The sequence below is a fragment of the Lygodium microphyllum genome, chromosome 18 (assembly GCF_053477565.2).
Source record: "Lygodium microphyllum isolate KBCC chromosome 18, Lygodium_microphyllum_v1.1.10, whole genome shotgun sequence".
NCBI lineage: Eukaryota > Viridiplantae > Streptophyta > Polypodiopsida > Schizaeales > Lygodiaceae > Lygodium > Lygodium microphyllum.
Window position 1 is genome coordinate 13,651,305 of NC_141152.1, and position 72,089 is coordinate 13,723,393.

General features: G+C 38.3%; 1 protein-coding gene and 1 pseudogene across 1 annotated transcript; one reads left to right on the plus strand and one right to left on the minus strand.

The window, feature by feature from the left end:
- Window positions 1–16,879: 16,879 nt before the first annotated feature.
- On the plus strand, window positions 16,880–45,478 carry LOC148020600 (uncharacterized). Its single transcript, XM_087699416.1, has 7 exons — window positions 16,880–17,217; window positions 43,090–43,195; window positions 43,277–43,603; window positions 43,686–43,759; window positions 43,847–43,971; window positions 44,673–44,879; window positions 44,977–45,478. The coding sequence occupies exons 1-7, from the start codon at window positions 17,021–17,023 to the stop codon at window positions 44,994–44,996; spliced, it is 1,056 nt and encodes a 351-aa protein (XP_087555542.1). The 5' UTR covers window positions 16,880–17,020; the 3' UTR covers window positions 44,997–45,478.
- On the minus strand, window positions 33,803–41,677 carry LOC148020601 (uncharacterized; annotated as a pseudogene).
- Window positions 45,479–72,089: the final 26,611 nt, after the last annotated feature.

Genomic DNA, 72,089 nt, shown 5'->3' on the forward strand with positions numbered 1-72,089 from the left:
ATGATACCACAATGTCCCATATAAGGTGGATCATAAACTTCTTGGAGACCAAAATGACGAAAGGGTTGAGTAACGCACAATCTTTTCTCATAAAAGAGGAATCCATTAGAGACAAAAAAATTATTAACATGAATCCATTGGTTTTGAGACAAATTCAACCAACCATCATGAAAATTAGAGTCATTTAAATAAATATTTTTCATAGCATCTAATGAAGTATCTTTCTTAATCATAAATTTTGAACCCATTAAATAATGTTTCCATATTCGTAATTCATGTACTATAGCTAAAAGTTCCTTGTCGTAGATACTATACTTAAGTTTAGAAGGTTTCAATTTAGAACTAAAGTATGCAATTGGATGATCATCTTGCATCAATACAACACCAATACCAGAACCATTAGCATTAGTATAACTAGAAAGAATTGTCTATGGAAATCAGAAAGTTGTAAAACATGTGCATGAGTTAATGCATGCTTTATCAAATTAAAATATCATTGTTGGTCGTCACCCGAACGAAATAAAAGACCTTTCTTTAATAATACACTTAATGGCAAAGCAAGTAATGAAAAGTTTCTAACAAATTTACGATAAAAACTGGCTAAACCTAAAAACAAGCGGTTTTCGAGTACATTTTTGGGTGTAGGCCATATATTAAGGCCTCAATTTTGCATGGATCAACTTGTATTCCTTTAGCAAATACAATATGACCTAAGCATTCAATTAATGTTTGAAAAAAAGTACTCTTTTTTGGGTTAGCAAAAAGATTATTTTGTTTTAGTAAACCAAAGACTAAGGATAAATGATGTTCATGTTCTCTTTTAATTTTACCAAACACAAGGATATCATCGAAAAAGACAATAACACAATGTTAAAAATAGAGAAATATTCAATTCATCATTCTCCTGAAAATGGTAGGCGCATTAGTAAGTTCGAAGGGCATTACTAGAAATTCGTAATGGCCAAATTAGGTTCTAAAGGCAGTTTTATAAATGTAAAGGGTAGCCATGCATACTTGATGATAGCCATACTTAAGGTCAATCTTGCTAAACATAGTAGCACCTTGCAACTTGTCTAATAGATCACACACGAGGAACTGGATATCGATTTTTAATAGTAATTTTATTTAGAGCACTATAGTCTATGCACATTCAGTAGGTTTGATTCTTTTTCTTTACTAAAAGAATGCGAACTTCAAAAGGTGAACTACTAGGCCAAATTAGCTTTCTATTAATAATTCATCGACTTGTTTTTGGATTTTTTTTTGCTCTAGTTGATTATGGCGATAAGGAGCTTTACAAGGATGTTGAATTCCAGGTAGAAGATCAATTTGATGATCATCAGGTTGTGATGGAGAAAGTTGAAGAGGCAAATCAAAAGAAAAACAATCAGAAAATTTATTGAAAAATTTTGTTGCCTTATGGTCAACTCAGGGTAGCATCTTCGACTTCAGTAAGTAATACAAGAAAAGATTTAGATTATTTTCAAATGAGACGCTTTGCATGACATCCATGTACTTCTTTAGTTCCATTTTATCGTTGTCCTAAAAATACAACCTTAATTTTATAAGTAGATGGAATAGTTTTAAGTTACAACTTTCTGACTACCTTTTTTGATACAAAGTCATATGTACTTTTATCATCATGCAAAATAGTCATTTTATAATTATGGATTTTACATCTCATTTTCAATAAAGTATGGATATAAATTTTACCAAAAGGTTCATCAATGTCGTTAGAGTTTTCTCCCATAAGTGTGGCTTCATCAAAATATGGTATTGCTTCAAGGTCTTCAATTGTTTCATCAACTCCAACATAATTTAAATGTATGGTAGGCTTTTTTCAATTACGAGTGTTTCCCATAGGACAACGACTCACAATATGGCTAAAACAATTATATTTGTAACAAATTACATTCTTGAAATTGATATTTGAGACATTTGGATTGATATTTTTAGGTTCAGATGGCTTGGGCAAAGTAGTAGGCAGATGAGAAATCTTGGGATTAGACTAGCTTGCATTATTATAAAAATTTCTCATCCAAGGTCAACAATTAGGATGATTCTTTCCAAGTTGAAAGTTGGAAGCACGAAAAGAATTAAAACAAGAATTGTTGTTATCCATATTATTTCCCATGGAAGGTGGAAGTTGTTGCCGATCTTTAGTTTGTTTCTTTTTGGCATCATGTGCCAAAGAGATAGCCTCATCCAATATGTTGGGTTTAAACATGTTGACTTTAGCTTGGAAAGTTGGAAGAAGGCCAAACATACACTTCCTTTTAAAAGTCGATTCAACTACAAATTCAACCATCTAAAGTTGCAGTAATGTATTTTAGAATCTTTCAATGTATTGAGGAATGATCTCTTGCTCTCACTACATAAAGACATCCCATTGTTTTTGCATGCGAAGCTTGAATTGGACATGAAGAAAATTAGTGAGAACCTTCTTATGGAATGTTTTCCATGTAAGAGGACGATCGATGCTCTTACGTGTGACATCCCATCATAAAGAAGATTTGTCAACAAAATAATGTGAAGCACACTTGATTTTATCATTTTCAGCATAACTTTCATGATCAAAATATGAGTTGAATTGGCTTAGCCAAGAGAGAACTTTATGACCATCTTTAATACCATCATAAGTATTAAATTTAAAGGTACATTTGCTATTCTTCACCTCTTTGCAATTGGATTGTGCTTCAAGGGTGGCATTGATGGTGCGAACCATAACATCATTGTCAGAGGAAATTTGACAAGATGGGCACTTGAGAGATCGTAGCTCATGCTCCAATTGAGCTCAATGTTGACACTCTTCTTCCAATTACATAGCCAATAAATCCATGCATTGCTCCATTGTTGGTTCGAGAAATGCTGATGCATAATCAAAATTTGCACTGCTGGATAGGTCTTCATGAGGCATAATGATTGTGAATGACTTGATGAAGATATTCGAATAATAAAGATGCCTTGAAGAGATGCTTCACCCATAATAATAAAACTTTAACATATAAGCACCAAAATAAAGAGTGGCTTCTTAGAAAAATAATAAGATAGAAGAGGCAAAATAATAAGATGGAATAGGCAAGAAAAACATGAATTTTTTATGACATTTTGATGAGGTTTCGCAGCCTTGGAGTGATCGTGTAGGAATCACCTCTTAGAGATTGGAAGTCAATGGTGACTTAAATTGATTTGCGTAGTCTACGAGTGACTTGGAGTAAGGAAGCTTGAAGTTGGGTAAGTTAGAAAAAATTTAAGCAAGCTTTAATGTCTTACTTAAGAAAACTTGATTTTTTTGGACTTGAGGATGGCGTCGAAATAGCAGTTGACAAAGGCAAAAAATGCCCCCTCCCTCCCCCACAAATTGAGAATTTAAGCTTTAATAAGCTTAAAGCTTAATTAAAGATTTAGTAGAAAGCTTAATTAAGCTTCAACTAACTTCCTTTTTGCCTAAAACTTACAGATTGATGGTGCCACGGAAGAGGGGGTTGAATTTTTCAATCTTGGCTTGAACTGCAAAAATTTTGAGCAAAAATGGAGGGGTTTGGGGATTTGAAGCCCTAGGAATCTAGTCGTGATGTTGATTTGAGTTGAGATGGATTGTAGAGCAATCTAATTGCTTTAAAGAGCTCATCTTCACATAAGATACTAGGTGATTGGAAACTCCAGATCTAAGTTAAGCTCTGATACCATTGTTGCACAAATCGGATTCAAGACTTATACATATCGAGCCAAAGAAGCTCTCCCTTACTCTCTTTTCCTATAAAAATTGATAGCATGACTCATAAAACTCAAAATAGATTAAAAGAAGAGTAAAGTAACTTTGAGCAACACACACTTGGGTGCAAATTTCCCCCATACATGGAGTGGGCACCTCCTCCATGCTGCATTTATAATATTAAAGTGAATCTTGCTTTGCCCAAAGATAGGCCCTTTACAATCACTCTTTTTGCACAAGAGTTTGAGTTGACTGAATCGATGGTTACTATTAGTTGCACAATCCACAACTGTTGAGAGCCATAAAATATTTCTAAAATATATTCTAGAATATTAAATATCAATAAATATTTACAAAGAGGATGTATGCACGCCTTAGAATAAATGATGGTGCATCTTATTTAAATAATTTAATGAAGAAGTCTTCGAAATAAATTACACTTGCCGCATATATCCAATTCATCTTTGCTCTACACATCAGCTCTATCAAAAATTCAAAAAATCGTGTTAGAAAAATAATTAACTGAATAAATGTGGCTAGCCTTAATAAATCAACTAATCATTAGAATTTCATTAAATAATCAATTTGTATAGATATTAATACTTGAGATATGAATATTGTGGCATCACCCACGTATGACTTCACCCACGTTCACACCTGCAAGTCTCACATGCCCAGAAAGGATAGGTGTTTCCATTAACCTTGCACCCAAGATAAAAAGTAGTTCTCTCTTAGGAACATGCCCTGTGCTAATAAGAGAGAACCATTCAAGGCACTCATCTCATTAACGTGCGCACAAGGGAGAACCATTGAAGGCACTCATCCCCTCATGTCTGTGGCACGTGGCAACATAAAATCCTTGAGCTTTTATTAACGTAATGGTGTAAAATTGGTTGCTCACATTCATTTTGCACCTTCCGAGATGCATGCTATATTTGTTGCAAGTCTAGATATGTTGCTCATGTATGCCCCTACATGTCAAAATAGGAAGCAAATGTTAAAGGGACAAATGAAGATGGCATGGTTGAACAAGAAATCGAGCAACTCTCTTGAAAAACATGGCTTTGAGATGGTTAAGCGATGGATAATCCCCCTTTTTTCTCCAAATCAATTGGTAAGCATAAGTAGACATGAGTGAAACAAGTAAAGCGGAAAAAGAGGGCATGGCAAACGATAATGAAAATGCCAAACCTATTAAGGGTAGCAAGAGTTAGGGCATATGGCAAGCTAAGTTGAAGTTCTCACTCAAATAGGTTGTAAAGAAGCCAATGATTGATTACAATTTTTGTAATGTGCTTAGTGAGGGAAAGATGGGTGATTTGAACCTTATTAGCAATGGCAAACTATCTCAATGAATCATTGTTATTTCTTGGAAATTGAATGGCCTTTAGTGAAAAGAAAAAAGTAGATTCGTTTCTCTTTGTTGTGAAGATTTACACCCATACCTATTTACATTGTAGAAAGTCGCATTGGAGGAGGATATTCAATTCTATCTATTTCCTTGCCATTCCTAGTACATTGACACTAGCATTAGAGGAAGAGGAGACACATTGATACTAGTCTAAAATTGCTTTAGCTCTTTGTTTCTTTGGGATGATGAGAACGACCATATGATACAACCAAAGTTTAATTTGGGAAAGAGATAGTTGATGTCATCTCTATATATGCCTCAAGTATGTCTACAAAGAGGGTCCTTGTTTGGGTAGTACTAAAGAGAAAGATTACATACGGAAGTACCTAACTACTACAGGACTACTATATGACTCTTCATCGTTTAAACATTCACATGCATTGGGAAGGAGATACTTGATGTCATGTCTATGTATGCTTCAAATATGTCCATGAAGAGGGTTCTCATTGGGTAGTACTAAAGAAAAAGATTATTGGACAGAAGTACCATACTACTACATGATTGATATATGACTCGACATTCTTTAAGCCATACACATGGGATGTGACCTAACTCAAATCTCGAGAGACTGTGTTGGAAAGATTTGGTATAAGACCATTTCTTAATGAATCTCTCTATTGTGCATGGTGGTATCCACACTTGGTAGATTTGTCAATCTTTGCATGCATAGAGAGGAGCACAATCAAACAGGTTTTATGTCAATATAGGTGAATCGTAGTTACACAAAAAAGAAATAAATTTTGTGATTATATGTTAGCTCCTCAATGCACTAAGCATCACCTACTATATGATTTTGTCATAGTCTTTGACCCTTTGAATCATGCATAATTTGCCATATATGGCCAAAATTATTACGTGAGGCATAGTACATTTTTGTTAATGGCATACAAGTCTCAATATTCTATTATGAATATGAATCTTATCATTCATTATGTTATAATTGGTAAAAAGATCCATGTATTGATTGACATGCATGTTGATAAAGGTTATGTATCAATTGACATGCATATTGATAAAGCGTGTGACTAGGTAAGTTGGTAGTTCATCCTTGAAGTGAGGAAAGCCTTGGGCTTTGCATTTGCATTCTACACAAATGTTTCCTCTTTGTTATCTATTTCTTATTGCTCATGTTTCAATCAATGGCAATATCATGTGATGTACTTATCCTATTGTATTCTCAATTCCAAAGCTTAAATAGCTATCTACCTCTTACTTTCTAGGCATATTTCTACGTTTCATGGTCCAAGTACCTTTGAATGAGAGTGAGAGGTTATTCATGATCATATAGGAAATCTAAGCATCTTTTCATCCATTTCGATTTATTGAAATGTTTTGCCATTTGTGTATCGGGATCTTTTGCTAAGAGGGAATGTGTGCTCAATACACTACAAGGGAATGGGTGATAGTGACATTGATTTGTGACGCAAAATAGCGGTTTCACTATTTGTGTCGCTAATTACAAGATAGCAATGCTAAGGATGCTAATTGCGACACAAATAGCAATGCTGATTTGATTAAAAAAAAGCACCAAAAACTCGAGCACACGACATTTGTTGCAAACACTTTTTAGAGAGAGCAAAAGAGAGCAAGAGAGATCACCGCCTTGAGAGAGAGAAAGGGGGGAGAGAGAGAAGGAGAGCTCCTCATCACCGTCATTGTTGTATGGGAAGAAGAGGGAGAAATGTGCAAGGGAGAAAGAAGGGATGTCGCAAAGAGGAGACAGAAAATAATATCTTTGGGCCTTTAATGTAGGTACATTGCCTCTTCTTACTTTGTTTTTGTGTTTTCTTCTTTTTTTTTGTTTTGAAATGCATTGAAAGAGAGGGAGAAAGAGAGAAAAGAAGGTAGGGACAAGAAGGAAGGGAGAGGAAGAGAGAACAGGACAACAGAGAGAGAAAGAGGGAAAAGGTAACAAAGAAAGAGAGAAAGAGAGAAACGAGATGTGAAGGAAGTGAAAGAGGAGAATGAGTAAGAGAAACAGTGAGGGGGAGAGAGAAACAAAGAGAGAGGCAACAAAAAGAGAGAAAGAGAGAAAGAAAGAGAGGGGGAGAGAAAGAGAGACAGAGAGAGAAGGAAGAGGTAGAAAAGAAGGGTGAGGTAAAGAGAGGAAGAAGAGAAAAGAAAAGAGAGAGGGGGGAGAAAAGAAAAGAGAGAGAGGGGGGAACAAAAGGGACAAAAAGAGAGAGAACAAGAGAGATAGAGAGAAGAACAAATAGAGAGTGAGAAAGAGGGAGATATGAAAACAATGAGATTATTAAAGAGAATGGAATGATAGAAAGATAAACGAGGGGAAAGAGAGACACAAAGAGAGGTGGAGAGAGAGGGTATTTCAATGTCCTTGTTTTATAAGTTTTTTATTTTTTGTCTTTGATTTTGATTGTAAAAACGAGATGCATTGAATGAGAGTGGGGAGAGAAAGAGAGAAAGAAATAGAGAGAAGAAGGGAGAGAAGGGAAAGGAAGAAGGAGAATAAGTGAGAGTGGGGAGGAAAGATGGAGCAAGAGAGAGAAATAATGAGAGAGCGGGGAGAGAGAAACAAAGAAAGATGAAGGGAGACATAAAAAAAGGGAAAGAGAGGTAGGGAGAGAAATAGAGAGGAGGATAGACAAAGATAGAGAGATAGGGATAGATCAAGATAGATAGAATGGAGATCGAGAAAGATAAGTAGATATTAAAATGGAGGAAGATCATCAATGAGGGAAACAAAAACATATTGTTTATCAACCAAATGGAGAATGATGATGGTTTTTTTGTCCAAGATTTCGAAGTGTATCTTAATTAGTGTGTCTCGTGTCCTTGCAGTCAATGCAAGCTGGCAATCAGATGAAAGTATCGCTTGTCCATAGAACACATACAACGCTTCGATGAGTTTCAATCAAAGATCATTGACTAGGCAATCTCAAACTTTGAGCAAATGCTAAGAAAAGTGTGTATCAATCATGCTTTACATTCGTAAAATAATTGAATATCATATACAAAAATATTAGACACACCCTAGAAATTTATACAGAGAGATGATGCTTCATCCCAAGAAATGCATCTATTGCGGCTCATTAGAAGAGTTTGTGGGTATGCAATGGATGGAGTGCATGAGCTGATACACCAATTGGAGGGCACGCTGTAGATTATATCCTTGATCCTAGAGGAGACAGTGGGCCTTTTGGACCTTCCTTCAATCTTGAAGCCTGAGATGGAGACAATGATTGATGCATTATTGCCCATGGATGCCAAGTCATCTAATCCACTGACAAAGGAAGCATCCATACCATTGTATGATGGGTGCTGAGTATATTGCTTAAAGACACTGCTTGCGCTTCTAAGTGTGTGCATGCAAAGTATGAGTGGAGTGATGGAAGTATGACCGAGTTATTCAAGTACATTCTATGTTCCATTGATCTTTTTAACTCCATTATACAAAACACTTCTTGTGCTCTTCAAGGGTGCTTCGTTTTTTCTTCAACGTGCTAAAATATCACATATTACCACTTGAAAATACGATGCTTGAGTTTGGTGATGATGCACAATTGGTGCTACGAAAGCTTGGTATGGATTACAATGGCATCTATGCATGTGTCAATGATTGCGTGCTGTTTTGAGGAGACTACGGGACTATGGAGACATGTCCGAAGTGTGATGCTCACAGGTATCGACAGGACTTGCAAGGACAAACTATCCTGCAGAATGTTCTCAAACACTTTTCACTTATACCACATATATGTCACATGTTTTGTATGTCAGGCATGGCGAGCTTGGCAACATGGCATGTATAGAATAGATCCATAAATGGAGTCCAACAAATATCAGTAGATTCACTCGCATGGAGCCACATTGACTCCACCTTTCCTGGCTTTGCACATGAGCCAATGAATCTTTAGCTTGGTCTTACTATGGATGGTGTGAATCCATTTGGTCCCCACTCAACTTCTTACAGCGTGTGACCTGTAGTCCTTATTAACTACAACATCTCGCCATGGCTTTCTACAAAGAAAAGACACATGATCCTTAGCTTGCTTGTTCCTGGGTGTTAGAAAGTCAAGAACATGGATATCTACCTCTGTCCCTATTAGTTGATGAGCTCAAGATTTTGTGGGAGGAGAGGGTCACTATGAAAGACATGAGCAAGCACAATGTGATCGATAGTCCGCTAATATATGAGCCATTTTCATGTGGACCATGCATGAGTTTCTGAGATTCAAGAAGTGCTTAAGTAAGTGGGACTGTCGTTCTCGTTGTTGATATCAAACATGACTCGTTCAAGTTTGTGTCGACTAGATAGGAATATTGTGGCAGGTTTGGTTACCTCAAGTTATCATATATGTCCATTGTGTGGGCCACAATTAGACTCTCAGAGGTCATGGACCATGAAGAAGATGGTATATCACCGACACGTTACTTTCTTATCAGAGTATCATGATCTAAGAGAAGGTTTTCTTGGATGAACTCCAGCATGAATGAATGCCCAAAGCTAGTATGAGTTGAAAATGGTCCATAAGGAGTCACATCCAAGTAGAATGTGATGGTTCTTAGTTTTCTACGAGTTGTCATATTGGAACCACTTATAAATCAACCATTTGTAGGATCCCATGCACATTTTCAAGAATGTAGGCAACTTATTATGGGACCATATCATAGGAAAAAGAGACACCGTAGGAGCACGAATGGATTTGAAGGAAGTGGGATAGATGGAGGCGCTTTGGCCACAGTTGATCCCTAAGAGTCATTTGCAACTACCTCACGCTCCTTGGGTCCTATCCATTAAAGAAGAGTGCATTGCGAAGCAAATTATCAAGTCTATCCACATCCCGACAAGTATGATGCATTCTCTCAAATCTGCTTTTTCTAAAGACAACCAAGTATCAAGATTGAAATCCCATGATTGGCATAAGACATGCCAAGTTTTTCCTGACCTTGATAGTAAGTAACCTTAGTATTTTATTATTTAGTGTCTGCTTGATGTTCGTAATGCTTTTCCATTTTTGAAAATTTTTGCACTACTGATCACGATTGCGGGGCGCCTCACTCCAAAAATATGCTTGACAATTTATAGGTTGTCAAATTTAGTGCAATGGATCTCATATAAGAATATCAAGACATCCTCAATTGAATTTGTAAGGTAGGGAGAGGTGGGGAGACGATCTTTCACTTTGAGAAATACCTACCCACCACGAGCATGCTCACGATATAAACTCACCTCTTGGTACATCTCATAGATGAAGTGGAGATTCATGGAACTTGTCCATATACGATGGATGTTCTTCTTAGAGCACTTCATAAAAACCTTGAAGGGCTTTGTGCAACAATGAGCTCGGCCAGAAGGTAGTATGGCCAAAGGTTGGCTAGTATCGAAGGCATTAGTGCATATTTCAGAGTGGCTATTGACGGTGGATTCAAACAATAGTATGCTATGGTCACTGAAGAACGATGATAGACTAACCATAGATGTGGTGGTTGGAAATGGGGTAGAAAAAAGGATGGATGCTGCCATGGAGAAGAAAGTGAATCATTTTTGTATATTGCATCATGCATGTATGGAAAAGTGGCTCGCTAGGTATGAGCAAGCTAAAAAAGAGCGAAAGGGAGTGCGATGATCATAATTTTGATGCAATACATGCCATCTACTGGTTCGATAGGGCATGGAGGAGATGCCACGAATTATGTCTATCTAGTGGTTGTATGAAGCTTTGATCATAGCTTCTCACGAAGGGGTAGAGGTCTCTACCAAGGAGTGGGAATTCTTGAGGGGATGTAGTTTGAAGGTGACCGCATGCTTTATTTACTATCGTATCTAGATTTTATATGCAACAACTAATCTAATCATTTCAGTGTACAATACGAAATCTATAGTGTAGTGTGGTTACGTGGGCAACATTTCTACATTGAGAGCATCGATAAAATGAGCTCCACAATAGATTGTGGTGTCATGGCAAAGTTTGAGTAAGAGAGCCCACAATGAGCCATGGATCCGAATACCACAAAGTAGATAACATAGAGTAACTTGGCAACTTGCAAAGTGTTATCTCAGTGAATTACCGTAGCTTCTCCATGATCATATTTGATGTACAGTTCATATTTAATGTACAGTGTTTTAGAGTGGTATTGGAAGGAGGTGGAACAACTGTTCAACGAGAGGTCCATTTGGATTTCTAGAAATAGATTCCAAGAAAAGATGAATGGATTTGCACGATACGTTTGTCATGTCATGTTGGGTCATTGTGAATAGGTGTATGACCTATTTTTCTAATTTCTCCACTACACAAAATAGTCACAAATGTTGATTCACTCTTATATGTAATATTGAACATGTAATCTTCTATCCAAATCCCTAACAACCTCGATGGTGGTATGTTGTGCCATCAACACATTGGCGTGTGTGAGTGTATGATGATAGTAATGTCCCCAGCGTAGACAAGGAGAGTATGCAGGTGGAGGAGTCGATGTTGTGGAGAGTGGAGGGGGTGAAGAGGACTTGGAGTGTGTAAAAGAGACTAGCATGGGTGGCATAAACGAAGAGACATGAGGCTATGCATTTTTCGAGAATAAAGTGGACTTCTCTTTTTATGGTGACATATCTATAGACCTTCTAGTGTACACCAAGCTATACCAGGCCCTTGCCACAATTTGGCATCAATTGCCTTTGCTGTGCTGGCCTTGTCATTATTGGCAAGGATTCTCCTTTGCTAGGTGTAGGCACAATTTCTTGCATTTTTCTCACTAAATACTACACCCAAGCCATGATGTTGCTTTCATTGACCCCTTCAGGGGTTCTTGCAGTGGTGTGATTGTCGGGGAGACCATAGCAGGTAGGATTGTGTGTAGAGGGGCCTTTCCATTGGCTTCCCCCACTAGCTTTTGCCTTGCCTCTTTTGTCATAGCACTCATGCTTGGCACATCTTCTTGAGTGGGGCTCATCATTTCTAATTCTTGAGATCAGGAGGGTTTCTCCACTGATCTCTTGATAGCCAATGCTATTTGTTCCTCCTTTTATTGCCTTGGTCGTTCCTCCTCCTCTTCTTGTTTCTTCATATGCTTCCATTTCAAGCCTCTTCGATTCCTCTTCCACCCTCTGTAGTTCTTTGTTTTCTTCAGAGGTGGATAGGGTTCTTTGATGGGGATTTTAGTGTGATCTTTCTTCTCCCATGTTGGCTTGATAGCTCTAACCCTTGCTACTTGCTAAGTGTCCTTTCACTCAAGGTTCCTTGCTATACTGAGTGGGTTGGTCAGTCTCCTTCTCATTAGTAGCTTGTTTGTTTTTTTCTTGTTGCTAATCCCTATTGAATTCATCCTCCCCTTGCTCTTCTACTGAGAATGAAATAGGTGGGCTAAAAGGTTGGGGGAGCAATGCTCATCTAGGAATTGGTGATGGTTCTAGGGTTTTCTCTACTGAGAATGAAATAGAGCTTGGTATGGGGCTATAGGCTGGGTCGTAAGCATTAGCTTGCTCAATTCACTGATGATTCAAGGACACTTTATTATATGGATTTTAATTAGCATCCTTTTTTTTAGAGTTGTGTTGTTGTGCTTTACCTAAATTCTTATATTGATTATGCTAATATTATTTTCTGACTGTGCGAGTTACCTTTGACAATACCCAGAGAGTAGGATGGGTCGAGGGATAATCAATGAGGAGTTGCAAGAGATATTTACATGTATGTCTCCGGATCAAATGGCCCGCTTTAGAGATATGGCGGACTAGGAGTTGTCAGGGATATCGTCAGGCCGTTCTGTGAGGTCTACTTCAACATGCTCTGATCCTTCGATCTCCAAAATAGGCAAGGTTGATGCTCTAGATTGGCTCTAGATGGAGGAAGTGCTACTGGGAGATGTTGTAGAGATGTAGATGTTGTGAGCTTGCGGTCAATTCTAGAGAGAGTTGCTACTCCTCACTTTACTGGTTCCAGAGAGGATGGCTCAGGTGGGTGTTGTGGGGACATCGATGTAGTGTCTCCGTCTCGTCGGTTTAATGGATACTTGTCACCTCTAAGATTTGTCACACCTGTAGGGACATCTACTCCTATGACTCTGGGTTTTAGTCTTCCATAGTAGTTGGCATCCCTATGGGTGATACTTCAAGAGTTACTACCCCTGTAGGTACACCAGATGTACAAGGGTCTCCTAGTTATGCCCATGAGTGTCGTCACAAGTGGGAAAGGCCACACGTTAGATATACCCCAATAATAGGGTATGAATACCTCATAGATGACAAGATAGATGCTTGATCATGAATGATGCGGGGAGAAGGGTGATGTCTCGTATGAGAGAGTTGTACCAACAACTATTTAGGCACAACGTTCTAGACCATTGGAAGAATATACCGGAAGGGAGCAAGGACTATGTAGTGGCATATTTGCATGAGGAGTTTTCGGTACCTATGGCGGCAAAGAGATTTGCCATGGGGTGGATGATGGAGTGTATGTGTACATACATGCCATATAGATGATCAGATGCACATAAGGCAATCAAGAGTGGCACCTCAAAGCTCGAGTGGCTAGATGTAAAGGATTGGCAGAGACTCTGGGAGAAGGCCACATATTCTCTCCTAGACGATGGTAGCAGCACAACAGGAGAGGCAGTGAGGGCATGATTGGAGGTAGAGGTCATGCATCATCTGGGGAGTGGCCAGCCACATGACTTATTTGGAGAACTTTGTAAGTTTTCTTTTGGTTCTTCTCGCTTTCTTATTTGACATATCACTTATACTAACAACCTTGTTTCTAACAATGCTACTCTATTTTCTTTGCAACACTCCATCACAAAATGCTATCCCATGGGTTTGTAGACTCGATATGCAGAGAGACACGGTCTCATTGCACTTATCGATAGATTATATATGCATGGCGGCCTAGTAAGTCAATCCTTTTTCTTGTCTGTAGTCATTAGTTTTTTTTGTGATGTATTATGTATGGTGGACTAATGTCTTGTTGTTCATTTTATAGAGTCCATTCGACGCTCCTTTATGCCGGGATGAGCTTTGAGATGGTGAGGATTTGTAGCATGTGCTTGGATTTGTGGAGTGCACATCTTTTTTTTTTTGGGTCCTATGATCCATGTAAGCCTCTTTCATGTAGCATTCCTTAGATATACTTATCATCCGTTCTATAAAATTACACTTTGCGATATTTACAGATAGATTTTCATGTTTGTTTTGGCTCTTCTCTCCATGGTTTCATGTAACTTCATGTGTTGTCATCACCTGTATTGTACTTATTTTATGGGTTATTAGTCTTATGGTTTTAAGTAGTTTTTGCACCCTTCTTGATGACGATTGCATATCCAATATCTCATTGCTTCACAAAATATGAACCAATTTTTTTTCTCTATAACCGTCGCTAATTTACTATATGCATCGCTATCTCATTCGTTATTTTCGTCACAATAGTGTTTTTGTGACACTAATAGCGACACTATTTGTGATGAATTTGTAGAGATGCCTATACTGATGCTTTTAATGATGATGGGGATATTTTTTTGATGAATATTTATGTCGCTTTGAATGTCGATATGTGGCCTACATCTTGTAGTGATATTGTGGTGGGGTTTGGAGGACATCTAGTGTATAGCCTTCCTCTTCAACCCTAAGGATTCACTCTTATTTAAATGTACAATCTAGGTCTTTTCTTGATACTTTCAAACTTGGTTACACATGAGATTGTTTCCATTGCTAAATCCCTAGATGAGTTTTGTATGTCCTGAATTATTCTAGATGTCTCATGGGAGGAGAAAAGAAACCTTGTATTCCATAGGATAGGAGGCATGAGCCACTCAAAATCCTTGAGCCTTTTTATGCTAATGGTCTAAAATTGGTTATCAAGGGATTTGTTGCAAGTCTGGATACTTTGCTCATGTATGCACTAGATGTCACAGTAGGAAGAAAACATTTAAGTGGAAGATGAAGATGGCATGATTGAACAAGAAAAGGAGCAGCTTTGTTAAAAAACTCAACTTGCCTTCAAGATGGTTAAAGAAGTAATGGATAATTCCCCTTCTTCCTCCAAATCAAGTGGTAAGCATGAGCAAACATGAATAAACTAAGCAAAGTAGTTATAAAAAAGAGGGAGGGGCAAAAGATGATGAACATGCCAAGCCTATTAAGGGCAATAAGAGCTAGGGCATATAACAAGCTAAGTTGAAGATTTCACTTAAATTAGGTTGCAGGGAAGCCAATGATCGATTGCAATTTTTGTAATGTAATTAACGAGGGAGAGATGGATGATTTGAACCTTATTAGCATGGCAAACTATCTCAATGAATCATTGCTATTTCTTGAAATGTGAATTGTCTTTACTCAAAAGAAAAAAGTAGATTTATTTCTATTGGTTCCGAAGATTTACACTTGACCTATTTACCTTGTAGGAAGTCAAATTGCAAAGAGGTTGATCTATTTCCTCACCATACTTCCTACATCGACATTAGCATTAGAGGAAGAGGAGACACATTGATTCTAGTTTAAAATGGCTTTAGCTCCTTATTTCTTTGGGTTCATTTAAGTGAAATCCTTGCAACCTATTTAAGTGAAATCTTCCACTTAGCTTGCTATATTCCCTAACTCTTGTTACCCTTAACAAGCTTGACATTTTCATTATATGCGTACTCTTGCTTGCCAATTGATTTGGAGGAAGAAGTAGAATTATCCATTACTTCCTTAACCATCTTGAAGGCTAGCCGAGGTTGAGTTTTTTGAGAGAGTTGCTCCTTTTCTTATTCAACCATGCCATCATCATCTTTCCCTTTAGCATTTGCTTCCTATTATGACATTTAGGGGCATACATGAGCAAAGTATCTAGACTTGCAACAAATATAACATGCATCCAGGAAGGTGCAAAATGAATGTGAGCAACCAATTTCGCACCATTACATTAATAAAAGCTCAAGGATTTTAGGTGGCTCATGCCTCCTATCTTGTAGAATATGAGGTTTCTTTTCTCCTTCCATGAGACATCTAGGATAACTCAGAACATATAAATTTAGGGATTTAGCAAATGGAAACAATCTCATGTGTAGCCAAGTTTGGGAGTTTCTGGAAAAGACCTAGATTGGACATTCAAACAAGGGTGAATCATTTGGGTTGAAAATGGAAGATCAAGGAAGGCTATAAACTAGATGTCCTCCAAACCCCACCACACTATTTAGCACACATTTCCTCTTAGCAAAAGACCCTAAGACAAAAAATGAAAAATATTTGAATAAATCAAAATGGATGCAAAGATGCTTAGATTTGCTATGTGCTCGTGAATAACCTCTCACACTCATTCAAAAGGAACTCTGACCATGAAACATAGGCTTCAATAAAAGTAGTTTTTTTTTTTGTGCCAAAACCTTAAGGTCTTTTAGTAAAGAATGCTCTAACATGTGCATGTCAAGCTGCGTATTATGCACCATGTTCATATAATCACCACCCATAGTGTCACCTCCAAATTTTTGCATATTGAGAACATTGTTAATGTACTATCATCAGAGAGGAAATCCCCATCAGATGGGCACTTTGACAATGTTCCTTCTTGCATGCAGGGAGGAGCACTTACGATGAGACAAACCTAGCTACTATTTAGAGGAGGTTGGCACTTCTTTTCTAGCCAAATTGCCAATAGCCAACCCAACTTTCTTCGAGAACGTATTGTGGATAATATTATTGGTTCCCTTACTCTAATGGTCATGACCCTAACTCTAACGGTTGTGACCACCTCGCCACCCGCCGGACCAAGCTGGCCTACTGAACTTTGATAGCACCCTTAGTGTGTTGTACGTTTTTAAAAACAGTTGGACAACTTAATCGAAGGCTGGTGTTTGAATTTCCCACTAGACTCTCTCTCGAGAGCTTTTCAGGTGACCCTGCAAGAAAACCCAGGAAATACGCAGAGGTTTTAAGGTCGTGGTCTCGCTTTGGACTGTGAGAATGTATGCCAGAGGGGCTCGTTGAGCTTGCTGCTTCGAAGTTAGGGTTTTCCCCCTTTTTCCTCTGTTGCAGAGCCGCAATTCAGAGTTGCACGGACGGCCCGATCATGGCCGCAGAGCTGCCTTCCTCGCCTGCGGAAGTGGAAGCTTTGCTGACGTCTGCTGTTTCCTCCCGAGCATCTTACATAAAGAAGGAGTCAGAGTATGTCAGAACTCCATGAATGCGTTCATAATTCTGCACTTCAACAGAGCTTGCTTCTTTTTTCTTAATGTTTGTAGCACTACATGGACTTCCAAAACACCTTATTGAGTCAAGTATTTCAAATTTTGGTCGAAGAATACAATGAAAGACAAATTTCTGTCTAAGCATACTGTGGTGAGTCAAGTATTTGAATTTCGTATCTAACTGTTCTATGAAAGATAATTCATTTTCCAACCAAATCTGGTGGAGGCACGTTGAACTTGCAAGGTGAGGGATTGCTACAGAGCTTTTTGGAGTCTGAATCACAGTACAGTTTTGGAATGCTCATACATTATGTCTCTCCTCATCATTTTAGTTATCATGCTAGCATTGCAACCAGCCTTACAGATCTTGTTGAATTTCAGAAATGTGTAAGCCTCATGTATGGCATTGTACCTTTGTTCCAGTTTATGCACCAATTTGAGTGTGTTACGACCTAGATCAGTCTTGCATTTTTGCTTTCATCCTCATCCTGTTGCTTTTGAGCTTGATCATTCACAAGCGGTTGCAACCTCTTTTAATCCATCCTTGCAGAATCTCGCTTCACTCAATCCCAGTCTCACATGGGAAAGTTTGTACCCGGTCAAGCTAATATTAGCCTTTTTTAATCACCATCGTCCAATCAGACCATAATTCGGTCAGGCAGTTTTGGCCTCACTCTCTAGTTTTATTCAGCCTGGTGTTTGAGATTCACGCACCATCATCGTGATTTGCTTTTTTACAAAAGCAAATTTAATTTGATTTTCTGAATTTTGGTTATGAATTCTGTTTTGTCATTTTCAGCTTACCATAAGTGCCTTAGTGTTACCTATAAACTCTACAGCATTCTCCAAAAATTAGAGATCATCATGATCAGTATCTACTAGATGTTGAAGATTGATGTCTACCATCTTAGTGATACCCACTTGAATTGCTTGGTTTACATGGATTTTGCCAACTTGAACCCAAAGTGGCCCTTCCCCAAGACCAAATAGAGTTGCAAACTCATGGTGCTCTATTGCATATTTGTAAAAGACCAACCCCACGTGATGGGTTCTCTGGTGGATTTGATTTGAGAGCAAATCTCATTGTTCTCCCAACCATAGTTGCTGAAATTGAAAATGTCAAAGTGGGAACATTTGAGAACATTCATGCAAAGGTTGAGAAACTGGAGGAAATTCTAGTTCCATAATAGATTTTGGTGTACACAAGGAAAGGAAAGTGAAAGGTAAAGTGTCCATTGTCATGTTGTTACATGGTGAATCTTAAAGTTGTCTTGTTATGAGGATGTGAAATTTTTGAGATGATTTAATCTTGCTAGTAACAATTGATTAAGTTAATAATTAAATATGCAAGGCTGTGAAGTACGTATTACACATGGTAGTTATTTCATGGTAATAGGCCAAGGACATGGAGGATGCAATGGATGTCAAAGACAAATGTTGTGAGAAGTTATGCCAATTGGGTTTTTGTGAGTTGGTGTATTGTTTGGCTTGTAAGTGTCAGTGGTGACACTAGGGACTAGCATTGATTAATTAATGAATGGTAATCTAAGGGTCAATAGAGGCCGGGGATCACTTTAGGTTGCAAATGGCTTGCCAATTTAATTATGGAGGGGTACATTTAATTTTGGGCAAGGTTAGAAGGATTGAAATTAAATTTTAGAATTAAATAATTATATAAAGTAATTTAATGGCTTGATAATACTAAAGAAATGGATTTAGAAGGCTGTCACTTGGCACAAATACCCATGCAATTGAGAAAAAACGTTTTTGGCTTGGTGGAGAGGCATTTAGTGATTTTCACACACACACACACACACACACACACACACACACACACAGAGAGAGAGAGAGAGAGAGAGAGAGAGAGAGAGAGAGAGAGAAGCTGTTGGTCAATATTTTGAGTAGAGAATAATAATTTGTTGTAGGGAACAGCCAACAAAGGGCTGAATCATCCTTCAAGGACTGGTGACAACATTTTGGGGTTGCTTGGGAGTAGGCGATTACATTAAATGCAAGTTGGAGCAGACAACATGCAGATTTTAGGGTTTTTCTATGAAGAAAATGAGATTTCTCTCTCATTTTGACATTCTTTTACTTTCTTCAGTCCATTCTCAGGTTATCTTAGTAATTCTCAGCCATTTGGAAAAGATCATAGCCAAATTTGGTGGACAACAAAGAAATTATATTGTAAATCCTAATTTATAGCAATAATTGGGATTTAGCAATTATCTTGTGACCTGTGCCATCGGTCAAAGGTATTGTACACTAGAATCAATACTTGAAATTCAAGGAATTGTCAGGGATTTCAGATGCTAGCTCATCCATTGTAAATTTGGGGAAGCATTTGGCTAATTGGGGTTCCATTAGAGCAAGTCTTGGGTGAAAATCAAGGGGTTATTTACCTAAATTATTTGCTAATTGTTTCTATAGCAAGGGGCTTATGGATCAGCAAAGGAGATTGTGAAATTTCAGCTTATAGGTAATCCGTTGGTAATAAAGTTAAAGAAATACTGAAAGGGTTGCCAATTTGGGGCCAACAAGGTGTTCTTTGTTCAAGATTATAAAGGTAAAGTGTGCATTTCAGTTTATGCGTATTTATTGATTGATGTAATTAAATGCTAGTTTGGGGGCAACAAGGTGTTCATTGTCCAAGATTATTAAGATAAAGTGTGCATTTCAATTTATACTTATTTATTGATTGATGTAATTAAATGCTTAATCATATATTACCACCCTGTCCGAGAAAGAAGGTATTGCTCAATCCTTTGATTTGGTGGACTCAAGGCACTTGATTGCAAGCCAAAGCTTTGTGCTAATGCTGATTTTTGTGCTCAACTGAGTAATTACAGCAAGATATCTTCATATGGTGAGATGGAATCAAGTAGTGATAATGCCTTTTAGTATGGACATTCACATGGGGAAGAAGGAAATGCAATGCTTGATTTTGGATAAGACTCACATGATGGACAACAAGTTAAAAATGTTGCTATTGGACAAGATGTAGGGCCTTCAAGGCATAATGAGGTTGATGACCAGTAAAGTGAAGAGGAATTTGATGATTAGTTCATGAATTGGATAAGGATAGTAGTAAATCTGTTTGCCGAATTGGTAGAGGATGCTCAATTCAGCTGATTTTTGAATACTTTGAAGAAGGATAGCAAGGGCAAGAAGAAGAAGTTATCTTCTGTACCTTTGGGACAGCAAGGGGCATCAAAGAAAATGCCAAAGCCTTCACTTGAAACTCCCAAAGTTGTTAATGGAGCAAAATAGTTGGTACTTATGAGGTAAGAAATGCAAATGCAAGGCCGTCATGGAAGTGTCAATCCAATGGATTTTGGACAATTAGGCATATGCCGCATTCTATGATAGGGCAGCCATGATACTTTGCCATGATACTTTGGTAGAAGTACGATTTTTATGCTCTGGTTGGACAGGGACCACATACGGAAATGCATGGCATAAATCCCTATGGTATGGAGTAGCCAATGCATGGTGTGCAAGGCCCAATGTATTCAGGTATGGTTGGAAATGTGCAAAACCCTATGTATGGCAGTATTGACTTGATGCTTGGGGCACAAAGTAGCATATTTGGTAATGCATTTGCAACCTTGAATGCTTATGGGGCTCAAGGAATGAATGTTGGTCATGTAAATGTTTCGTTTGGTGTTGGTTTTGATGTAAAAAGTTTGAGTCCTTCAGTAGTGCACAAGATAGGTTGAAAGCTTTGACTTTCATTTAGCAGTTTGATGCAGTCTATTTAGGAAAAAACTTCAACGAGTCCTCAAAGATTTGAAAGACGACCACTTTCTTGAAGGGGAATGCATTGTAGTGGTGGTTTACTCTTTTGATGCAAGGTAGAGCAACATCAACATGGGTACAATTCAAGCAAATGTTTGCATTGAATTGGTTGATAAGTACCTTTGAGGTGGACATCATGATAGCTTGAAATAAGCTGGATACTAAGGAACATACGAATTTGGAGCAATACAATAAGAAGTTTTGGGATGTATTATTGCGCATCACTTCTTATCGCCTCGTATCCCTTTATGTTCAAGTGGAAAAATATGTTTGTGAGATGCCTAAAGGAATTAGGGATTTTTGCATCAAATTGAGTGTCTAGTACGTCTCAACTCATAGAGACTACTACTACAACACATGCTTTGTTGCGTGGAAATGATTTGGGCTTCTTAGAGAGTGGGGAGAAGTCGAATAAAAAGTTGTTTAAGGCTGAGAAAAAGGAAAGATCTGAAAATCAGCTTGAAAGAGGCCAAAATGGCAAAGAAAGGGCTTAAAAACATTGGCACAATGTAGGGAATTGATTGTTGCAAATAAATGTTTTATTTGTGAACATGAGGGCCATATTGCAAGAGACTATCCAAATAGGTAGCAAGCTGAAAGATCAAAAAATTAGGGAGATTCTAAAGGAAAGAAGCGCAAAACATTAGTAGGATTGATACTCGATGTTGTTAGTGATTAGTCCAATGATGATGCTAGCGAGTTGTGCAAAGCATGGGGCAAAATTAGAGATCAAGACGCATTGATTTTCTTTGATAATGGTGCACTAGCCAACTTCATCTCGTTCGTCTAGGCATCAAGGAGAATGAGATGGGACACATGGAAAGTTGGAATGGCATGTAAAGACCATGCAGAGCTTGTCACACTACTCATTGGAAAGCTTCGGTCACATATACAAGGATATGTGGATAGCGAAGAGTTCTTCATTGCTCCACTTGAGAGTCGTGATGTATTGCTTGGTATGCCATGGTGTCACCATATACATGTAGTGATTGATTCACATGTAAAAGAGATCACTATTCAACATAAGAAAAAGACACTTACACTTGATATAAAGTTGAAACTTGAATCTGTTTCTATTGTATTTGCAATTGTCATTTGTAAAATAATGAACATTCATCTTTTAGTGTACTTTTTTTTTCCCTAAGAATAAAGATGATAGTGACAATGTTGGGAATATGTCTAAGTTAGAGAAGGATCGCATGTCATTTTTGAAAATGTATGTTGATTGTCTCTCTTAGTTACTTCCAGGGCAGCTACCGCTTGAAAGGTGGGAAGATCATGACATAGATCTTATCCCTAGAAATAGTCCACCTAGTAAGCTACCTTACAGTTCGTGCAACCCAGCAAGGGGAGATTATAAGTCAGGTGGATGAGTTGTTAGAAAAAGGGCTGATTCAGTCGAGCTTATCTCCTTTTTGTTCTTCAGTGCTTTTGATGCAGAAAAAGGATGGTTTATGGCGTATATGCATTGATTATTGTGCTTTGAACAAGATCATGATAAAGAATCGCTTTCCGGTTCCTTGGATTGATGATGGTATGGATAGTGTCATGAGGACATGTATTTTTGAAACCTCACTTAAGTAAACTTTGCATATGTGGTATAACTGGGGTTAGAGTAAATTTACGAGCTCGAGACCCAAGGAAATCACGAGATGTCAAAGGCAAAAGTTGCTATAAGTTATGTTACACAGGTACTTGGTGGTATTTGGTGCTAGTTGTTGGCCTAGGTTATTCGTTTGGCCATAAGTGTCAATTGGTAACATTAGAGAAGTGGCGTTTAATGGTACCTAATGCTAATCTGATGGTCAAAGATAGCACAAAGATACACGAGAATGGAAGTTGTTTAGCCAATTTAATTATTGGCCAGTCAAGTTATTTTTCAAGAAACCTAAATAATTATTAGATTAATTTTCAGTATTTAAAGATTAAAGATTAATATTTAATTATGGATAATGTTGGAAAAACCATTTGAGAAGGCTGTCACTTGTTAAAAATGTCCATGCAAGACTGAAAAACGTCTTTAGAGGTTGGAGAGAGGCATTTTAGTATATTCAGCTTGTAAGAGAGAGGGAGGAGATACTGTTGGTCTGATTTGTAGCCATTGGAAGGTCTTTTGAGGCAGCTAGGAGTAGGGAGAAGACCAATCAACAGCAGATGAGAGCATCTATAGGTTGTTGAGATAGGGCAACAACAGTAAATGACTGATTTTCTTTAGTTCTTTGCATCTATAAGTTGAGATAGGGGGCAGCAATAGTAAATGACAGATTTTCTTTAGTTCTTCGTGAAAAAAGTTTGAATTTTCTCTCTCCTCAACATTCTCTCTCATCTCTCAGTCCTTCTACATCCTTGCTCGGAAGATTACAACATTGAGATCACTAGAGATTGAGAAATTTTAAATTTCTTTGTTGTAAATCCTAATTTGCACCAATAGAAATTAGGGCTTAGCAGCAGCCTTGGAAAGCATGCTAGAAATTGGAAGCTCCAAGACTTGGATTCAACAAGACTGAAGTTGTTTTTAGCCAAATTCAGGTAGAGGGACTAGTAAATCAATGAATTTGGGGTATTTTCCATCTCCATCAAGCGAGTGAAGGCCAATTGATTACCGGAATCAAGGGGCAAATCAGATTGAAGACTTGTTGGTCATTTTGGACAGGAAGGGAAGTTGGAATATCAAAAGGGATTGGGAGAATCCCATTGTGCATCAACTTCTTCTTTAATTAAGTAAAATAGGAAAGAAGCGCTAGTTTTGGGGCCAACAAGGTATGCATTGTCCAAGATTGCAAGTTAATTTGCATTTCTCAGTTTTGTAATAAATATTACTGCTATAACTAAGTTGAAATTAGGGAATTACCTCCCATGCACGGAAGGAAGGTTGGTTTTAGATAGATTGTAGGAGGCAGCCATATTTAGCCGTATAGATTTGAAAAGTAGATATTGTCAGATACACATTAGACCGGAGAATGTGCATAAGTCAGCTTTCAGAACATCTTTGGGCTATATGAGTTTCTTGTCATGCCTTTTGGGCTTACGAGTACTCTTGCCACTTTCAATCAAATGAAGGATTGTATTTTTCAGGCCACATAGAGGATTTGTGGGCACTTTCTTTGATGACATGATTGTCTATTCAAAGAATGAGGCAACGCATAGAAGACACTTGGACATTGTGCTCAATGAATTGCATGAGTATAGGCTGGCTATCAATGATAGGAAAAGTGAACTCTTTTTGCATGAATTTCCATGGACCTTGTAAAGGTTGAGGGAATACGATTGTGGCTATCTTTGAGAAATGCCCATGAGATCTACAGCTTCTTGGGTTTATGTTTTTACTATAGGAAGTACATATGTGGGTTTGCTGAAATTGCATCTCCATTGTATGCCTTGTAGAAAAAGGATGTGTCATTTACATGGATAGTAGTGGAAATTTCAGTATTTGAAAAGTTGAAGGAAAAGATAACTTTAGATCCTGTGCTTGTGTTACCCCATCTAAGGAAGTCATTTGTGGTTTAGTGTGATGCATGTGGTAGTAGCATTGGGGTTGTTTTTTAGGCAAGATGGTTGAGTTGTGGCTTATGAGAGTTGAATTCTCCACAACACAGAAAAGAATTTGCAGGTTTATGAGAAAGAGCTCTTGGTTGTAATTGATGCACTGTCTATGTGGAAATATTATTTATTGGGGACTGATTTTACAATGCAGATAGACCATTAGCTTTTGAGGTACTTTTTAACGCAGACAAAGTTGTCAAAGAAGCACGAGCAAATTTTCTCACTATGTTTCATTTTCAGATTGTACATATTGATAGTAAAAAGAATATTGTGGCTGATGCATTGTTACGTAAGCCTCAAATTTCAGCGTTAGTATGGTTTATTACATTGAGTTGGATGTTATGAAATAGCAATATGTTGTTGATTCAGACTTTGCTAATGTTTATGATTAGCTTTGCAATGGCCAGAGGGATGAGCACTTTGATGTATGGACGATTGTGTGTCACAAAGCAATTAAGGCCCAAAGCTATCATTGAAAGTCACTTCTTTGTATATAGGACACAGAGATATTGATGCTATAGTTAAGACAGTGGAGCATTTTTTTTATTGGCCAGCTTTGAGGCATGACGTAGAGTGGTTTGTCAGGACACACGTTGTATGTTAGAAGGTAAAGCATGAGAGACAAAAGATGTCGGTTTGTTGTAGTCCTTGCCTATTCTAGATAGGCCTTGGCAGAGCGTTGCAATGGATTTTATTTTTGAGCTTCCTAGGATACCTATAAGGAATGATGGGATATGCACTATCATTTGCAGGCTTAGCAAACAAGCCCATTTCATTCTGGTGAGAAAGATAATAAAGACTGATTATATGGCATGATTGTTTTTGCAGCATATCTTTAAGTATCATGGTATGCTAGAGTCGATCATTAGTGATTGAGATCCTCGGATGACTAGTTTATTTTGAAAGGGGTTGTTTTGAGAATATGGATACCACGCTGAAATTCTTATCATTCTTCAATCTGTAGACAAATGGTTAGTCTAAGGAAGCAAATTTCACAGCGTTAGATCTTTTGACGTGCTATGTTTTAGACCACAAGACACAGTGGGAGCAATATTTGTCCTTGGTTGAGTTTGCTTACAACAACATAGTGTATAATTCCATTGTCAAAGCTCCATTTGAGGGTAGCAAGAATGTACCACCTATCTTGCAAACTAAGGATAAGATCTTTGAGGTTGATTGTTATGTGAAAGACTTGGATGCAGCCTATGCAAAGATAAAGTTTCCACTTTAGAGATCACAAGAAAAGCAAAGGAAAGCAACAGATTGCAATAGACGTGCTTTGCAGTTTACTCAAGGTGATTATATATTGTTGCCTTTTGAAAAGGCAAGGTTGAAAAAGATAAAAGAAAAGGAGAGACTATATATGAAGTTGAGTATTAGATACTATGGGCCCTCCCAGGTGTTGGAAAAGATCAATGATATGGCATATTGGTTGAAATTATCTTTACATTGGCAGATACACAATGCCTTTCATGCCAGTTTGTTGAGGCCTTTTCATGGTGATGTACTTTGCCTCTACTTTCCGTTTGTTGGTTGCGTTAGGTGCTCACCATGTTTGGCCGATCTATCAGATGGATGTCAAAAGTGCCTTCTTGAATGGTTATTTGGAGGAGAAAGTTTATGTGGAGTAGCCACTTAGATTTTATGTGGAGTAGCCACTTAGATTTTGTTTTGTTGACTGGAAAGATAATATATTTCATTTGTTAAAAGCTCTTTATGGGTTGGAGCAAGCATTGGGGTCTTGGTTTCAGAGGATGGATGAGTTTCTTACGACTCAAAGATACCATTCTACCTCTTACAACCCAAACTTATATATCTATATTCTTCAGAGGGGGTTAGCTATGTCTTGTTGTATGTGGATGACTTACTTTTGACTTTCTTAGATTCTATTGCTATAATAGAAATTAAGGCTCAGCTTAGTTTCACATTTGATGTGATTAGACTTGGTCAGTTGTCTTATTTTTTAGGGATGAAAGTTGCACGTTTCGAGAGTCGTCTTTTTATGTCATAGCAAAAGTATGCTCTTGAGTTGGTAGATCAGTATTGTACCAATTAGATTCGGCTTATGGCTACACTTTAGGGCTATATAGATTTTGATTGGGTAGGAGATCTCAATACTCAGCATTTCTATGGCGGCTATATTTTTTCCTTGGGTATAGCTCCCATCTCATGGTCCAGCCATAATCAGGTGACAGTGGCAGCTTCCACTACTGAGGTTGAGTATAGGGCTCTCTATGATAGTACCACTGAGGCCATCTACTTCAGGAGCTTATTTGTGTCATTTAAGTTTTCTTGTGTTGCTTTGACTATTATCTATTGTGATAACCAGAGAGTAATTGTACTAGTTGGTAACTCCATCATTACCCTATGGACAAGAAATGTTAGAGTGCACTTCCACTTCATCAGAAAGTAGGTTGAGCTAGGCATTATTTGCTTAGAGTGTGTGTCTTTCAGTGACAATTTTGCAGATATATTGACGAAGGTAGCTGGCTATACATTGCCTACTTTCTAGAATCAGCTTGGACACACCCTCTCCTAGTGCTTCAAATTGACGAGGAGAGGGCGACTCCCTTCAGCTTTCCCTTCGAGTTTGAGAGGGAATGGCTTCTTTTTTGTCGATGGTGATAGGGTATTGCTTACATATTCATTTAAACATTTGTATTTACTTTATATTTTGCATCTTCATCTGCATAATTAGAATGACCATGATTGTAAAAAGGGTGCTTGGGCAACGAACAACTCCCCTATGAGAGCACTATTCAAGCAGCACCATTGTATAGCATTTTGCATGAGCATGACTACGCAGTACATTGCATGGCCTCTTGCATAACTCCAATACATCGGCATTGTGTTCTTGTAAACATGCATCTAAGCGCATTTATCACTTTTTTAGTTTTTGGAGTGGTCAACTCTGCATTCACCATATTTGTGGCATTGCACATGGCAATCTCCAAGACAATCTCCCTTGCTTACTCAGCTTGCATAACTTATTTTCACTTTTTTTTTTTTTTTTTTTTTTGCCTCTACCACATACCCTCCACACTTCCTATTCTTCATTATTGACATCCAATAGTGATAGGGATAGATTTGTTTATTTTGTGAAGGTGCTGTTACTCAATAGGTGGAAAGGAAAACCCTCCCTTAATACTAAATCTCGGAAAACAACACAAAAGCCCTTTTTCAAAAAAAAGAAGCATTGTGTTTCTATCCCCCTTTGCAAGACGTAGTAGGTGATTGGGCAGTCGACAAGCATTGTTTGTCTGATGCTTTGTTCTCTCTGGGGTGAATGCTTGGGCTCCCTTTGTAAGATAATTGTTGCCTCTGTAGTTTTGGCAGGTTAGTGAGCATTTGATATGCAACCTTTGCCTAATTCTCTGCCTACTTTGGAGTGGGATACCTTGGGAAAAGAAAAGTAAAAGGGCTTGGGCTTGTTTATAGTCCCTTTTTGGTTCCAGTTTTGAGATTGAGAGAAGTTGTTGAGCTTAAAAAATCATTAGTTTTATTTAAACAGTCTCAAAACTAAAGTTAATTAATGAATTAAAACCTTTTCTTTGAAACAGACACAATTTTAGAGAGTTTTAGTGTTCCACATGAAAATACTAATTTGGGAGGCCCCAAACTTTCTATGAATATACAATTGCTCCCCCATTGAGTCAATCTTGTTTTTGTGGATTGTAGGTGCTAGAGCTTTGTTACCCACATCTTGTTTGCGGAAGACGTCTCAATTGGAGCTAGCCCACACTATCTACCACCATTTGGTGTTTGTTTGCAATCTTCTTCTCGTTGTCCTCTCCTCATTCTAGTGTTGCTAGCGGATCACCATCGTCCACACCTTGTATCTGTTGCTTGGCCTCCACCTTTGGAGGTTGTGTTTGTGCAACCGGTCTATGACTCACATAAAGTGGTAGTTCCTTCAATTAACACTTGGACTTTACATACACACACATAAACAGAGACCTCTCTCCCTCACTCAACACCAGATTGGCCCCGAAAACCGGTGCCCCTCTCGGTATTTCTTTATCAAATAAAAGATAGAAAATTACAAAAATGGTAATGTTCCAAAATACATAACCTGTGAACAGTTGGTTTTTATCTCTTCCTAGTAAATCCCAGCTTCATAGGAACAGTACAGCATGTCCATATCAACATCCCTTACTGTCCAGCATGTGCAGAATTCACTGTTCTTACTGTCCAGCACCCTGTTCTTACTATTCAGCATGTGCAGAGTTCACTGTTCTTCTTCAGCATGAGCAGAGTTCATTGTTCTTATGATTCAGCATGTGTAGAGTTCACTGTTCTCATTCAGCATGAACAAAGTTCACTGTTCTTATTCAGCATGAACATAGTTCACTGTTCTTATTCAGCATGAGCAGAGTTCACTGTTCTTACGATTCAGCATGTGTAGAGTTCACTGTTCTCATTCAGCATGAGTAGAGTTCATTGTTCTTATTCAACATGAGCAAAGTTCACTGTTCTTACGATTCAGCATGTGCAGAGTTCGCTGTCCTCATTCAGCATGAGCAGAGTTCATTGTTCTTATTCAGCATGTCCAGATCAACATCCCTTACTGTCGAGCATGTGCAGAATTCACTGTTCTTACTGTCCAGCACACTGTTCTTACTATTCAGCATGTGCAGAGTTCACTGTTATTCTTCAACATGAGCAGAGTTCATTGTTCTTACGATTCAGCATGTGTAGAGTTCACTGTTCTCATTTAGCATGAACAAAGTTCACCGTTCTTATTCAGCATGAACAGAGTTCACTGTTCTTATGATTCAGCATGAGCAGAGTTCACTGTTCTTATTCAGCATGAGCAGAGTTCACTGTTCTTACGATTCAGCATGTGTAGAGTTCACTGTTCTCATTCAGCATGAGTAGAGTTCACTGTTCTTATTCAACATGAGCAAAGTTCACTGTTCTTACGATTCAGCATGTGCAGAGTTCGCTGTCCTCATTCAGCATGAGCAGAGTTCACTGTTCTTATTCAGCATGAATAGAGTTCACTGTTCTTACGATTCAGCATGTGCAGAGAAAACACAGAATTGTACCTTAGATGGAATCAATTCATCATGCAAAGCATTTCTTCTCAGAATAGAGAGGGAGGTGATCAGAGGGAGCAAGCTCTACCTCTGTGTTTGAGTCAGAGACGTAGAAGTACTCTCCATGGCTGGTTTTCTTGTAGCAATCTGTCCTTAGCTCCTTAAAACTTTATTCTTCCATTTGCCCCTTATGCCTATTACATTTTTTTTAATGCTCTCTCTGTGAAATTTGTGCCACATGGCATGCATGTAACAATTTTCCCGTTTAAATCTTCCGGTCTAAAATTCTTCATGATCGGTGCAAAATTTGACCTTAGTACAGACCAAAGAATTAATCCTCGTGTAAAAATGAAAACAATGACGCGAACAGATTTTGGGGTCCAAAAATAGTAACTCGCTAAATTTTAGGGATGGTGACCCTTGCATTCCTCAAGTTGTTATGTGCAACTTTTATCATTGCGACCACATCAAAAGTGTAACGTGGCTCAGTTACAGTGACTTTTATTCCGTGAGCATTCTCACATGTGCATCTTCTATCTTGGCCAGGCTCATTGTCTTGCACCATCTCTAGTGGCTAAGCACACAGTTCCAAACCACTGGCATTCTATTCTTCAGTGCCCATTCAATATGGAACTGGTTCTAAGGCTCAGACAAACCATTAGTCCAATTTGTCCCAATGGTTGTCTCTTCTGGCTATGCAAAGATCTCGCTTATTCCAAGAGAACTCTGGGGGTAAAAAGCAACAGCAACAAAAGAAAAGAAAAATAAAATATTTATATAAGTAAATAAGAAAAGCAACTGTAAAAAGTATCACCACCTGGTGACATATCCCCCTCTTGAAAGAAGCAAGCGACCTCGATTGCATGTTACACATGCTAATGGATGACACAAGGCGATAACAAGATTCTCCATGTTATTAGTGCCATCGCATGTATCACTTGCTAACAGATGACACGGGGCGATGGTAGGAGTTTCCCCACTAACATTTGTGTCATCGCAAGTTCAAGTCTCACATAGATGGAGGATTACATCCTGTATCCAACTATGATTATTAGGAGCCTTTCTAATATACATGTTTCCGGATGCAACACAGGGCGATAGCACGTATGCACGAACTATTAGTGTCACAACATGCATATTCATTCAACTGAAGTGTAACAAATACAACTTCAAAGCACTGAGATTTCATTCAATGATACACATGTTAATGCTAAATGTAAGCCATGTATTATGCATTATTCAATGAGATACAATATTCAACTGTACAACAGAGAATGTACATTGCTTCAAAAAGTATTCTAAGTCATTGTGGATTCCAGTAAAAAAGCTTCTCGGTAAAGTTGCAATAACTGAGGTGAATCTGCCAATTTAGCCTCTTCCATCCATTTGGCATCCATTGGTGAATAGTTCTTGAACTTTACCAAAAATCTTCTCATAACTCTACCTTTCAGTTTCCTATCCTTATGTGCCGGGATCTGCTAAGGAACTAGAATCTCATCTAATTCTTCTACTTTAGGCTGTTCCTCTTGAACCAAATCTTCTGGCAGTTCACCAATAAAAGGCCTCAATACGCTCACATGGAATGCATTATGAATTTTCCAATTCTCTGGCAATTTCAGCCTATATGCTACGTCATTGATCTTCTCTGAGACTTGAAAACGGCCATAATAACGCATACTCAACTTTGGAAACAAACGTTCCTTGCCCTTTTGTTTTCTCAAACGTGCCTTTTCAAAACACAATAAGACCCAATCATCCTTTTTGTACAAGAGCTCTTGACGATAACTATCAGCAGCTCTTTTCTGTTTAGCTTGTGACTTTTCTAGGGCATACTTGACCTTTTTATACGCTTCTTCCCAATCATTTACATAATGATCTGCTTCAAAGATGTTATTTTTTGTCTACAAAATGGGAGGCAATTTGTTTCCACCTTCCACAATCTCAAAAGGTGCTTTGCCAGTAGATGAGTGCACTGTATTATTGTATGCATAGTCAACCAATGGCAAGTAGTGTTCCCAAGAAGTCTTATGATCTGAAACATAACACTTCAGTAAATCTAAAATAGTCGAATTTGCTTCTTCAGATTGTCCATCAGTTTGTGGATGGAAAGAAGATGAAAATTTCAGTGTAGTGTCCATGTTTTCAAACAATGCTTTCCAAAATAAGCTAGTCATTCTTGGGTCTCTATCATTGACAATTGATTGTGGTATTCCATGTGGTACTTGAAGATATTTTGCATAAATATCTTTACCATGTGTTCTGACTTGACCTTTTTTCTTACAGGAATGAAATGTGCCTATTTGCTGAATGTCCAAATGATAGTCCAGATTCCATCATTCCCTGAAGTTCTTGGAAGATAAAAAATGAAATCCATGGCAATACTTTCCCATGGCCTTTCTGGAATAGGCAGTGGTTGCAATAACCCTGGTGCCTTCTGTCTATCAAATTTGACCTTTTGACATACAAGGCAAGATCTGACATATACATCAATATTAGATCTCAAGGCTGGCCAATAGAAGAAAGTCTCTACCGCTTTGATTGTAGCATCAATACCACGATGTCCTGTATACGGTGGAGCACGACTTTCTAATAAAACTTTTGGCCTTAGCTGTTTTGTAACGCATAGTCTTCCACATGCATCATGATAAAGCCTTCTTTGAACACATAATGATCATGATGTTGGCCATTGATCAACTGTTCGTAGATTTTAGAGAAATCTTCATCATCAGCATATTGCTCTTTCATATCATCCAATTCATGGTGATAAGGAATTGAAACAACTAACACATGTGGTTTACAAGATAAAGCATTTGCAACTACATTCTTCTTGCCTTCCACATGTACTATCTGAAAATGAAATAGAGATAGGAAATTTGCCCAACGCATGTGTTTCTCTGACAATTTAGCCTGTGTGAGAAAGTATCTAAGTGTTTGATGATCCGTTTGCACTACAAAATCAGTACCAAGCAAATAGTGCTTTCAACTAGAGAGTGTATGGATCACAACCAATAATTCTTTCTCATAAATTTGGTAAGTCCTTTCAGCGACAGAAAGTACTCTACTCTCGTATGCCACAACTCGGCCATTCTGCATTAATACAGCACCAATGCTGTTTCCACATACATCACACTGCACTACGAATGGCTTAGACAGATTTGGCAAAATAAGTACTAGATCTGTAGTCATTTTCCCCTTCAAACATCTAAATGCTGATTTCTCTTTGTCAATCCATTGCCATTTGACATCCTTCTTTTTAAGCGTATGTAAAGGAGAAGCAATCTCTGCAAAGTGTCTTACAAATCTTTTGTAGTAAGCGTATAGGCCAAGAAAACTGCGGACTTCATGAACAGTTTTCAAGTCTGGCCAAGAGACAATTGCTTCTATCTTTGCAGGATCCATATTCACACGATCTTTAGAAACTATGTGCCCAAGGAAGTGAATCTCTTCCAAAAAGAATTCACTCTTCTTACCATTAATGAGCAATTTGTTATGCTGAAGCTCATTAAAGACTGCAACTAGATGTTTTCTATGTTCCGCTTCATTCTTTTGAAAAGATAATCATATTATCAAAGAATGTGCCAACGAAACTTCGATAAGGGCGGAAAATTCTATCCATGATCCTGTTAAACGTAGCAGGAGCATTGGTCAATCCAAACGGCATGACTAAAAATTCATAGAGGCCAAATGTTGTTCTAAAAGCAGTCTTATGGATATTCTTTGGTCCGATTCTCATCTGATGATATCCACTTTTTAAATCTATCATGCTAAACATTCTTGCTCCTTGTAATCGATTAAGAATGTCATCTATCCTCGGAATCGGAAACCTATTCTTGATCGTGTTTTTATTCAAGGCTCTGTAGTCAATACACATTCGCCAAGAGCCGTCCTTTTTCTGAAGTAGCAACAGAGGTGAACAAAACGGAGAACTATTGGGCTGAATTAGTCCTTTCTTTAAAAGCTCATTAACCTATGTCATAATCTCTTTCTGTTGCGCTGCACTGACACCTTGTACGGTGGCCTATTGGGCGGACTAGTACATGGAATAAGATCTATGGTATGATCTTCAAGCCTCTTAGGGGGTAACTCTCTTGATAACGAATCTGAGAAACAGTCATTGAATTCATCCAAGAAAGCCCTTCTACTTTCATCTAGTACAGACACATTACTGTCAACTTCATTAACTTACTTTGTAAAAACCAAGTATGCAGAAATATGATTTTTCATTACAGAAGTAATTGCAAAAGCAGAAACAACTGGGATAGACTCTCCTTTAAGCTTCACATCTAACACATGAGTCTTGCTCCTATGTACAAGAGTAATCGTTTTATTGTAAATATCCAAGATAGCATGCTTCCTGTGGCACCATGGGATACCCAATAGAACATCACAGCCCTCTAGAGGCATAATATGAAACTCCTCTGTGTCAACATAGCTCTGAATATGCATATGAAGTTTGCCAAGAATGGGGGTGACAGGTTCAGTATGTCCTGGGTATGCCAAATCAGTGTGTCCAACTGGTCCCATTTCCTCGGGACGTATACCCAATTTAGTTGCCAATGCTGGTGAGATAAAGTTTGCACGAGCTCAAGGATCAAAGAAAATAAGCACTGTGGAATCTCTGATCTTTCCCCAAGCTGTGTACAATTCTGTAGCATCATCAACTGATTGATCTCCCACCATATCAGGCACTAAGCCAATGCTGGGCTTCTTTTTACTTGGCTCATCTTTATCCTTTGCATCTTTAGAAAATTGCTGTGGGCATTTAGAAGCAATATGGCCTTTCTGTTCACAAATAAAGCATTTTTCAGCCATCATTAAAGCCTTTCTTTCTTCAAATGATTTGCCAAAAAGTGGCCTCTTTTGTCCTTTACCCTATTTAAAAGAAGTTTGAGGTTGCTGCTGAAATCTTTTCTTCCAAAAAGACTTCTTTGTAAAACTGATCCTTTGTGGAAATTGCTTCTTCTTCTTGCCAGGATCCTGCTCAAACTGAGAATCCTTCTTTTCAGTGCCTTTAAAGCTGTCTGCTTTTCCTTTCAACAATGCATTTGCCACATCGTCATTTTCAATTAACTATACCATATTTGTAACCCTAGTCTTGGTACAATAATCCCTGATGGCTTCGGGCAAATCGCAACAGTACTTTTCAATTTGTTTTGATAGGGGCACTGTCCTGTAAGAACTCACGGGCAAAAGTGCTTCCCAAAATTTCTTATTGCACTCTTTTAAATCCATACAATTTTCCGCGTCCAATTTATGCCATGCAGTCATGACATCTACTTCAAACGTGTTAGTTAACCATGAGGCTGCAAACAACTGTTTGAAATGGACCCAAGTGGCAAGTGCATATCCTTGCATCAACAATATATTCCACCACTGCAAAGCATTACCTTTCAGAAAAGTTGCAGCCTTTTGCACCTTAGAAGTTTGAGTAAAATTCCCTCCTGTGTAAGCTGCATCAAACTGCTGTATAAATGTCAAAGCTTTCAGCTTATCTTGCATACCACTGAAGGTTTCAAACTTTATTGCCTGACCACCCTCTTTGTAGTCTTTAGGCTTTGCACTTTTTGGTGGTAGGTTGTCATAGACAGGTGGCTGTAAAAAGGGGAGTCCCTTAGGTGCATTATCAACATTCATTTCACCTGTCTTGCATATGCCCACTAGGTTGAGAAAAACCAGCGGCTGCATTTTGTACTCCAAGCATCAAATAAGGACTCTGCAGAGTTTGATAACCGGGCTGTAGACCAATATTAGCATAAAGTGGGTTCACTGCCTTAATAGGCATTATTCTTAGTGGCCCTCTAGGCAAGTATCCCTGATAACCCGTGGGTGATCTAGCTATTGCTTGAAAAACTGACCCACAACCAAAGTAACTAGGATAAGGAGCAAACTGAGGAGGAATAGTCTGCTGTGCCGCTTGTGCATAACTGCCTTGACCATTCACACCCTGATCCTATGCTTGTGCTTCTTGTTGCACTAGACCTGTCTCCATGTTTGGTGTCTTCTCCACACGCTCACGCACATTAGAGGTTTGCCTTTTTGAGCGTTCCATGGTATAATGTGATGACTCAGCCTGAGAATCCTCATTATGTGACTTCAAAATTTTTTGCATCCGAGGATTCTTTACCAGCTGTTGGAAAGAGCCAACTATACCGAGGAGTTGTGCCATAAACAAGTCCTCCTGTTCTTGCTGCTCATCACGTGGTTCAATCTCGGTTCTAGAAGGTGCTGACACCTGTGCACCAATACGCTCTCTTTGATGTCTATGAGTAGAAGAACTCTCTTCTTCATGGGGGAGTTTTCCTTTGCCTTTATCCATGTGTGTAATCTCTCTAGTCCTGTAATCTCTGTAAAACTTGTGTGTATGGCCTTTTCACCCAAAATTGTCCGAGCTTGAATTCTTACAGAAAAAAATTCAAATCCCAGGGATGGAACCATGCAACCGGTCTATGACTCACATAAAGGGGTAGTTCCTTCAATTAACACCTGGACTTTACATACACACACATAAACAGAAACCTCTCTCCCTCGCTCAACACCAGATCGGTGCCCCTCTCAGTATTTCTTTATCAAATAAAAGATAGAAAATTACAAAAATGGTAATGTTCCAAAATACATAACTTGTGAACAGTTGGTTTTTATCTCTTCTTAGTAAATCCCAGCTGCATAGGAACAGTACAGGATGTCCAGATCAACATCCCTTACTGTCCAGCATGTGCAGCATTCACTGTTCTTACTGTACAACATGTGCAGAATTCACTGTTCTTACTGTTCAGCACACTGTTCTTACTGTTCAGCATGTGCAGAGTTCACTGTTCTTCTTCAACATGAGTAGAGTTCATTGTTCTTATGATTCAGCATGTGCAAAGTTCACTATTCTCATTCAGCATGAACAAAGTTCACTGTTCTTATTCAGCATGAACAGAGTTCACTGCTCTTACGATTCAGCATGTGCAGAGTTCACTGTTCTCATTCAGCATGAGCAGAGTTCACTGTTCTTATTCAACATGAGTAGAGTTCACTGTTCTTATGATTCAGCATGTGTAGAGTTCATTGTTCTCATTCAGCATGAACAGAGTTCACTGTTCTTATTCAGCATGAACAGAGTTCACTGCTCTTACGATTCAGCATGTGCAAAGAAAACATAGAATTGTACCTTCGATGGAATCAATCCATCATGCAAACAAAGACGTAGAAGTACTTTCCATGGCTGGTTTTCTTGCAGCAATCTGCCCTCAACTCCTCAAAACTTCATTCTCCGATCTGCCCCTTATGCCTATTACGTTTTTTTTAAAAAATGCTCTCTCTCTCTCTCTCTCTCTTTTGGAAATTTGTGCCACATGGCATGCATGTAACAATTTTCCCGTTTAAACATTCCGGTCTAAAATTCTCTATGATCGGTGCAAAATTGACCTCAGCACAGATCAAAGAATTAATCCTCGTGTAAAAACGAAGACAATGACGTGAACAGATTTCGGGGTCCAAAAATAGTAACTCGCTGAATTTTAGGGATGGTGACCCTTGCATTCCTCAAGTTATGTGCAACTTTTATCATTATGACCACATCAAAAGTGTAATGTGGCTCAGTTACAGTGACTTTTATTCTGTGAGCATTCTTACATGTGTATCTTCTATCTTGGGTTTTTGGAAATGTTTTTGGAGGTAAAATAGAAATGTCTAAAATATGAAAAATCTTGGATATCCCTAGTCTCTGAGCTATTTTCCCCCATATCTATACTCTCTCATGGATCTATTGTGACCTCTTCTCTGTGTTTATGCAACCTTCATTAACAGAGTGAATTACTTACACCCTCCTTTCCCTTGGCACCTTTGTGTGTCTCTCTGTGCATCTCCACTCTACCTCCTATGACAACCAAGTAGGCTCCGCGTTTCTATTTATAGTAAAATGAATACATGAAAGAAGGAGTTGCATACTGAGATAGAGATTGAATATGCCCCATTATTCAAAAGAACCTAGCGTACCAATGTCAACCCTCAGGTTTTACAGAGTTACATGAAAATGGGATTGAAACATGTGGACTTGTGGATTGATGGGGGAATCTACCTAATTGACCCCTTAAATAATAGAGCTCCAACTTTCTCAAGAATCACAAATTTGCTGAAGTATGTGTGGGAGGGTGAAAATGGATTGCTTGATTACACTAGGTGGCTCAATGATCAGGTGTTCAAAGTATTTACAACTTGCCAAGCAACCATAAAAATTTATCATGATGTGATTGCTGCACATCAATGTAACGTGCCCATCTATCGGCTACCCAAGCACGCTTTAGCGATCCGTCAAAAAATGAATATAAGCATCGCCGCTCGGTACTCCCATGGAATGTTTCGGGGTTTTTCGCTTAGGGTCTCCTGAGTCCGCCTTGCAACAAAACGTTAGGAGCCGAACCCACTAAGATTGACCTGAAATCTGGGTTCCTAGGGGTTAAGGTCTCTTGACTGCATTCTAGCGTCGGGTCCTAGACATCCTACTTTACATAGGGATACCCAAGTTGAAGCAGATCCATATTGCACTTGGTTCAAAGAGAATGGGAAACGAGAGGGATGCACCGCTCAACCTCTTTGCCCATAAGGCATAGTTCCATTCCGGTCTCTTAAAATGGCATGAATCGGGTTCTAATCTAATATTACCTAAAGGTCGTTCATCTATAGAACCTTGTGAGAATCCTCCTAGCTCTTTGGGACCACCCTTGCGTAGGATGGACCCGTCAGGGGTTCCACCCATCCGCTTCCCTCAATGGGCATTCTTTAGTTACCTAATTAGGTCCTTTCACATTTATGCGGGACATTTAAAAACAACTACCTTAATTAAGCCTTTTAAGAAATAGGGTTCATTTGCATAACTTATGGCACTGACACAAAAACATTTCAGACAAGTTCTTTGGAAGTAAACTTTATATTATCATCTTAACTTAAATACAAGTCTTGTCCAAAAACGACGGATTTCACAATCTATGAGGATGCATCTTATTTCCTCCAAGTATTTTCCCTTGCACTAGTAACAGGGACTCGAGAATCTATTAGAGTCACGTAGATTGTTTGAGTAGGACCCGAAGGCAGGGAATTTACAGCCAGAGCTCCCTTGGCATCTAAGCATCCTCCTACATTCAAACTAACCTATGGAGAGACCTCTTGTTGTGGGTTCGGTCCACATTCCTATCACGGTTATTTGGAACTCCCTTGGCTAGGGCTGACAGCTAGCTGGAGGTAGCTTGGCTTGCCCTCCTTGAATTCAACTGATTCATTATTCAAGGCAAGTGCTCTCAAGACATTTGCTAAGGTGAAGTCCTCATCTTTGATGCTAACGTCACCTTTCTTGATCATTCTTGCCTTGGCATCATTTTCCATTATTTCCCAGGGGATGGGGAATATCCTCTGCTCGACCTCACTACTATGTATTAGGGTAGATAAATTACACTATAGTTTCAAATGATGGCTTCCCGGGGTTACTATCCTTTGATCCCCCTATCTTAAGATCTTGGTCCAGAGTTTTGTTGGGTCAATTGGTAATCATCTTTTCTATCTTAGAACTCTATCAAGTTCTAAGCTCACCCTAGGGTCTCCTCGTCTTCAAGATAATGAAAACTTATATTTACTCCTTTTGCAAGACAACGTAAACCAAGTCTATTTACCATTCCGAAATAGCTACGAGCATCGAATGTAGCTTGGCAAGTAGTAATTCTCCTTATGGGTACTACATTCAAGCTTCCTTGTGTTAGTTTTGAGATGTTTCATATTCTGGAAATGATATACCTAAGCGTGTTTTGGGCTCATCGCGGTTGGCTATTGGGGTAGAGACCAACGAGCGTGTTGACTCCAAGTCAAAATATGGTTGTAAGGACAAACCGATTTATTTTGTGACTAAGGTCCTAGGTGGGTCGAGCTAAACCTTGACTTCGCTTATTGACCAGGACCTTATTTACCAAACTATTCCTTTCAAACAAGCTTAACATTTCATGTGTGCATCCTAATCTACCTTTTTAGATGCATACCCCATTATGTGGTGCAATTGAAGGTATTCATGATGCCATGCAAGTCCCAATGCAAGTCTCCTCTAAGTTGTCAATGCGATGCGAGGTCCCTATTCATAGAAATCCCTTCCAGTACATTTATGCAACTCAAAAGGCATGACTTAATTACTCAAATGCAAGTGTACATGCATTCATTGAAAATGCAAGTTAATTCTCTATGATGGTCTATGGAGTACAATTGACCTAGATGGAATATTTATGTACCATGACAATCTATGATGCATCTGCGGAAGTTAGATCCTATTACTTGACTTGTTTTTGCTATACCCGTAGATACTCAATCTATTTCTGACATCTCATGATTATTAAACCCCTTTTCGGCTACCTTTCAAAATATGCAAATTACCAGATGCAAGGCATGACTTTATTTCTAATAATTCCTATACTTAAATATTTGATTTCAGTTTGTCCTGCACCATCTCTAGTGGCTAAGCACACAGTCCCAAACCACTGGCATTCTATTCTTTAGTGCCCATTCAATATGGAACTGGTCCTAAGGCTCAGACAAACCATTAGTCCAATTTGTCCCAGTGGCTGCCTCTTCTGGCCATGCAAAGATCTCGCTTATTCCAAGAGAACTCTGGGGGTAAAAAGCAACAACAACAAAAGAAAAGAAAAATAAAATATTTATATAAGTAAATAAGAAAAGCAATTGTAAAAAGTATCACCACATGGTGACAGTTTGTTGTCGTGGAGCTAATGTCTATTGCTGGCGACTTCATTGAGATTGCTTTTTTTTCCTACAATTGTTGCTTGGCTCTATTGCACCTCGTGGAGGTTGTGTTCATCCTTCTACAGTTGTCACCTCTACTATCTGACTCCATCCATTGTTGCGTTTAGAGGTTTTCTCTCTCCTCTACCTATTTGATATTGATGTAGCTGCGTGCTTTTGTGTTTGCTATTGTTGGACATTGATGGAGGTTGCCTTGTGATTTAGGATTCGTCGGAGTATGACACATGCTCCATCTCATACTCTTTGCCTTGGTCTTCGAGACGGGTTCAAGGGTCAGTATTCCTTCATTGCATAGTGTGTTTGTTGCCTGAGCATTGTATCTATTCAGATTCATTCGATTTCTTATTCATTGTGTTCATTGTCTCTAAGTTACTCTAACCCTTACTGTGTTTTTTTTATCAACTTCCGCTATTGTTGTATGATTGTATTTGAGTTTTTGTGTTAGGGTATTTCTCCACACCATGTGCATCAAATCCATTGAGAGAGATTTGTATTTGTGATTTGTGTTGGTGGCATGATTGATAATTGTTGGATATATGTATTGAAGCACAAACTAGAGGTTTTTTTGCTTATTTTCAAACCTTCTTAGCCTTGGTTGAAAATGACAGCAGTTGCAAGCTGATTACTCCCTATACTCATTGGAGGGGGAATATATGAAACGTGAATTTTATACTTTTTTTGTTGAAAGAGGCATTATATATCAATGTATTACGGCTTATGCATCTAAACAAAACGGTGTGGCTGAAAGAAGGAATCGGACTCGTATGTGGTGGCATGTTCAGTATATGTGCTGAATGGAATCACCACTAAATCATGGAGTGATTGTATGCCTTATGAGGAGGATGTTTGCAAACCAGTGGTATCCTATATGTGTGTCTTTGGTGATTATCGTACTAAACGTACAAAACCACCCTGAAATTAACAGTAACATTAACATTAAATATTGAATTGATAGAAATTATCGTCAATCAAAAATTTTGATCTAATCTAGGGTACCAGATTTTAGCTTTTGACACCAGTCTACCATAGACTTGGAATGGTAGTTCCTTGGACTCCAATCGTCAAAACCATTGAAAATCCTTGAGCAAAAACATTGACTCAACACAAAACCCAAGCACAAGTATAAAGTAAGAAACATACCTTGCTTTCATACCCACCACTTGCATCTATGCCTGTGTGTATGCCCCTCCCGACAGCAATGTTCGATACCGCCCATAACGAGGTAAAGGCGGACTTGTAAAGGGTGTAAAGACGTACTTGTGAAGGGTGAACCATCATGGTTGTGTGAGCAAAAGTGGTTTTGTACACGTCATCGGATCTTGCATCCTGATGCAAGTTGATGCTGTGATACCAATGAAATGTCCCTCTAGGATCTAATGTGCATATGAGACACCATGCAAGCCAAACTCATATAAAAGGGATTGGATATCAAACTCACCTCCTAGCCATAGAGCCAAACAGGCTCACCCTTGAGCTTGGGAGCTAGCAACACTTTGGGTCACGACCGCATCCCAATGGTTGGCATCCCATACTACCAACCCACACCATCCCGGTGTATGGATACGTCAGCCAATATGCCAAGAGTCCCACATTGGTGATGACACAATCAATGTGCACAATAGGGCCTTGAGTCCTATAAATAGGACTCGGCCTGCCCTAACCCTGAAGTGCTCCTTAGTGCATTCAGACTTATTCACTTCACAACCATTGTGACCAATGGTACTAGCGCCCATCCGGATGTCCAAGGACATTAACACATGTCATTTGTGCACTATGAACATTTGCTTTTGAAATCATTTGATCTCACATTCCTTTTCTATGATGGGCCTTCCTTAGCTGTTCGTGACCTGCAGCAGTAGCCTGGAAGTGACACTTCTGACATGTAGTCAACTTCTTGTGCATCACCTTGTGCTCATAATCCAGAGCACACCGTCAGAGCAACTGGTGAACTCTGGTTTTTAACTGACCGTGAAGCTTCTACTTCAGAGTGCCACTCTTCTTCTTGTGCCTTTGACCATCCCTGCCGGCAGCATTCCTGTAGCTAGAAAGTTGATCAGTTACTCTTACCAACTATGTTGAGGTTCCACAACTTTTGTTCCCTCTCAACATGGAGTGTCGTTTGACTGGCACAAGTGGAGTAAGGGCCACAAAACTGAACTGGAAATTACCAGCTTACAGAGGTAAATATGAATTTTGGCAGCGCAGGTTGAGCTTGTTAGCTCTTTCTCAGGAGTCAGCAGAAATTCTAGCTTCAGCTAAGCTTCAGTAATTATTTCAGCAACAGTCCCACACTCAATAGTATCTCAGCTAGCATTAGTCTGCAACCATCAACAGCATTTTAGAGTAGATAGTTCAGATGGCAATGATATTCTAGCAGTTGGTGTTTGTAACAGAATGTGATCTATACAGCCATGTAGGAGCAGTTATCCATATCAGTGAAGTTGGGCATCTCAGCCAATCCAGTTGATCTATGTCTAGCAGCAGATTGAAGTTGCAGCTTATCTACATTTCACATTAAATGACACACAAACGAAGTGCCAAACTTTCAAGCTCATAGCCTCAAGTTTTTAGATGATTTCTGGTGATAACAACTACAATAGGAATGGCTGATTTCTGTTAGAGTTTTTGGTGGTTGATGTCTCTTGCAAATTTAGTGATCTTCTTGATATGTTTTTGACTGGTCTTCCCAGAACAATTACATTGGCTAGTGTTCGAAGATTGTTGGAAACAGACTTGGGGCTAGAGAAGTTTGCTCTTGATCCTCATAAAGCTTTTGTGAGGCAGCTTGTAGATGAGGTATGGTCTCTTAAGCAAAATGTTTGAGGTGTTTGAGTGAAAGTGCGTAATCTGATTTGTGCCTATTTCTTTGGAGGTTAGGTTCTCATAAGTGGGGCCAATGATGAACCTAAAGATGAGGGCGAGGATCAAGCAAATGGAGATGTGCAGGAATCTGAAGAGGTAGCAGATGACGTTCCGGAAGTTAAACATAAAAAGAAAGTCTCACGTAAAAAAAAGAGACAGGATATCAAGGAGGATGAGGAAGATGAGAGATCTGAAGGTTCACAAGAGGAGGCACCAAAAAAGAAACAGAAAAAGGAGAAAATAAGAAAGGTCAAAAAAGAGACCAAGGAAGAACAAGATGAAAGTCATCAGGATGCTTCTGAACAGGGTAGTGATGGTTCTGAAGGGCAAGCTCCTCAGAGGGTAGGTTCGTTACTTCTTGTTCTTTGTACAAGTTCCCTTTTATCCTTTGGTGTGCTTTGTTATGACTATATACATGTTACAGGAACCAGCAAAGAATGTTGTGAAGTCGAAAAAGCTGGAACATCTGAAGAAGATTCTCAAAGCTTGTGGGTTGAAGTGAGTATATTTCACTGTTTAGCACAAGATTAATGCTTATTGCACTTAATTGCACTTTCATATTGTGTGCACATCGTCCTTTTGCAGTGTCTCTCCTTCTATATACAAAAAAGCAAAGCAAGAGCCTGAAGATAAACGTGACAGTTTTCTTGTAAGAGAGATGGAAAGCATTCTAGAGCGTCATGGTCTTTCTTCAAATCCAACAGACAAAGGTAATATCCCAAGCTCTGTGGTGATATTTTCTCAAGTTACATCAGAAGGTTTGCCTGGTTCAATCCATTTTGGTGGTCCCTATTAGTCTTTGGCTCGTTTTACACTAGTCATGTACTTAGTGTCTTCAAGTCTTCTGAAAGCGATTAGTTCCTAGCGGGCTGTTTTCACTGTGACATTTGTGCACTTCTGACCATTTTTTGTGCTTAATGTTATGTACATCAATGAGCTTGCAACTCAATTGGTGGGTTGATTTGTGGCACCGACTCGCATTCTAATCCGTGGTCATGGCTATTTGCACGCTTTAAAAGATGTTGCATGTCATGAGTCATGACCTGCTGTTCAACTGGGGATTGCCTTGCTAGGACCCATGAAGTGGCAAAGCCTACAAAAAATACAACATTGAAGGGTCCACTTCCACTTAAGCGAATCTGACAAAGCGATCTCCTTTTGTATCATGCATCTCAGTTAAGGCTACCTGCAAAAGTAATGGTTGTGAACATCAAGACAGCTTTTTAAAATTACTTCTGCATGCTGTGAACTTCTAGGATGTGCTAATTAGGGTCATGTTGATGCCCGTCCAACTATTCAGATTGTTCACCTGCCCTTCCTTACTCTATAAAACTCAGGTCAAGTTTTTCATAGTTATTGACAGAGGCAATCCCTTTTTGACGTGCCAGATTGTGCCTTGATTTGGATGCAGAAATCAAAGCAGTCAAACGAAAAATAGCAAGGGAAAAAGATCTTGAAGGCATTGACATGACAAATATAATCACGGAACCAAGAGGCAGAAGAAGTGCATCACAACCCTTCCCTCCAGTATATAAGCCTCCCGTTGTTGAGGAGCATGATAGCGAGGGGTATGAGGATTATGATGATGATGCAGATAATGCTGCTCAATCATCTGAAGGTATGCATTTGAGTAGTGTTTTCCCTTGTGTCTGCTTCTGGACATTAGCTAATGTGTTGTTTGATTCCAAATGGTGCCGAAAATCACTCTGTTGCAGATGAAAGTGATGAAGAATAGGGTCCTCTGCTTCTGCCGAAAATAGACATTTCTTCATAAGGGTTCTTGGCTGCGCTACTGAATATGCGGCACTATGCATTGTCAGATTTACAAACTTGATGGTTAAGATGAGGTTTGTGCGGTCGGAACAAAGCTTGATTGAAGAGCTTAATTTCACTACCAGAATAACGGTTCAAATCAGAATTGCATGTCTGAAGTGATCTGCATTCTGGGATTGTATGATGGAAGCAAACCTTCTTAGGGCCATCTGTATGGCCGCTGGTGGTAGTTCATCTTGTTACTGGTATAATTGACATAGGACCATTTACATGTATAGAAGCCTGCATTGCCCATAGAGGCTGAGTGCTGTAAAATTATCCCATGTTGGGTAACCATGTGCATTAGAAATGAACAGACTTGATTCTGTACAATGCATTTGGTCTAGCATCTGACCAAAATTGGTTTGGTCTCTTCCATATTGGGTAACCATGTGCATTAGAAATTAACAGACTTGATTCTGTATGATGCATTTGGTCTAGCATCTGACCTAAATTGGTTTGGTGTCTTCTCATGTGAGCATCTGGGCGCAGGCTCATACCTGCATGCGCGTGGGTGCAAGTGGGTTTCAGACACAGATAGATGTTAATAATGCATGCATGCAGTGGAGTTGCTGTCAGACACTTCTAGATGTTAGTAATGCGTGCAAGTGCCCAAGTGGCTTTCGGACAGATAGATGTTAATAACACACACATGCATGCACGCACGCGCAAAGCACACTTGAAAGAGAGGGTGACAAAGACTGGCACAACGATGAGTAGGCAGCCTAGACGTTGACACTCACACTCGAAATTACTGCAGTTGAACTTGGTCAGGTTTCTTCAAATGCTCAGCTTACAAGCTCAGAGCAAGGAATGCTTCGAAGAGTTAATAGATACAAGTACTAGAATCTCAACGAGGGCCACGAGCAATAGGCTTACGTCTCGTCAAAGGGATTCAAAATTTTCTTACCTCCCGTGAATTTTGGGCAAACGGCCCCGAAACCCTAAGGATAAGAGAATGCTAAAATAGAGGTTGCACCATCAAGCCTTCACAAAGCTGTAGCAAAGCCGGCTCCAAAAACTAAGGAAAACCGTTTAAAATGCTTGCACTTTCTTCTTCTCTGCATACATTGGCAGGAAGTAGTTCTTTTTGAGCACGGGAAGCTCTACGGTTAAGATTGGCAAATGCTCTTGACAAGATTATGTTAGATCTTCGTCTTTGGCCAAGTCAACAATGAGCATTGCCCTTTTTGTTCCTACCAATCCATGTAAGGTGACACAATCATTACGTTCATTGAGCATTGGAAGGCAATGGATTTTTTGTGCACGAGGTTCTAAACAAGAAAGTTGTAAAATGAGCTTGCTAAATGCTAGATACATGTAAAGAGAATAAACAATCCTTTCAAAAAGATGACTTTTATAAAAAAACATCTTAGTATAGCTTGCACCTTGAAGAGTGGAAATTGAGCCCTTCACGAGGTTCACTTCTCTTGCCTAGAATAAGATATACCTATGCCTATAATATTGGGATCATTGAAGCTTCTCCCTCCATCATAGATCGTTAAGGGGATAATGACAAGAGTCACATTGGTTTTCAACCTTCCTTAAGAGTAAGTTTGTCCATGGACGTTTTTAATATCTTAGACATTGACTAGTGCTTTGAGTAGTTTATTTGTCTTGTTGAAAATGATGGAATTGCCAATTATCTTGGCATGGCAAAGGCCTCGGGGAGGGGTACGATGCTATAATTCTTTCGAGATTGGAATGGTTGAATGTTTATGTAAGGTTCCTTAAACAATTCATTAGAATTAATAAATAACGATTGGTTCCTAATTACCTAATAGTCTATTACTGATATTTGATAGTTGGGTCTTTTTGTAAGTATAATTCTTGGTAGGTCTAAATGCTTGGGTCTGTCCTTAATATTGAGTGTATAGGTTTAGTCTCTATTGATATTCTTATGAAGCAATACGAATAGGCCTATGATCTTGAGGTTCACTTTGAGACTCAAGGCTACATTGATGTTGAACTTTTATTGCCAATTGAAAAGTTGAGACATTCTTTATGTATGGTTCCTATACTAGTTCAATCGACTCATTAATTCGCTAGCTTAATTCTCTACTTAAGATTTCTATACTATGTGGACTAGTTAATTTACTAGCTTAGGTTAAGGGTCTTGATGGGCTTGGAAACATGCTTAAGGCAACTATCAACTTTGGAGGATTTAGAGGACTTACTAAGCAAGTGGTAGCTATCTAATATGATTGGGGCATGGAGGCTAATAGGCAGGGCATGTAGAACTTTTGATCTTCCAAAGACAGGGTTGTTCTTAAGGGACTAGAGGTTGAGAAGAGCCACACCATGCAAAATAGACCAAAATTTCCCAAAGACTTTGTTGAAGTTTTCATGATCATTGAGAAGGATGTACTTTCGGTTGATAGATTGATGAAGGTTGACCTTATCCATAGACACTTTGATTTTTTGCAAAAAAAGACGGACTTCACAACATTCCTAGAAAAGATGCTTAATCCTTTCATTGTGCCTTCCACAAAAAGGGCAAAGAGTCTCGGGAAACCTTGATGAACTTGGAGATCTTGCCTTGAGTAGGTAGTTTATTGGTAACAATCCTCTAGAGTAGTACATTGACCTTATAGGAGAGGGAAGCTTTCCAAGCATTGTTGAGACATCTGTTCTAGAGATCAAGGCAAGTAAAACGCTCCTCCTCCTTCCACGTTTCAAGGGTTTTTAATAAGCACCTGGAGTTGGGGCTCTTGAAAGTCAACTCTATGCTTGGCAGTAGCTAGTGTTTTCTTGGGAGGATTGACTAAGTAGGTAAGCAATTAGAATAGTTGTAAGCAATAAATATGAATCACTAATTTTTTATATTGGAAAGACTTTAAGCCATTCTACTTCCTTTGCATTGAGTTTGAATTGATTAGCAGCACGATCTATCTCCCATAGAGATGAGTTGTTGTCCCAAATATTTATCCATTTGAATAGGCCTTTCTTGTGAATCCTCAAGCTAAGGTTAGCATTGTTGCTAGTAGGAGTGTATCCATTAGTGTATGCATGAGGGGAGAGCTAGATGTTTAGAGAGAGCGAGGCATCAACTTTGCTAGCACCAAGACATTGCCATTGAAAAAGGAGACAATAGTGATCTCCAAGGATTCACCATCTGCTGGATAGTGCTTGATCGCCAAATCTTGATCTTGGCAGATCTCGAGAATAAGATATCATGCCATGCTGCATCTGGCCATAACTTGCAAGAGGCTTTTAAAGAGCTAGTTATCCATTCGAAATCCATGGTGGACTAGGGTTGCCCCTCCCACATTCTTTTGAGAAGGGAGACAGACATTCTATCCGTTTTCTTGTGTAGAGGTTTGATAGCAACACCCCCTTGATAGTAGGGGGAATGCGTTGTTCTTAGGGCATAACAGGCCACCCTTAAGCTTCATAGTATGACCACAGAGCCTTCTTGGAATATGCCTTTAATCTTGGCCCAATTGGGTTTGGCAAAGGGGAATAATGAGGTTGCAAAAACCACCATTGAGGGGGATACTAGTCTCCCTAGGACAAAAACTATAATTTCGGCTTTAGATTGCTTACCTTAGAACTAGATGGAAAAGAGAAATCATCATATATTTGGAGCATGGAGTGGACTTTTGCTGACTAGCCTGGAGTAGATTGGAGTTGTCATCAGCAAACACTTGGGCGCAGAGGTGGTGGCTATCTTTGAATACTAAGGCCCTGATTGTGCCTAAATGAATTGCGTGGATGATGCAGCATAGAAGAGGGTGAGTAGCTATAGCAAAGAGGAGCAGAGCTATAGGGCATACTTATTGAATGCTGAAGCTGTTAAGAGAGGTAGCCATTGATGGATATCGACACAAACGTGTTGGCAAACAAGGCCTAAACCATCATGTAGAACTGATGTCCAAAGCTTGTCTTTTGGATCATGGCTAGGATAAATTGCCAACAAACTCTATCATTAGCCTTATCTAGATCCATGTTGAGTAGAATGTAATCCTCCTTTCGTGATAGAGGATAATCAATGCCAAGAACAATGTGAGAATAGCATCGTGGATGTGCCTACCATCCAAGAAGGCAATCCCTAATGAAATCTTCAACACTTTGTAAGAGATGAAGTAGTGTGTGATTATCAAGAGTGCATAGCAAAGCAACAAGAATAGAGTTTCAACCCTGCTACCGAATTGAGATGTTGTGTCCCCAGCTAAGCTTGACGCTTTCCATATCTTTTGCAGTACAGAGAGTGATTGCTTGCATGTGTTGCTAACACCATATTGGGGAATACGAAAATTTCCCATAAGTTTAGGACACGTGATCAAATCTTTGGATTTGTCATAATTTAAACACTATATCTCTAAATCGAGCACTCTACAGCTCAACAGATTTTATTTTTCAAACATTTTTCAATGATAAATCACATCATATGATTTTGAAAAACTTAATAGACATGTTATTGAAGTGTCACATTTTTAATATTCAAAAAATGAGAATCGAGAGATTCTCAAACTCACTAATATTATATTTGCTCCCAAAGAGAACCAGAAGAAAGAGGTGTGACAAGGCAATCAACCCAGACTTGCCTTGCATGTTGAACGAAGTTCTTATTAGCTAGTAAGCTAGTATTAAATTTAAAGTGTTCGGGATCTTTATTAGTGCCATAGATGTAAATAATCCTAAAAGTAATAATGACGAGAAGATGATCAGATTAAAAACAATTTACACAATATTAGTGAGTTTAAAAATCTCCCAATTTTTATTTTTTGAATACTAAAAGAATAATATCCAAATAACATGTTTATAAGTTTTTCAAAACCATATGATATAACCTATCATTGAAAAGTGCTTGAAAAATAAAATCTATTGAGCTATAGAGCGCTCAATTTGGAGTTATAACGTTCAAGTTATGACAAATCCGAAAATTTGACCAGATATCCCAAACTTATAAAAAATTCCCATATTCCCCAATATGATGTTAATTGGCAAAGATTTGATACTTGATGTTGAGGGAGATCCACTTAACATCATAATCGACATAAAATCTATCAAGACGAGCACCTCGCCACGCCATGAGCCATCAATGTGTTTATTGTGCTAGGTGATGGAGCGAGCCTCGTTACTGCAATGTCCACCAGACCAAGGGTCGATTGCATGGCCTGCCAGGATTTCCTTTCCTCCTCAATCATGTTGCCCAGGCCATGGGAACGATCTCCATTGATTGCTACCGTATTCTAGTCGCCAAAGAGGACAGTGCTGTTATGACGCACGTGTGATCTTAGCCGTTGCCACTTGCCAGCTCGCATTCGGGATACACAATGCAGTCGAGGGTCTCTCTTGAAAAGGTAAGTCGGACACACAATGCACGTCCAATAGAAATGAGCTAGGCTTTGAATTTATATTTCACAAAAACTAGTAAGCCACAGTTGCCCCGATCGATGGCGTCAACGCGTGTCTTGACTTCTTGCACTCCAAAGACATCAGGCTTACATCTGCGAGCAAGAGAGAAAGGAGGGTGCATTGCTGCTCTTTGGAGCATAGCCCACACACGTTCCAAGTGAGAACTGAAATTCTGCATGATACCTTGCCCAGGGCTGAGGCAATAGCACGAACCTCATTCTTGAACACGGCATTCAGACTAGGAAAAGAGACTCAAACAGGGCACTCAGAGAGTAGGACTTCATGGGGTGAGAAGGTCGCAGACCAAGACAGACAGTGCACAAGATTCTCTCGGAATCCAACCGAGTATGCCAATATCCAGTTTCCTTCAGAGGGGGAGCCCACCAATACCTGGAAGAAACCCTTACCAATGAATTAAATGTAATAAACTAGGGTGTAGTGAGCTTTGTTGGTGCTGAGAAACGAGCACGAAAACTCTTCATCCGTGGGGACACGCCCCATGAAACACAGATAAAGCTAGAAGAGGCATAGTTGTAATAGCGCTGGTATAGATTCTCCATGGGGAGCTCCCTTCTCGACCCTTTGAACCTTCCTAGCATTTGCAGATAAGCATGTTTTTTTCATATTGCTTACCTTCTTCATATCAGACGTAAAAGCATTGGCTATGGCTTGCAGGTCCGGGTCTTTGTCTTTCGCATGCGAGGCATACGTCTCTGCATGCATGCCACCATGCCCACATGAGCGTTGAGCCTCGGACAGTTCACCTACATCAAAGTCCTGGCCTGCATGCAGGCCTCTAGAGGTACTACACAAGAAGACAGACAAGACAACTAGTCCTTCCGCCAAGCGCTCCTCAATAGACCAACGGATTCCTTGCTGCTGTTGTTAATTTCAAGTCTTACCTAAGTTAATTTCTAGAATTTATAACGTGAATTTTGGGATTAAGAGTTAGACGCACTAGGAGAATTGGTCCATTTGTTTGGCATAGTTTGATATAATCTTATAATTCTTAAGGGAGGGTTTTTGCCTAGTGCTAAGGGATATTTGATTTGAATCATACATCATGTTTTGCATAAGATGCCTGCAAGTTGTGAAACCAAGGTAAGGGGTCTAGTATGATAGGAGAATTTATCTAGTATGCTAGTTGATTAGAGTCAACTCTCTTAGGAAGGAAATGACTCTAATATTTCAACAAGTTGCCCTTTTTAAACTCCTAACTAACCTATTGTTACACAAAAGTTCCATTGGTAGTTGAGGATGGGATGGCAACATTGAGCATCTACATTAGGCCACAATAAACTTAAAAGCTTTGACCATTATTGATGAATTTGAAATCGTGAATCACGATCCTTCAATGTCCTAAGTCTCTAGGTCAATGGGTAGGCCATCTAAGTGAGGTATACAACTTTCCCTAGGTCTTGAGAGGGTAGCGACTAATAGCAAGCTTGATAGAGGAAGTTAAGACCAACAAGGTGGTCGAGGTTTGAAGGTGGTACTAGCCTCAATGATAGAGGTGGTTGAGATTGTAGATGTGGTCAAGAGGATGGCCAAGAAAATGGTGCTACCCTAGATGGTGGTTGTATGGAGCATTGCCCCACACTCCCCCATGTGCAGTCCATCTATTCCTTTTCAACACTATTTTTTTTCTCCTAACTTAACACATATAGTCTCACAATTGTTCAATCCTCTCTCTCTCTCTCTCTCTCTCTCTCTCTCTCTCTCTCTCTCTCTCTCTCTCTCCATTTAACCCGCATGTGAAGTCCTATGGCACATAATAAGAGTTTAAACGACACATACTCAAAGATTTATTTGAGTATGTGAAATCCAATAGCACATCATAAGAGTTTGAACCACATAGAAAGTTTTCTTTTAACCATTTCATCACTTGCCAGGCCTATGGTGCAAGGGAAACACCTAGGGGAGAGGGTTAGACTTGAATTCTCACCCTAATAGTAAGATGTGCACATAGATTTTCTCAACCATCTTGACAACACCACCCAAGCCAATTAGAGAGCCAAGCCCATGGGAGGGATATCTACATCAATGAGTCTAAAACTTGGAAGTGAAAAATGCAACCTTGAAGGACTCACTTTCCAAGGTGCATAAGTGCTTGGCTCAGCTAGAGGAGAAGTTGGTGACTACAACCAATAAGAACATTGAAGATGAATTTGAGGATATGACAAAGTGCAAGAGGAGGTACAAAAGGAAATTAAAATAAGGAAGGAAGAAAATAAACAACATATGACAAACACTATTTTTTCTATAATTAATGAAGCTACATTACAAGAGAAGATTGAATCTCATGCATGACTAGGACTTTCTAATGGGTGGCATGAAAAAACACAAGAGGAACTAAAGGATGAAGACCGCCAAGAATGTTTGGAATCATATAGGTTAGAAACCAAACTAAAGTTGCTATTAAGATGTCAAGGTTTCAAGTGGGTGACACTGTGGTGCATCACCAAGCAAGGGAAAAACTAGGCAACCTTGGAGTTTGGAGATGTAGAAAATAAAATTGAAGGACTAAAGCAATAAAAAAGTTTCAAGGGGACTAAGTTATGGATCACAAATGAGCTCACACAAGCACAACTCAATACATGCTAGGTGAGATTGCCAAGATGAAGGTAGCTATCATATAAGAGTTTCAAAAGCCTAGGTATTAGGCTAATTTAAGATCATTACCTTATATGGTAACTCTTGTAGCCTTAGTAGTTTGTGTTCACTTATGCCAATGGCATCTTGAAGTGGATTGTATTTGAAACTTAAGTTCATCATTCTAACCTATATGCCATTGAGGCATCTTAAAGGATGTTAATATCACTTTTTTTTTCTGTCTTTCCCTATGTGATGATGATGATCATGACAACAATGACAAGGATGATGGCGATGACGATGATACTGGAGGTGGAGGTAACTTGTTGTTCAGTATAATCTCCGCATTTTATAAGGGAGGCACCCCCTCCTCATCCTCATGGATTCACTATGGAAACTAGTGTAGAGTTGCCAATTGAGTTTGAATGGTGGCTATGGCATGAAATGTATAGTAGTCAAGACAAGGGGGTGGTGAGAGAGATATGGTGGCTTTAGTCCATATGATTAGTGGTGCATGGCTTAATGACCTCATAGTGTGAACTTTGAGATACACGATGCCATCATTGGGGGGGATCACTTTGTTACTATTATGACTTGGTGGTTGATAAAAAAGCCTAATGTTTCTAGTGTCTTCTTGAGTCTAGGGGGGAAAGGTTTCCCATGGAAATTTGGACTTGTCCCTCTTATCTAATTGTACAAGCTAAACGACCTTGTGTTTTGATAGAAGAACTATGAAATTTTTTCTTTGTAGGTTAGCCCTTGTAGTTGGGGTATTGTAAAAATCAAATTGAGACATAATTTTCTCAAGATTTATCATTAGTTCAAGACTTAGTTTAACTTTGATGAGATAAATACATTATTTTCTTCTACTTGAAAAGTGTAATTAAAGTTAATCCTTAAGGTACGATTAAGGTACTTGGCGTGAAAGCTTGGTTCATTACATCCTCTCCCTCTTAGAGCAATCACGATATCCTCATCTCAAGAGAAAGTTGGATTATTCTTTTTGAAGCTAAATTTTTACAACGCAAGTTGCATATTCTTTTGAGAAATCCTTCCACTAATTAGGTATCCTTGGAGAGTTTTACTCTTGAGAGGTTTTCCCCTAACTTCAAGTATCCTTTTTGGTTGTCTTTCAACATTTCCTTTATGGAATTTCTAACTTGTAGGTATTCTTGCCCAAGCTCTTACTTATCCAATAGGGCCTTACCTTGCTCTTCTATATCCCCAAGGATTGTCTCAAAAGCCTCAATTGTAAGAGTAGGATTAAATTCCACTACAGGAAGGTGTTTGATCCACCTCTTAAGTTTACAATTGTACTAAGCTTTGGAAATATTTGTAATGACTTGGTTGACTTTCTTGGTTTGGCCATCAGTTTGTGAGTGGTAGATTGTACTAAAGCATAGTTGTGCACTAATGGCTTGAAAAGGACATGTCCAAAAATTGGAGGTGAAAAACATATCCCTATCACTTACAATTTTTTGGGTAATCATTGTAGCCAAAATATTTTCTTGATTAATAGCTTGACTATATCAAAAGCCTTGAAAGTTTTCTTAATAGAAAGAATGTGGACTACTTTGCGCAACATCCTGACTATGAGCAACATGAAATCATAAGCTCTTTGCATGGTGGGGAGGCCAATAGAAAAATCTATTATTCCTTGAATCTTTGATTGTTTAGGCATTGAGTCACATATTTGAGCACATCACCTTACATCCTTAGCTAAAAATAGCTATTTTTTACTAAAATTAGGGTCTTCGCATATCTTGGGTGTTTGATGATAGGGTCATCATTTGCTTTCCATAGGATCTTCTTCTTAAGCTCTCAACTCTTGGGAATATATGGCCTATTTTAAAAGTACAAGCATTTGACTTTTAGTCGATAGTCCCGAAACCTCAATCTATCCTTGGGGGTTCTCTCTTTAACTAAGACCACTTTCTTAAGTGCAAGTACTCTTGATCTATAGGATTTCTATAGTCATACCTCCAAGACAGGGTTATTGAACATCGAGATTAAACTTGTAAGGAAAATGTGCATGCAATATTATTTAATTATCAAGGAATTCAATAAGGCTTTTTTGATGAGGGAATTTCCAATCTCATTTTCCTTACTGGGATGACATTTGATCTTAAAATCAAATTATTGTGGAATTTCAATCTATCTTCTCTAGCTCATGTTAAGTTCTAGGTGGGCTAACATCCATTTCGAGCTTTAAAGCTACCCAATGACCTTCTTGAGTTATAATGTATCCTATTGTAAGTGCTAAGATGGCAAGGTCAACACATGTAGATGTTGGTGGTGAACCACCTAGGTAGATGGGTCCACATGTCCACACTAGCACATTAATAGTCATCATAACCCTCACATGACCACCATCTCATCGTTTATTGTATTTGATTGATTACATCTCCTTACAATTGGCATAGTTATAGTGCAAATTGATTATTGTAGCAAGTTATATACTATTTGACTTAGGTCCCTTATGTTATATCTCATCTACACTTTAGCGTGAGAGAAAGAGAAAAGAAAACAAGAAAACGTTTTGGCCTCCATCTCTCTTCTTATGTCCTTGAGTGAGCTTCTCCTTGCATTTATTGAATGTGTTTGGTACATTGATTCAAGCAAGTCCTCCCAACATGTGAGTTTTGTCATGGTATTGAGCTACAAAATTGTTGGAAGCTGTGTTGGAGGTTAATATGAAAGAGAAGGAACAAGGATTCAAGCAAGCAAACAAGGGGTAACAGGATCTCCCATTTTTCCATTCTTTGCCTTGGATATTTCTTATGGAGGCACTTGAAGTGGAGAAAAGAAAAAATCTCATATTACTGTGAGATTTGGTATGCAAGTAGTTTGGTATGTATATTGTAAAATAGTCCACAAGGATTGCTACACTATTTTTTTAGCCATCTGAGGCTATTTTAGGTCTCGTTTTATCTTTTAAGGTTGTGGACATAGTTCCAAGATATACTACATTGTCAATTGTGTTTGTCATTCTGAGGTATACAGATTATAGATCTCAAATTTGTAAGTTCTAAGGTGTTTGTTAATATTATATGTAATATTGAGCAATCATCAATGAAAAGAACTATTGGATTTATGATTATGCACTTCTTGTACAAGGTTATAGAAGACTTGCTTATTGTTTTGGTACTTAGAATTACAATGATGTTTGAGAATAGCGAAAACCCCATCAATGAAAAAGTAGAAAATAACAACTACCCTTTTATGGAGGTTTTGTGTGATAAAATTCCTCATTTAGAAAATGCATATGTGAGTTTATTACAAGTTCAAAAAGGGAGCCAGAGGTAAGTGATCCACCAGTTACAAAAAAATTATCGGCATAGAGACAATGGAATACTAAGGACAAAAAAGCGAGGTATTGATTGCGTATAGTCATTGATAATATTATGCTAGGTATATAAGAAATGTAGAGAATTTACATATAGCTTGGACCACATTCCAAAATATGTTTTTAGTAAATACAGAGGCAAGGGAGATTCAAGTCAAGCAAGAGGAGCTGAGTACTTGAAAAAAAGGGACGTCCAAAAATAAGTATGTATTGAAAGTGAGGAGCATTAGAGATCTTTGGTAGCCATTGATGTAATGCATGATGATGATGACTAGGTTTCATTTACTTTGGGTGGCCTTGATAACAAAGAGAACTGTAACATCCTTTGTTATTTCTATGTATGTACATAATTTTTTTCTTAATTTTGATGAGTTGTCTCTCTTATGATTACAAAAGAGATTAACATGTAGAGCAAATCTTCAAAATGAACTCGTGAATAGATTATCTTTAAGAGAACGAGGTAGGTCCTCTTCAAGAGGCCATGATATGAAGTGAGTTGGTGGTAACCAACAAAACAAGCTAAGTCAACAGTTTAGTGCTATATAGATTTTAAGAGGTTATGGTAACACTAGAGGTAGGGGAAGCTTTAGAGAAAGAGATGGATGGAAAAATAGAGACTTTGGTAACTTTGTATCATCTCTCATTATTTGGAAGAACAAGTTATATTGCTGCCTACTATTTGACAAGAAAGATGAAATCAATAGTGGTAGAATGAATATAAAAGTTATAATGTATTTGTCATATAGAATATGATGAATGTTATTGTAGAAAAAGGAATATACAATGATGTTTGGTATGTGGACTCTGGTGTGTCAAACCATATGTAAAGACCTATGATGATTTATAGCATCTGATTTCACATATTGAAAATATTTTGTTACCATTATCTGATAGTCAAAATGTTTTTTTATTTAGTGTATTACATGTGCCATCCATCATAAAGAATCTAGTATTTGTCATCAGATGATGATGATAGAGTAAGGGATGTAGATTAGATTCAATGCAAAGGATTATTTTATTAGGTTAATTGCAAAGGACTATTTTGTTAAGGATTTTAGTAACAAGTGCGCTTTCACTCCGAAAGAAAGCAAAGTTGGCTATATGTTTATCTTAGATGTTGTAATTCCTACAATTAATATTGCTACATATGCTGAGGACAAAGGTGTAGTTATAGATATTGAAATCTAGAATAAATGTATTAGTGATGAAAGTGTACGAAGACTAAAATCAATACAATTAAAAGGGTTGATGGAAGGAGTTGTAGTATGCTCGATATTGTTCATGTGAATGTTTGGGGATATGACAAGAATGTAAGTAGTTTTCACATACTTGATATTGTTTCTATAGATATATGGGCATGTACATTGAATTGATGCAACCATACAATAGAAAATATTAGTTGCAAAGAGTCAGCTTTGATGAGATGAGCAATTGATGTGCTTTTAGTTGTGATGCATTCAATGAGGATGATGATGTTGATGATAGTCATGTACAAATATGAAAGTAGGAATCACATCCTCTTAGTGTACTAAAGATATCATCTAGTAGTGATTCTCTAGTCATCCTTGGTTTAGAAGACTAAGTAGAAGCTATGTATCTTTAGGTGCATCTAGTATTGTTGCATGTACTAATATAAAAAGGCCAATCGTTAATTATAAAGGGAAGAATAAAGTTTTAGATAGTAATAATGTATCTACTAGTCATTTGGTTATTGATGAAGATGCTAGTGGGATAGGAAGTTTGAATGATGAGCCCGATATTCTTTTTATTAGAACACCAAGTATACGAAAAGCACATAGCAATGTAAAGGAGCCAATGGGTGATCCAATGATACACATGTCTATCAATGTTAAATATCCTATTAAATGATTGGGTTTTAAGGGTTATGTAATGCACCATTATGCTCACATGGTGAAAGTAGTAGAGGATATAGAGACACTTGTTTTTGAGGAAGCTATTGGTCATGCACATTGGGATGCGACAATGGACAAGGAGATGGCTGCATCATATACCAACAAAACTTGGGCTTAGTACCATTGTTTGAGGGCAAGAAATCTGTTGGTTATTAGTGGTTCTATAAGATTAAAAATAATGTAGATAGTTTAATTATACCAAGTATAAGGCAAGGTTCATTGCTAAAGGCTATACTCAAACATATGGCATAAATTATAAAGAGATGGTCTAATTGCTAGGATGTAAACTATTAGATGTGTGATTCCTTTGGAAGCAACTAAAGATTGGAATTTACAAAATATGGATGTAAAGAAATGTCTTCTTATATGGTGATTTACAAGAAGAGGTGTATATCGAGTAGCTAACAGGTTATGAGGATTTGAAGTATCCCACATATGTGTACAAGCTAAAGAAGATGATCCATGGGCTAAAGCAAGTATCTTAAGCATGACCTAACAAGATAGGAGAGTGTCTTTATTGTGAGAAAGGAGGATGTAGGTTTGGCTGTCAGTCATCTTTGTGGATGACTTGATTATTACGGGTGATAGTCATAGTGGGATTGTTGATGTTAAGGGTCTTTTGAAGCAAAATTTAAGATAAAAGGTCTTAGTGAGTTGAGGTACTTTCTTAGCATTGAGGTTTTTAGATGTGCTAATGGTGTTTGGTTGTCCCAAAGACAATATGGTTTGTTTTTTTTCTCTAAGTATGGTATGACAACATATAGGCCTCTTTTAGTGCCATTGGAGCAGAATGTAAAGTTGAGTGTGTTGATATTGGAGATAAGATAGAAGACTCTACTATATTTAGGTGGATGGTAGGAAGTTTGATTTACATAACTATTTCACAAGGCTAGACTTTAGTTGATTGACTTCTCGGTTAGGTGGTAAGTGAGTCGTGGAACACATCAACATTTTTCTTAAGCCGAAAAAATTCATTGTCATTAGTAATCTAATCTATCATATTATGCTTAATTATGTAGATTTGGAGCACATTTGTTGATTCTTTGATAATTTTGCTAGCTTTGGCTACCTGAATATTGAGTTCCCTAGACTTGTCTTATATTTGGATTAAGTCATTGTGAAATTTGCAAAATGTAACTTGGCCATTCCACAATGTGTATGGGTTTCTTTAGGCTCTAGCCAATCCATCACTATTAGCCAATTCCATTAATAGTTTTCCAACTAGCTCTAGCTTCCTAGCACAATTCGTGAGATAAAAGAACAAGTATTCTTCCAATGAATTAAAATTGAAAATGTGTCCATGCATAGGTAATAGATATTCGAATAATGGATTTTTTTTCTCTTGCATTGCAAGTTTCAATGTTTGCATGGATGGTTCCCCTTTTACAGAGAAAGATTGTTCTCTTCATTGTTGGCATTGCGACCTTGTTTTCTAGCAACATTGACCTTTCCATGGCCCTGTCTAGAGTTATTGAAACTTCACTACCTTTTAGAGTCCATTGGTGCATTCTTGTTGCTCTTCCTAGCTTTAACTAGATACCAGACCCAACAATCTCTAGGTTGATTGCATTGGAAGCACCTCCATTAATTATCTTGGTTTCAAATATTATTGTTGTTATGATTCATGGGGTTGTAGCATAGGTATTTCAGGCCTTCTTGCAATCCATTGTTGATATGGCAAGTTCAATGTGTGTGGACATTGATGATAGACCGCTTGGTTAGATATCTATGCTTAACATGTATAGTCACTTATGTACTGTTTGTGTTACTAAATTGATTGCTTATTACGCTTTCTCTATTTAGTACATTTATGTCAATAAATTAATGATCCACTTTTTTTTTGGTGTTGATCATGATCTAGCATAGCCATGAGACCATTTCGGGACCATTATTCCTAGTGTATCACTTAATGGGGTGATCAGAGCATTGTGACGGGGATATCTGGTACATGTAGTACAAGCTACGAAGGGGGAAGGAAGTGCCTACTAAGTGTAAGAGTGTACACAAGAACCAAGGAGTTATATATAAATGAAGATGGATTGAGTTCTAAGAAGAGGAAGTGCATTAGCATTGTGTATATGTATTTATGTGTGCATCAGGGGACTCTTGGAAATGTTCACTTGTGTGTAATAAGCATTGCATTCATTTAGGGTCATCCTGTCCCTTATAAGTCAAGGTTAAAAGGTCTTTTCTCTCTTAATAATTAAGGAGAGAAGTAATTCTTTCACTAGGAAAGACGAGAGAGGTAATTCTCTCACTAAGAAAGACGAGAGACGTGATCCTCTGGAAGTGAGGATAGAAGTGATTTTCCCTTTCTAAGGTCTAAAATGACACAAGCTTTTGTGTGGAAGTCAATCTTAAGGTTGAGGCCCAAGGTAATCTAATGAACTCTCCTTATCTATGGCTCAAGGTGGTTGCATGGACCATAAGTTAAGAATAGAGTTTAAAAAGCTGATTTTCTTAAAATAGACATGGTGAATCCATTTTTAAAATATCTCATGATAGAACGCCGATCTCTAAAAACAGCCCGCTACAGTTATTAGAAATGACGAGATCTACAACTTTTGTGTTGGATGTTTTTCCATTGGAGTAAGGCACAGAGAGATATTCCAAAAGTGGTGCTATAGAGTAGGTCCTGGAATAGCCACATTTTGCATGACGATCAACCTTTCCATAAGAGGAGCAAGCTTAAGAAGACTAAGACTTTCAAGTCTGGGGATAAGGACATAAATTTTGACTCTTACTCCGGTAAGAGAGATCTTGCTAAGTCATTAGCCTTTGTCATGCAATTTGAAGTTACTTTTTTTAATGGTAATTTGTTAGAAAAGTCCCAGCTCAAGCATGTAGGCATGCACTTGAAAGACACCACTAGCAATTGGTGGTTAGCTCTCATTTTGGAGGGAATGAAACCTATGACTTGGAAAAAGTTCAAAAGAAGTTTTATGCTCAATTCTTGCCTCCTGATTTTGAGAATGATGTCAAGAAGGAGTGGGATTGGCTAGAGGCCAGAAAGAGCACGAGAAGGTCACTAGTTATGTGGACAAGTTTTGGTCTACTCTTCTCAAGGTTACTCCTTTCATGGAGATCAATGATGAAGAGAAGAAAATGAAGTTTGAAGTTGGCCTACTCCCTCATTTACACAGAACCATGAAGGTGCATCCACATGAAACCTTATCTCGCATGATGGAGTCTGCCATCATAGCTGGAGTTTGCATATACCTGGTACATCTCGAAAGTTGGAGATGAGTTCTTATGGAGTTAGATAAGAGCAGCTATGATCAACCAAGAGACATGACTAATCAAAGAAGAACTACCTCTATCCATGACCAATATTCAAAGCTAGAGGGTAACAAGAAGAAGAGCACATATATCTCACCCTCTGAGATACAAAAGTACAAAGAGGAAGGACGGTGCTTTCTTTGTGGTGAGCTGGGGCATATGAAGCTTGATTGTCCTCACAAAAGGAAGGATGCAAATGTGATTAAAGATCCTCCTTCGCCATCCTCAAATTCTATTCTGGATGTGCAAGCTAACACTCATTCAAATGACAAGAAGAAACAACTCTTAAAGGGTTGGGGTATTATAAGATCCGAGATACACACTCGACTTTCTTATATACTTAAAATATACATGGTGAATATTATGTTGGCGCAGAGAGAGAACAGATGAGAGAAAAGAAATATGTAGAGAGAGAGAGAGATAGAGAAATTGACAACACACTAGGGATTGGAAGATGGGCCATTCCCCCCCTTGTGGAGTTATATTATTGACAAGGAGCAAGCTTCTTCGTTACACATAAACTAGTTTTTACTTCTAGATCTTGGAAACAAGATCACGGTTCCTTGCGCGGTATACAACTGGCTCACACTTGCACAACTTGGAAGTTGGCACCTTTTGATCCTTCTTGAGTCTCCTTCTCTCCTACACAATATGTGTAGGGCTCTCCTCTTGGCACTTGATTTTAGCAGAGCTTCCGCAGCACTTGCATATTCTCTTTTCCCCCTAGAACTTGATTTCAACAGAGCTTCTGCAGCACTTGCACCTTCTCTTCTCATCTTGGAGCTTGATTTGGGGCAGAGCTTCCGTAGCACTTGATTTTAACAGAGCTTCCGCAACACTTGCACCTTCTCTTCTCCTCTTGGGATGCATGTAAAGTGATACTTCCTTCCACCTCCCCCCACACACAAGGAGAGCCTCCTCTTTTATAGGCTTTCAAGAGCTTCTCTTCTTGGAGAGAGACTTGAGTTGATCTTCATGCAAGATGTGGTTGTTCTAGGACCTACTATGTAGCACTAATTTCGAGATATCTCTCTGTGCATTGTTCGGATGAAAAAATGTCCACCATGAAGTTGTAGATCTCGCTATTTTTGATAACCCATGTAGCCTGTTTTTAGAGATCGTCTTTCTATTGTAAGATATTTTAAAAATGGATTCACCATGTCTTTTTTAAAAAGAACAGCTTCTCAAATTGTACTCTTAACTTGTGGCCATGCAACCACCTTAAGGAGAGTTCATTAAATTTCCTTGGGCCTCAGGCTTAAGATTGACTTCCACACAAAAACTTGTGTCATTTTAGACCTTAGAAAGAGAAAATCACTTATCTCCTCACTTCTAGAGGATCACGTCTCTTGTCTTTCTTAGTGAGAGAATTACCTCTTTTGTCTTTCTTAATGAAAGATAATGACCCCAAATGAATGCAATGCTCATTACACACAAGTAAATGTTCCCAGGCATCCCCGGATGCACACATCAATACATATACACAATGCTAATGCACTTCCTCTTCTTAGAAGTTAATCCATCTTCATTTATGTGTAACTGCTTGGTTCTTGTGTACACTCTTACACTTGGTAGGCACTTCTTTTCCCCTTCATAACTTGTACTGCATGTACTAGATATCCTCGTCACAATGCTCTGATCACCCCATTAAATGATGCACTAGGAATATTGGTCTCTAAATGGTCTCATGGCCATGCTAGATCATCATCAACATTTAAAGAAAAGCGAGTCATTAATTTATTGGTATAAATTTATTAAATAGAGAATGCGTAAAAAGCAATCAATTTAGTGACACACTCAACAATCAACGAGTTTTGATACTCTTTGATCCAAGGTCCATAGATAATTTTGTGTCAGCAGATATTGTTGAAAGGCTACAAATTCCACCGAATCGATTGGGAACACCAATTGAATTAGGTTCGGCTCTTAAAGGACTTACGATCAATTCTAATCCTATCAAGAGGAAGTTGAATCTTAGAATTGAGAATTACGGTGACTAAGAATCTTTTCTACTTGCATCCATTGGTAATTGTGATGTTATCTTAGGTATGCCTTAGCATTACAAGATTAGACCTCTTCTCAATTTTGTTAAGAAGACCCTTGCATTTCAATTTAAGGGTTGGAACATAGTATGCATTGCTGATGCTAGAGATTGGCCTATGTCAATGGTTAGCCATGTTAGCATTTCTAAAGAAATGAAGAAAGCTATTTTTGCATAAATGATTTTTGTGAGACAGTCAAAAGAAGCTAATGATTCAAGGGCACTTGATGTATCTAATGAACACACAATACCAACTAATGCTTCTAAGTCTCAGACTTTAAAAGAATCCCTCTCTTTAATTGATCAAGCCAGACATGATTTTGTCAAACAATATGAAGATTATTTTGGTAATTCACTCCCAGGAGAGTTACCTTCTAAGCGCTCGGAAGATCACACAATTGATCTTATCCCAGGCAGTTCACCACCTAACCAACGGCCTTACCAAGTAAGTGCAAGTCAACAAGAGGAGATCCTAAAACAAGTAAATGAACTGTTGGAAAAGGGGTTAGTTCAACCTAGCTCTTCTCCATTCTGCTATCTAGTCTTACTTGTTCAAAAGAAAGACGGTTCTTTCCGTATGTGCATAGACTACAGATCTTTGAACAAGATCACAATCAAGAATTGTTTTCCTATCCCAAGGATAGATGATATCTTGGATAAGTTGCAAGGGGCTAGCATCTTTAGTCTCATTGATCTCAAGAGCGGCTATCACCAGATATAGATAGCACCTGAAGATGTTCATTAGACATCTTTTCGTACAATGTTTGGACTATACAAGTTCTTAGTTATGCCATTTAGTTTGACTAATGCACCCACCACATTCAATCGAATGATGGAAATAATTTTCAAACCTTACTCAAAGTTCACAAGTCTCTTCTTTGATGACATTCAAATATTTTCATGATGTGAAGAAGAGCATAGAAAACATCTATCTATTGTTTTTAAAGAGCTTTGCTACAAGTCAATGCTAAGAAGAGTGAAAATTTCCTTTCGAAAATTCATTACTTGGGCCATATTGTTTCTCACAATCTGGTGAGAATGGATCTTGAGAAGATTCGAGCCATTGTTGAATGGTCTACACCTAATTGTGTACATGAAGTTAGAAGTTTCTTGGGCCTATGTTCATACTATGGGAAGTTCATATGAGGTTTTGCGTATGTTACATCTCCTCTATATGACCTTACTAAGAAGTGAATGCCTTTTCGCTGGGGATTACGGCAACTACAATCCTTTGAAAGAATTAAGTTTCTTGTGACTCAAGAACCAATTCTCATAGTTTCGAATTTTCAAAAACCTTTTAAAGTTCACTACGATGCTTCTGGGGATTGCATTGGAGCTGTGCTTAATCAAGAGCATCATGCAGTAGCATTTGAGAGCCGATGCCTCAAGGATCATGAGCTACATGCTCTAGTATATGAGAAAGAGCTTATAGTGGTGGTACATGCTCTTTAAGTATGGAAACACTATTTACTTGGTGCAGATTTTGTTATTAAAATAGATCACCAAAGTCTAAGATACTTCCTCACTCAAAATAAGCTTTCAGAGAAACATATGTGTTGGGCAAATTTCTTATCTATGTTTCACTTTCAAATTCTTCACACATCTGAAACTAAGAATGTGGTAGCAGATGCTCTATCACAGCGACCTCAAGTGAATGCAATCACAATTATTTACTATAATGAGTTCATGGATTTACCCAAAATGTATGCAATTGATTTCGACTTCTTAATCATATGGGATCAGCTTAACTCAGGTCAGTCGATTACACCTTACTCGATTCGAGATGGCTATTTGTATCATCATCAAGCAATTTGTGTAGCATTACCATTGTAACACAAGGTAATAGATGAAGCACATGCATCTCCATATGGTGGACATAGGGGTATTCTACCCACTACTTAAGCATTGGAAAGATATCTCTTTTGGCCCACTCTTAGAACTAACATTAAAAGATATGTCGGCGAGTGCAAGATATGCCAAAAAGTAAAGTATTATAGGCATAAAACACTTAGTCTACTGAAGCCATTACCTATTCCCAATGAGCCTTGGGAAAGTATAGCCATGGACTTTATCATGCAGCTTCCTCACACACAAGGAGGCAACAATGCAGTCTAGACTATCATTGATAGATTCAATAAGCAAGCACACTTTATACCTGTATGAAAGATAATCAAAGCTGATCATATGGCTAAGCTATTCATTGCTCATATTTTCAAGCATCATGGCATGCCTAAGTCCATTACAAGTGATCGAGATCCCCGCATGACTAGCCTCTTTTGGCAAGCTCTCTTCAAGAACCTTAGGACTCGGTTAAAGTTTTCATCCTCTTATCATCCTCAAATGGATGGGAAGAGTGAAAGTGCTAATTCTACTATTCTGTACCTTTTGAAATCCTATGTCTCTGATAATCAAAGAGAATGGGAAAAGTATTTATCTTTAGTAGAGTTTGCATACAATAATACGGTGCACTCTAGTATTGGTAAGGCACCCTTTTGAGATAATCTATGGTAAGTCTCATTTACCACCCATTCTTCTTACGAAGGATAAGATCTTTGCAGTAGATAAGTTTGTTAGAGACATTGATATAACTTTCACTCAAGTAAAATATGCTATCCAAAGGACACAAGAGAAGCATAAACAGGAAGTAGATAAGCATCATCGTTAGATCTTAAGTTGGGACAGTATGTTCTTCTTAAGTTTGAGAAGGCTCGCTTGAAGAAGCAGAAAGGTCAAAAGGGTAAAATGGTTAAACTTTCTAATCGCTATTATGGCCCTTTCAAGATCACAGATAAGATAAATGATGTGACTTTTTGTTTGGATCTACCAAGTCATTGGAACATTCATAATGCTTTCCATATAAGTTTGCTACGTCCCTATATTGGAGAACCTCCAATGGAAATAATCAAGGAAGATTAACTTGACATAGAAGAAATAGAAGGGTTCCTTGTGCTTGAAAGAATTTTACACCATCAGGACAATACTCTAAGGTCAGGTAAGGTATTATGGAATTATTTGGTTAAGTTTAAGAATTATCCCCCATTGGACGCTTAGCTTATTACTGAGAGAGAACTACAAGACTTTCTAGATCTTTTTAAAGACTATGTATCCCCTCTACAGTTGAGGTCAACTGTTTAGAAGCCAGAGGGATGTTACTAAATTGATTGCTTATTACACATTCTCTATTTAGTAAATTTATGTCAATAAATGAATGACCCACTTTTCTTTTAGTGTTGATGATGATCTAGCATGGCCTTGAGACCATTTAGAGACCAGTATTCCTAGTGCATCACTTAATGCGGTGATTAGAGCACTGTGATGGGGATATCTGGTACATGTAATACAAGGTATGAAGGGGGAAGGAAGTGCCTACTAAGTGTAAGAGTGTACACAAGAACCAAGGAGTTATACATAAATGAAGATGGATTGAGTTCTAAGAAGAGGAAGTGCATTAGCATTGTGTATATGTATTTATGTGTGCATTCGAGGACGCCTGGGAACGTTCACTTGTGTGTAATGAGAATTGCATTCATTTGGGGTCATCCTCTCCCTTACAAGTCAAGGTTTAAGGTCTTTTCTCTCTTAATGAATTAATGAGAGAAGTAATTATTTCACTAGGAAAGACGAGAGAGGTAAATCTCTCACTAAGAAAGACGAGAGACATGATCCTCTAGAAGTGAGGAGAGAAGTGATTTTCCCTTTCTAAGGTCTAAGATGACATAAGCTTTTGTGTGGAAGTCAATCTTAAGGTTGAGGCCCAAGGTAATCTAATGAACTCTCCTTATCTATGGCTCAAGGTGGTTGCATGGACCATAAGTTAAGAATAGAGTTTAAAAAGCTGATTTTCTTAAAATAGACATGGTGAATCCATTTTTAAAATATCTCGTGATAGAACACCAATCTCTAAAAACGGCCCACTAGAGTTATTAGAAACGGCGAGTTCTACAACTTTTGTGTTGGACGTTTTTCCATCGGAGTAAGGCACAGGGAGATATTCCAAAAGTGGTCCTGTAGAGTAGGTCCTGGAATAGCCACATCTTGCATGAAGATCAACCTTTCCAATCTTGGCACTCAATCTTCTCTCCAAGAAGAGAAGCTCTTGGAGCCTATAAAAGGGAGGCTCTCCTTGGGTGTGGAAGAGGTGAATGAAGCATTACTTTTCATGTATTGCATGTATGCAAGAGGAGGAGAGAAGGCGGTTCGAGTCTCACAAAGTGCTACAGAAGCTTTGCTGAAATCAAGCACCAAGAAGAGAGCCCTACACATATTGTGTAGGAGAGAAGAAGAGAAATCAAGAAGATCAAAGAAGCCAACTTTTGAGTTGTGCAAGTGCTTGCCGGTTGTATACCGTGCAAGGATCCATGTAAGTTGAAGGTCGCCAACCCTTGAGTTGTGCAAGTGCTGTGGAAGCTCTGTTGAAATCAAGCTCCAAGAGGAGAACCTTACACATATTGTGTAGGAGAGAAGGAGAGACTCAAGAAGTATCAAAAGGTGCCAACTTCCAAGTTGTGCAAGTGTTAGCTAGTTGTTTATTGTGCAAGGAACTGTGATCTTGTTCCCAATATCTAGAAGTTAAGAACTGGTTTGTGTGTAACGGAGGAGCTTGCTCCTTGTCAATAATATAGCTCCACAAGGGGGGGGACTGGCCCATCTTCCAGTCTCTAGTGTGTTGTCGTAATGGTTTTGAGGGCTAGGTTGGCCGCTAATAGTATGGTGAAGTGTTTTTTCAAATAGGAACATGTGGACCAAGTTTAGCTCTTGCATCTAGCGAGTGCTCTTCAAATTATTATCTAGCACTTTCTTGGTACCAATGAAGCAATAAACCTCAATTCCATTGCTGTTTGACAAAAAGGTCCAGTTGATAATGATAACTTCTTTTGAGAATTTTCATGAATGTATCCCACAACCAATATAATTCCATTAATAAAAAGCAAACACAAAGATGAAAAAGAAGAGAACAAGAAATTATGACTAAGGATCTTAATTTACTAGAGAATTTCATTGTAATTCAAACCATACTTCCCATGGCCAAAGTAACCATTATCTTTCTATTTTCATGATTTAGAATGCTTTGATAATAAGATAGACTTATTGGAAAAGAGATGTAAGTTAGGAGATAGATACAATTGTCCTACATATGCAAAATGACTTATTTAAAATGGGTCGAAAGGTTTTAATTAGGTGTGGTCTTGTAGAGACTCCTCTAGACTTCATATACTTTGATACAATATATTAATCCATAAGTATCACTAATGCATTGTGGTACTCCCCCATTTCAACTGATGGAGCATGATCCATTGAGAGGGTACTTCCTCAATCACCCTAAAATTTACAAATTGAATCTTGGACATTAATTGGCCATTTGCATTAATTTGGGCTTCAAAGAACTTGAATACATGAATAGTACGCAACCTTTCAATTGCTTCAATCATGTTAAGATATGCTCTAAGGTATTTGGGATTATCAATGCTTATGAGAAAAACTTCATCACTCAAGCACCAACCAAAGCAATTCATCCACCTTCACTCCAATGTACAAAGATTGATGCATAATCATCTTGTCAATGAGAAGCATGATCATATGTTGAAACCAATTATCATTTGACTAGCAAGAAATCATAAATATCTCCATGAAGACTAAGTTTCCCATTTATTTCTTATAATAGGATTGTAAAACAAAGGTAAAATATTATCTACTATTCTAACTTAAATTTAAAGTAATACAAAAAAAGTACCAATCAGTTTCTTCTTCCTCACTTTGCATTGATACTATGTGTGACTCCAAATTGAACAACATGCCCCTTGATAGCTCTAAAGAGACTGTTCAAACTCCCAAACTACTTTATAATGGATGCATGGCCTAGATCTAACCTAGATTCAGTGTTTTTCATCCTAGACAATCTAGTTCTAGAACATTATGCCCTTGGAATGAGGTTTAAGGAGTGAGTTGTGTGGATCAACTTGCACTTAGTTCATGGAGACTGGGAGATGTTTCCATGGACTCAAGGACTAGTACTCTACCACTTATTTTCCTAAAATAAGTTGATCCTAGGGATCTATCATCCTAGCCTAATTACCAATCTATTTCTCATTCAATTGGCCAATAGATCAAGTCCACCCATCCATAGGACATGCCTAACTAGGGAAGTGCATGCAAATCATCTTTACTTTTCTAATCAAGGCATACTGCCACATTGTGTAACATATAAACCCACATATCTTAATCAACCTTTTACACAATGGGCTCATTGTGATTGATCCTTGTCTTCCCTTTAAACTTGGTAGTTCCCCCATTGATGGATTAAATACCTTCTTTTGAACTCTCTTTCTATGACAACTATCTTTCTCCTTGTGGCGAAGTTTGTGATAAAAGTCACAGACAATGGACTCATTATGATTGATCCTTATCTTTCCTTTGAGCTTGGCAGTTCCCCATTAATGGATGATGTACTTGCTGATTTGAGAAGACCAAGAAGGATATTTACAAAGTACTTATCCTGATAGTGGCAATATGTTATTGTGTTTAGAAAAACAAAGAGCAACCATATGTAGCACAAATGTCAAAGATTTAGGAGATCAATAGTAATACATATTTGCAACCCTCATATGCAACTTAGTAAATCAGATTAGTAGCAAACAAAGAAATGTTGATGACAGTAGCTCATTGAAGATGATAACTAGTTAATGATGCTTGCAATCAATGCGATTAGTCCATAGATTAATGTAGCAACCCATGTGGTTCAGAGATCTCACTCAAGCAAAGTGATAGTGGTGTAGAGATTACACTAAAAAAACAAATGATTCTAGCTCAAATTTAGCAATGTTGATCATAGAAGTGCTACATATAGTAGCTCATCATTAGATATTAATGGAGGAATAGGAAAGATAGCACCATCAGATGAGTTGGTTATGCCATAGTTATGGTTGCTTAGATTTGATCTATGTAACGAGTCGATAGTAAGAAGAGCAATAAGATGATTTCACTTGGATAACATTTGTCATGATTTCTAGCAATAGAAGAACCCATAATAGTAGTAATCTCCTCGGATTTGATTTAACATAGATATATTTGACTAATGTACTTTTTTTAGAGTAGCTTTAGGTCATGATCTTCAATAAAGGTGGCTTTAGATCTATAAAGAAATATCAACATCAATGGATCTTATATAAGAGAAAGAGCCATGGATCTATCATAAGAAACCCACGCAAGTCATTCAACATGATCTAGGAAGTATGGTGCTTTGAGAGAACGACATACAAATGGCAGCGTGACACATGACAACTCATAACAGAGAGAGCTTCAACTTGATCTAACTTACAAGATAAATGAGCAGTAATGGCACCTTATTCTTGGATGTTTCAACAATAGTGTGATTCTTGGCAATAGATGGTGCATATTCAACATTAGTAATAGTTGTGAAATCAACCCCATTAATAGTGCCAGGGAAAACATGCAATCAACAATAGATTTAGCGTGATTGTAGTAGGGGAAAATTGCATTGATTGCATCGCCACGTTAGTTGAAAAATTGTGTGATTTTCTAAGTAGTAGGGGGGGCACAGATCAACATATAGCTTATTCTTAGCTATGATATCTATAGGGATGGTTGGCATCTCATTGTAGCAAAGCATATCTAATAGTTGTGAGCTTTGGACAACAAGTAGATCACAACTGATGGGGATAATCATTTACTTTGAACCATCTTAGATCATTCCAGCTCATTAGAGATAAAGAAAAATAGTAGCTTTGAAAAAGGGCAATAGATTCATTGCCAACCATTAGCTAAAAATATGATACTTTTTGGCAGTCCTTTTTGAGTAGAAAATGAACACTAACCAACTGTAATGAGTCCAAATTCGGGACAACATTCATAAATAGGAAGCACCTTTAACAGAATAAGAAGTAGAAGAGTTCATTGCAATAAGAAGAGATAGGCAGCAATAGAAGCTCAAGGATCCATACCTTTCATTGCTCAAGATTCCATGTTAAAATATTAAAAGAGAGATGGAAAAAAGAGACAATGAGTACACCATGCAATAGAGCTAGCTTGAAAGTAAGGAAAAGTGGACTAGTTATTCATGAAGATGAGGTGCCTTTATAAAGGCTTAGAAGTAGGTGGTTTAGGGTAGTGGTTTAGAGTGGTGGCTTTGGTAGGTAGGTTTTAGGTAGTGGTCTTTAGGTGGATAAGGTAGGTGGCTAAAGTGGATTCACATAGTGTAGTGGGTGTAGGGAGACTCTCCTTTATTGATGGATACATCCATAGGATAAATTGATTAACTTAGGTAGTGTGGCCCTTGTGCAATCCCCCAAATAGATATAATGTGTTTGTGATTTTAACATGCCTTGGAGGGGCACATCGCCACAATAGATTCAACTTATCTAATTTGCATGTATAGATATAATCATTAAGTTCTCAAACAACCAAGAATAAGTAGCAATCAAGTTCTAATGAGACATTGGAATACAATCCTTCGAATATAGATAATTA

What these genes read in the sequence shown, in the direction of transcription:
- LOC148020600 (XM_087699416.1), top strand. Translation starts at nt 17,021, where the DNA reads ATGCCAGAGGGGCTCGTTGAGCTTGCTGCTTCGAAGTTAGGGTTTTCC. An exon ending in TACATAAAGAAGGAGTCAGA is followed by an intron (nt 17,218 to 43,089) that starts GTATGTCAGAAC and finishes TGGTCTTCCCAG; the next exon opens with AACAATTACATTGGCTAGTG. An exon ending in TGAGGCAGCTTGTAGATGAG is followed by an intron (nt 43,196 to 43,276) that starts GTATGGTCTCTT and finishes TTTGGAGGTTAG; the next exon opens with GTTCTCATAAGTGGGGCCAA.